Below are 60,962 nucleotides of genomic sequence, written 5' to 3' on the forward strand. Positions count from 1 at the left end.
AACAAAACAAAACGCGCGCACACACACACAAGGAATATTTCTCCAATGCATACACAATTTCAGTAATTGTCCTGTTTGTTATATACAGGGGATGTGCAGAGCCCTCCCATATATTTCATGTGCAGTCTGTTTACTGAGAGTAGAAGCATTTAATAAATGTCACTGACTTGAATACAAATAATAATGAACACTATGTGCCAGGCACTATTCTAAGTGTATTACCTGCATTAATTTATTTAACCCACACAATAAGCTAACAAAAAAAATAACAATTTATTTGTGTGTGCATAAAAGCACAGGAAACAAAGAGAAAAGAATCCCTTGTGTCTTAGGAATGCTTCTAAATAATGATGAGCCTGATTTTCTGCAGCTGTTCTTCTCTGCATCCCCTAAGCTCATTTGTTTTGAAAATGCAGGGAATCAGTCCAAACCCAGGATGCAGGATTCCATAGAAATGGTCCAGGTGGCTGGCTGTTTAAGAGAGAGGTACATAGCAGCTACAACTATAAGCTTTTGGAGCTAAGAAAGAAGAAAGGTCAACCTAATTCTATCACAATACCATTAATCAAAACAACTTTTTGATAAATCACTGAGGATTATAAAGGATAAAGGGAAATTTTCTTCCCTTTACTTTTTAGTCTTTCTTGATTTTGTGTATACTCCAAATCAAGAATTGTCTTTTTTAACTTTGATGGCTGGTATAGTCTTTTCTCAGATTCTATCAGATGGTTGGGAGTATTAAAACTATCTCAGTTTAAGATGTCAAAGAAAGAGAATAAAAATAGGCTCATGTTGAGAGCATCCAGTGGCCTTTGGTGACACTTTCACCTTTGAAATAGCTGTGCTTCTTATTGTTCTTCTTTTCTACTAAACTTGCAGGTGCTATATAAATGTTTTCCAGGATTCAAAAATCTTGCCTTAAAAAATGAAATAAAAAATTATTGAGCCATCTACCAATAGCATGCAACATTTATTATTCAAAATAGATATAAACACTCAAAGACATTACCAGAATATAAAACAACAAATTTTGACAGTCTCGTTTATATTAAATTTTCCAATATGATAGAGAGACAATGCTGCTTTCTCTGTTATAATACTTCTTGTTTCTTCATAGTAAATTCTTCTTCTTTTTTAATTTTAAGAATACACTATTGTTAACTATAGTTACCATGCTGTAAGTTATTTCTCTGGAACTTATTTACCTTACAACTGAAAGTTTTTACCTTTTGACCAACTCCATCCATTTCTCCACATGACACACCAAATTCTTCAGCATGTGATTACTCTATTTTCAAAAGTATAAAGCTCATTTTCTAGTTAATGTTTTCTTTTTCAGTATAATGCCTTAGTACAAATCCAGAAACTATGTAACTATGTTACCAACGCCTACATTTCCACGTGAATTGGATTCTCTTTCATTATGTAATTACTTTTTGAATGGGAAATTGTGTTTCTGTATCTCTGAGTTTATTATTGATAAAGATATTAAGCCATCATAAAGTTTTAGAGAAATTTTTACTGAAATATCTTTTTAAGATTTTATTTATTTATTCATGAGAATACACAGAGAGGAGAGAGAGAGAGAGAGAGAGAGAGAGAGAGAGAGAGAGAGGCAGAGACACAGGCAGAGGGAGAAGCAGGCTGCATGCAGGGAGCCAGACGTGGGACTCGATCCCAAGTCTCCAGGATCACGCCCTGGGCTGTAGGCGGCGCTAAACCGCTGAGCCACGGGGCTGCCCTTACTGAAATATTATTTCAATATTAAGAATAAAGTGAGCTTCAATGTTTAAATTACTCTGTATCAATATGATGTATAAGGCTATAATTACAATTTATTTGAAAAATGCAAGTTAAGATTTGAGGATGGTGCTAAGTAAAACGGTCATATTCCATGTTACCCTATTTGGAAATGCAATTGCCTTTAAAATCCTGGGTACAAAAATGGTTAAGCAGGAGCGCCTGGGTGGCTCAGTTGGTTAAGCAACTGACTCTTGATTTCAGCTCAGGTCATGATCTCAGGGTCATGGGATCCAGCCCACCATCAGGGGCTGCGCGCTTAGCAGGGCGTCTGCTTGAGATTCTCTCTCTCTCCCTTTGCCCCTCCCCCAACTCTCATTCCCCTTTCAGTTGCAATTGCAGCTATATGTTATCATCAGACAAGCAAATTACAGGCAAGGATCTATTTGAGACACCAGATCACAGTCTAGGTGAGACCATGTGTGACCAAGAAATTAGAGAAATGGGTTTCAGTAGATATGGGAAGTGAGGTGTGGAAGGGCTAGTCTTGAAAGAAGAGGCAGAGTCTCAGCGGGTCCAGGGTTAGTCAATGATCAGATAACATGCCCTTAGCAGTGACCTACCTGTGAGTTGAGACTAGGATTCTTGATCTCCTTAGAACAGAAGCTAGAATAAAGCATTAACTTAGTGTTGAGGAATAGAGATAGGAGCTCACCTAAACAAAGATTATGGTGTAAGGCAAGAATCCAACTAATAGAAGAGGGACATTTGATGAGGGTAGATTTCAAGGAAAGTGAAAAACCCAGTTATCCAGACTGGTGTCCCAAGTCAGAGGCATACATACCACCAGTATGTGGTGAAAATGCTGAACTATACAAAGCTGGGATAAATCCACACCTTTTAGAGGCTGAGAATCAAGGAGGGAGCAATAGCTATTCAGCTTACTTATACTAGCCCCTTTTAATTATCCTACAGGTCACCTCTTTCCTCCTTTCATGTCCATGGCTGTGTGATTATTTACTTCCAGCATAGAGAAGAAAAGTGCTTTCTTAAAATGCAGTTTTTATGTATGTTTTTGTATATATTGCTTATGCTTAATAGTTAGCAGATTCCAAGTAAAATTAGAATATAATAAAACATAGGCTTCATCAAGTCCTAAACACAAGGCAAGACACTGAATGTCCTAATGTTAAATATGCCATTGGCATAGTCAAAAACGATCATTGTACCTTGTAGGTCTCATAATAAATAAATTCAACAAGAGCAATTGCAAATTATCTGAATTAATAGCATCTTGAGGAGGAAGCAGAAACAGGAGAATTTTGTTCTCAAAGTTTAGCGCTGTTTTGGACTATTTCTGCATTGAATTCCTTCCTACTCAACTAAAAAGCATAAAAAGTCTGGTCTGAAATCTTGCACTGAAACTAATCATTTCAGGTTCCTACTTGTATATTTTATTGCACTTACAACAACATAAATTAAGTCGTTTTAAAGCAATACACAATTTTGAAGTCAACTTGCATATATTTCTGTTAAAAGAAAGAAAGAAAGGCAAGAAAGAAAGAAAGAAAGAAAGAAAGAAAGAAAGAAAGAAAGAAAGAAAAGAAACTATCCAAAGGAACGTTTAAGGGCCCAGCATTTTCACAATGGTGCCATAACGGAAAAAAATTGAATATTTTGTTTTCCTTAGATTTTTTTTTCCCTTAGTACTCTGTTTTTACCTGGTTTTTAGACTGCTTCTTTAAAAAAAAAAAAGTTAAGTCATTCTATTTGGTTTCTATAGTAACAAAAACTAATTTCTGGCTTTCTTCATGAACTATGATCATGTTAAAACCAAAGAGGACTCATGGGTCTTACAAAATTCATAAAATTCTGAATAAATAGGACTGCCATCTTCTGGCATTCATCTGAAATGGCAGATAATTGTATCAGTTCTGCCTCCTAACCTTAAGATTTCCCCCCTCGTATTTCCTTCTGTTATTTCTAGCACAGCATAATGACGTGGCACAGTTCAAACAGTTCTTGGGTGACCTCATTAAGTTGCAAATAAGCCTTTTGTCCCAAAGGGAACATGAAAAAGTGAGGATGTCTTAATGCAAATATTTGTTCCAGAAATTTGGAAGATAAATGCGCTGGGAACCAAAAGAATAAAAATTTTTCCATTTCTTTCAAGAAGTTATTTAATTGTTCTAGATTAAAAACCATTCACAGCAAAAGCCATGAGGTTCAGAAGGAAATTCTACTAGTGATTACTCTGAACCAAGCTTTTCTCTCCAGGGAGGAATGGAGGGAAGACTAATGAAAGAGGGCATATAGGACCAGGGGACTTCCTCCCACCCTCTTCAGCTGACAACAGTGAGTTATGAGGTGTTACTGAGTGAAACAGAGTTACCGTAAGATCTGTCCACATAACTTATGGCACTGAATCACAACACCATCTTCAGGAGATAATTCATGTCACCAGTGAATGTTCAGTAATATGGATTTTCTCCAAAACACCATATTTAACAGGAAGCACCATTAATGGCAGAGTGAATTATTTAATAGAATTGAACTATACTCCAACATGGAACAAGAGCTGATTAAAATGTATGCATAGTTGATAAAGCCATTTAAACTAAATACTGGTTGTGGGTAGCAAATAATAATAGGACCAAAATGCTAAAAGATGCCAGCCAAATCAAAGATTAAAGAAGGTAAAGAGTAATCTAATTAGAAACAGTCTATATTTCAATACCTCCTTTTTATTATTACAGACATAATAGTAAATTAAGCTTTAAATGTGTAAGACAGATATTATTCTATCAGAATGTTTATTGTTGCAATATCTGTTCTTTATAGTATTAGACACAACAAATAATTATTTTAATAAATGATTCACTTATTCTAATATTGATAAGATATTACCATTCCTAAAAGAGAATATTCCTCCATGATTAAGTCCAATGCAGTTGGGAGTTTCAGACTCACAAAATAAAAATGCTTCCATGAAACCTTTAACTTATGAATTAAAGACTATGTGTAGCAGTCCCAAATATGAGCCAGAAGCTGCTCATCAATAATAGAGTAATTGAGATAACTATGGAACATTATACTATGCAATAGTAGTAAAATATTATTGATTCCATTTGAACAAAATTACTACCACTTGCCTCAAGTAAAACTGGCTCAAAAATACCACAATGAGACTTTAAAGCATTTACCCCCGGATAATGCCTCTATGAGAAAAGTCAAAATATTATAATTAGCCATTGGTTTTGGCTCCATGATCAATGTGACATTCTGTCCCAGTATGAATCCCCACTTCTGATCCATTGTTAATTGCATCTGGTCAGTTTACCCTGCATGACTGGACATTTCCCTGTAATTGTTGATGCTACTCACTTTCTCTGCACTGCATAAACATCAAGTTTCTTTCTCTGAAATTTCAGTCTCAGAGTACTCTTGCTTTGCTCTCTTTCCGGATCAAGTAATTTTCCATTTCACAATTTCCCTCAATAAAAGTACTAATTGTACTAGTGAGAAGTCTTATATACAGGCAATTACGAAAGTAAAGAGTAAGTGCCTGGTACAACTCTATTTATCCGATTGAATATTCTATGGCCTTGATTTATCTTTAAGTTATTTTTTGCACTCACCATCTTTTTTGTAGTCTCCCTTCCACTAACCTAGTTCAGGCCTTCAGAAATGTTTATCTGCACTCTTCCCAGCAATATTCTTCAGCTTCACCTAACAATTCCTCCCCTCTACAAACCATCCTCCATGTTACTTTCAATCACCGGAAAGCACAACTCTGATTAAGTTATCCCTTTGCTCAAAGTCAATAATGCTTTTAATTTGCAACACAGAATCTGGGCATGGCACGCTTTACAAATGTGCACAGTCTGATGGCAGCTTACCTTCCTAACTCTCACTTCTACAATTCTGTCTGGGGAGTTTATGCCACAGTCAAAATTAGACCACTTACAATTTCCGAGACTTGCCTACATCCATTATTCCTTCCACATGGCATTACCTCATCCCAGATCTTACTTACTCATTGTAACTGTCTTTAAGACTCTACTTAAATGCTCTCAAAATAGTATAATTACTGTATGCTAATTATAATATTATAATAGTATATATTATTCATTATATATAGTATAGTGTAAATATAATATAATATGATCTATAATGTATAGACTATAATATAGTACATAATATACTATATTATTATATATGGTATATATTATGTTATAATAGTATAATAGTGTTTATTGTTAGTTCCCCCTGGAAAAAGATAAATCCTTTTTGTCAGCTACAAGGTCAATTCTCATTCACTCTTTTGTTCATAAAGTTAATAAACACTTGTGGAAGACCTACTAAGCACCAATCTCCAAGACAGGCACTAAGGATGGGGTTATGCACATACCAAAAAGATACCTACCCTCATGGAACTCACAGTCTGGTAGGCAAACAGTACAAAGTACAAAGTCTATAAAGGAAATAAATATGGTGGTATAAATGTGAGAGGTGATTTTACCTAGGGTAATAGAAAAGACGGCCCTGAAAGAAAGACAATTAAGCTGAGTCATAAAGAGTAAGAAAAAAACTGGCTTATGAAGTGCTCAAGATGGTCATTTCCGCTTCAAAAAACACAAGAGCAGAGTCCTAGATATCAATGGCACTTCTAAAAGTCCAGGTGGAGAGTTTAAAAGGGTATGAGGTCAACTTGGAGAGTTGTTCCATCATGTTAAGCTGTAAAGTTCATGGATAGAGTGTGGGCTTTGTTTTAAGAGCAATGGGAAAACAGTGAAGTTTATTTATAATAGTATCCTTTCATACATTCAATATTTATTAAGTACCCACTTTATGTCAGGAATAATGCTAGCAAGTTATAATAACTTAGATTGAATAAATGAATATTCCCTCTAAGAGACATTCAGACAAATCCTGCAGTCTATGTACAATTCAGTGAGAGTTGGTTGCTGAAAGAACACAGAAGAAGCGACAATTTCAATAAAGACCATTCTGAAACGGTTCATCCTACTTCCAAGTGGCAAAAAATACTTACCTTGCCTGAAAATTCAACCTGCTTTAATGGCCATGAAATAGACATAAACAAAGGTGATTTCTTTTTCGTGGCTAAGGCCAATTTTTGGCTTGTATACTCCTAGAGAAAAATCTGGGGAAAAACATGAATGATTAAAATTAGAGAAAACCACAGGAAGCCTGATGATATTGTGTTATCATATTAATAGCTAAAGTGGAAGCACCATGGCTTCCTCATTCATCAAAGAATTGGGACAGGCTTTATGTGACAGTGGAGTCAGTTAATATATGCAGAACATTAGGGGTGACATGGTATCTCATACAAGATCAAGTACATCACCACAATAGTAATGACATGGTGATTACTTGTCTCTAGGCTCCTCGTTATTGCTGGGTTTTGCATTATTCCCCAAAATGAAAAGATAAACAGAGAAAGAAATCCAAGCAGGGCTGGATGAAACTTACTGGTTGCTACTTGGTTATTCCTTTTAAACTTGAATAAAGTTGTTGTTGTTGTTGTTACTGGTTTTTGTTTTGTATTTATTGATGATAAAAAAAAACTGATGCCAATGCCCTCCAGCTAAAGATCACCAGGAATAAAGCTATAGTTGAATGGGTTGAGTTTTTGTTTGTTGCTGTGAGGATAAATGCCTATCATAAGGACCCATAGGGTACCTCATTAGGGAAGTATTAGGGAGGTCTTATTACAGATTTGCATCTATGTTAGATGATTTGGGAAGAAGATCTAAGAAAGCAGGACTGGGATCTGGATTAGATGTTCTCAGGAGGCAAGGGTAATTCGTAATAAACAACCCACTCTAACACTGTAATTGGTAAAGAAGCAATAGTTACTCAGTTAGCAAGGGTAGCTTGGGGGCAATGCACATATTTTATCTCTGTGGCTTGGACAATGAACATACTATATATCTGTGTTCAGACATGACTACATGGTGATATTATTTTTTGATCCATCATGGTCACAGCATAGCCTAATGGATGTTTATGTTCTTCAAAATTGTTAATATTGGACAAAAGAACATTAAGGGTCTTGCTTGAATCCAGGCCAGCTCCTGCATATCAAATGCTGTTTTTTGTCTTTCCACAGGTTGTTCCATATAGTTGCAGTGGATCACCCTGGCTTTTTTTGTTTGTTATTTGTTTTGGTACACAGTGTAAGCTTTCCCTCACCTCCACAGGGTAATAGCCACTGCTCCCTAAGAAGGAAGCATATGCACCAAACCCTAGACCTAATGCTTCCTACTGCTGCACAGGACACCCAAGAAGGGCTTTTTAGAATCCTTCTCAGAAACTCAAAATGCAGCTTGTGAATGAGGAAGTTTTTCTAATTCCTCTGATGTTTTTAACCTGGTGCCCCCTGCGATCATGTGATGTGCCCTGAAGCTTGAAGAGAGAGTAACATATTTCTTAAAAAGATGAAAATAAACAGAGATAAGAGGATGATGCGATATTCAAAAATAATCTAGGACTTGGACACAGTTTTGCCAATGGCCCTAATCCACTTATATCTCCCAGCCATACCAGCCAATAAATTCTTTTTTTTTCCTTAATCTAATTTTAAGTAGATTTTGGTCATTTGGAGTCAAAAGAATCCGAATAATGTAGGTATCATGCACATAAGTGAAAGTTCTCCACTCAAGAACTGAAAGTCACTCTACTAAAATCAGTATATAATCCATCAATAATTCCTTGCATGCATATTCTCATCTATATCTTGAATGTCTATATCCCCAATATACATTGTCACATCAGTGACAACATCGGTCACTGTCATGTGTAACATTGCTCATCTCCCAGCTTCTCTCTGATCTATCTTTTGCTCAGCAGCCAAAATCATCTTTAATAAATAGAAATAAGGGCAGCCCCGGTGGCGCAGCGGTTTAACGCCGCCTGCAGCCCAGGGCGTGATCCTGGAGACCTGGGATTGAGTCCCACGTCGGGCTCCCTGCATGGAGTCTCTGCCTGTGTCTCTGCCTCTCTCTCTAGCTGTGTCTCTATGAATAAATAAACTTAAAAAAATAAATAAATAGAAATAATAAATATACATTGGCTTGGTTAAAACTTCCAACTTCCTCTCAAATAGATTCCAAAAGTCTGGGGTCAAGACCACTGCCTACCTCCCAAGCCTCATTTCGGTTTACCCTCTCCCTCACCCACTTAGCTGCAGCCACACTGGTCTCCTTTAGCCCATCAAATAAAGCTGGGGTTTTTTCCCCCTTTTTTTAAAAAAAGACTTTGTTTATTTTATTTTAGAGAAAGAGAGTGTATGAGCAGGGGGAGGGGCAGAGGGAGAAGGAGAAAAAGTCTCAAGCAGACTCTCCACTGAGCCAGAGCCCCACATGGGGCTTGATCTCACAACCCTGGAGATCATGGCCTGAGCCAAAACCAAGAGGCAGAGACAACAAACTGAGCCACCCAGGCACCTCAATCCTGGTTTTCTTTCTGCCAAGATGACTTACAAGCGCTATTTCCTCTATCTAGAACCCTTCCCTAATCACCATTGCCCTTCAGACCCACCACTAGGTATCAGTCAGATCTCCTTCAGGTAGAATGATCCAATAAAATAATATTAATAATAAAATAATTTTTAAAACAAGCATTTGGGAAGCCTTCTTTTCATCCTTCCTCTCCAATCAAACATCAGAGTTTTTTTTTTCCTATTCTCACCCAGACATCATTATTCTCTATCTCAGCCCTCTATTTCTAAGCACAAGCATCACATTATAATTATATATTGATATTTTTTGTTTTCTTGGTTATTGTTTTTCTCCCACACTTTCTTGTAAGGCCCTGAAGACCGACACTTTAGCTATTTGACTATTCAGTAAAAATTATTTGGTCTTTCCTAGTTTTCTACTTTTCATTAATTTGGGGGAAATTTTAATATCCTTCCCCAAGATTTCCCTTCTGCTTGAGTTAACCATGGTCTGTTACTGACAGTTAAGATGTCTCTGATCATGCCTGTTTTATTTACATATTACCTGGACCTAATAGAGCACACATTATATACTTTTTGCTACACAAATATTTGCTGAAATGAAATTTTTATGCTATTTCATGTAGAAAACACAAATCTAAGGATGTTGCTATAACCTCCCACCAAAAAAGAAAAAAGAAAAGAAAAGCGATCAAATCAATATAGTTGAAGGTTTTCTCTCCACAAGTTCAGGCAAAGAGAATTACCATAAGACCTTGATCTCAGGCAGAGAGAGATCTCAAAATCCTGGAGACCAGTGATTTTCTATTTGGTTGAGGCTCCAATCATCTCAGAACTGTGAGATTAAAATCAATGCCATCAAATACAAATAGTCACAATAGACCACTGTTCAGAATAACTCGTTTGCAGGAGTTTTATAGACTTAAATTGTATAGTTTGTACACGCCTTTCTTACTATTTGGGTCTGTTGAGTAGTTATCACAATAAAGTGCAAAAATCTCTTGGAAGCTTAAGTTTACCAAAATAAAAGTTGTTTCATCTCTAAGTTGAATCATTACAAAAAAAGGTGGGGGATGGGGAGGAAAACTTGGTAATATATAGCTGTATGGTTGTTTCTCATGGAGACGTTCAAGATAAAATACCACAATTGTCTTACTAGTAGTTTAGATGTCATCTTACACCCAGATAAAGCTTTGACACAGATTGATTCTAATGATCCGTGGCTGTTTATGAAGCTAATAGAATGAATCTATAGAAAGCTACCATACTCAAGCTTTCTCATCAAATCTACAGTTTAAATGCCATTTTACTATGCAAAATTTAGGGATAGGAAGTAGGATCAGAATCTACATTAGACCAGCAAAGGACAGTCCCTGTCTATCTTGAGATTTTAGACTTCACATTTATCCCAAGGTTGATAATTTTCCCCCTTACTAGTGTTTTACCAGTGTATGATTCTGGGCAACTTTATTTTTGTTTCTATTACTAAGCATAAAAAGATAAAAAAGAAAAAACACCATCCATGTTTATTTTCACCTGTATTTTCTAGAAGTTAATGAAATAGTCTCTCTCGATCAACAAAATATCTGGCACCCAGCTGAAGAAAAAAAAAAAAGAATTTCAATTCTAGCCTTTCTCAGTGCTCTTACTCAATTATACTCAGTCTGTTTAGGAACCAGGCATCTCAATGAATAAAAGAACCAAATGTGGGTGGATGGAAGATTGGTTATTCATACAAACTATGGAATTTACAGCTTTCAGAAGTTCAGAATTTTTAATTCAAGGACTAGATAAAAAAAAGCAGACATTCACAATAGCAAATGCCCTTACCTGACCCAAAGTCTCTGGTATTTGTATTCTAATCAGTTGACAGTATCCAACCATGTGTATTTAAATTAGAAAATATTTCACAGTCATTTCATAAATGTTATACATTATCTTAAAAGACTAATTTACCTGTACTATGTATAGTGTTAATAATATAATCTAAGATTATATCACGCAATGACTCTTAAAAAAATTTCTCTTTCAGTGGAACCATCAAACAAAATAGAATGCAGTCAGTTTTTAGTTATAAGTTCCTAAAAAGGGAAGAAAGTTTTCATGCAGATATAATGGGAGTGAGTGGATTACTATCCAGATAGAGTAGAGTATGGTCCCTACATCACAAAGTGGCTGCTTTCATCTGCAAGAAGGATTCTTGGGGTACACAAAGAGTTATTTCCTGATAACTGACTGTGAGCTTTCTTTTCACTTCAAACCATTTAACATTGAGGTAAATTCTAAAGACATGAGCATCCCACATGGCTTTCAGGAAAAATATTCCAGTTTTCTTTTATGCCTTTGGCATTTTCCACTGAAATATATAATCCAAATGATATTTTGCAAGAAATTCTGAGCTTTGTGACACCAAAGACAAAACTATAAAGTTCTATCAGCACTTGATATGGGAAAATCTATGTTTTTTTGTAGCCCAGCACCATTCAAACCTTAATTTACTCAGCCGACTGTTAGTTGGTGAATACCAACTACATTAAACTACGTTCCAAGAACTGATTTACGTCTTGGGGATACATCAAGTGTATCCATAAGTGGCCGCTTTTATAGGACTTTTACTTGAGATGAAGGAGAAAGAGTATACAAACAAGTAAAGAAAAGAAGCAAGGTAAGTACTATAGGAAAATAAATAAGGACAAAGAAATGTGATAGAAAATTTGATAGTGGCTACTATAAATTTTTGACCACAGATTGCCTCTCTGACAAGAGTCAGCCACATGAATAGCTCAGAAAGAGTTCTAGACATAAGGCACAAGTACAAAGGCATTGACATGGGAAGTTGTCTGTGTGCTGTAGGAGCACAAATGAGGGCCAGTGAGGCTATAGTTCAGTGAGCTAAGTAAGAAATGAATTTAAAAAGGTAGTCAGGAGACAGATTATGGAGCCCAAGCAAGGAATTTTTAACTTATTCTAAATGTATTAGAAAGCCAAGGTGTGACATGATCTAAATGTGTCATGATTTCTGTTTGCAGTGTGGAGAATGATTTAAGTGGGGACTAGTGAAACAGGGCAGTGAGTTAAGATCTTACTGCATTCATCTAGGCAAAAAAGAATGGTTGTTTAGAGTATGTGCTGAGAGTTGAACAAAGAGAGTGAAAGACTCAAGATACACTTTGGAAGTAAAATCAGCAGGAGTTCTGATGGATTGGACATGGAGAAGTGGGAAAAAAAATTAAGAATAGCAGTCCTGGGTTTATTTTCCTTCTATAAGGGGGGAAGTCATGACATTTACCAAGATACAGAAGAAAAAAAAAGGGTCTAGTTTGAAAAGAGAAGGATCAAGTTTGGGAGTAATGAGTAAGCTTCAAACACACCAACTTCGGGATGACTTTGAAATGTTCAGGACAGATGTCTACCTAGACAGTGAAATTTGCAGACTGGACTATAGCCACTGCCCTCTTCAAGGCCTGCCCAGCACTCAAGTCCCTTGCTCTTGGAAAAACCAGCTTCACAATGACTCCATAATCCCTCCCATTTTCTCCTCTTTTATTTCTCAGCCTTAGTGGAAATCTTCCTTTCCTTAGTCCCAAAAAGTTAAGCTGTTCAGCCTAGGATACTGTAATATAATTGAACAGAGCTTTGCGAATTCTTTTAGCTTGGCAATTTTAAATGACTCTGTATTTGATCTGAAACATTCCCACTCTATCAAAAAAGAGTTTATTCTTACTTCTGTTTTATTAGTGACTGATGATGAGTCCTCTTCCATCAGACTACCCTTAATGAACAAACTTCAGATAGCAACTTCCAAATCAAACCCATACCTACCCCATCTCTAGTTTAATTGGCTGATTCTGCTTAAGTCTTAGGATCCTCTTCTTTTTTTTTCCAATACACTTTCTTTTTTTTAAATAATAAATTTATTTTTTATTGGTGTTCAATTTGCCGACATACAGAATAACACCCAGTGCTCATCCCGTCAAGTGCGCCCCTCAGTGCCCGTCACCCATTCACCCCCACCCCCTGCCCTCCTCCCCTTCCACCACCCCTAGTTCGTTTCCCAGAGTTAGGAGTCTTCATGTTCTGTCTCCCTTTCTGATATTTTTAGGATCCTCTTCAAAGTCTTCGCTGTAAGTTAATAAACAATGTCCTCTTGATTTGTTTCACAAGTGTGGGCATTTTATGAATTATTTATTGACCACAATTATAAAGGGCGGTTTTTTAAATTTTCTGGAACTTTCATAAAAATGCATTAAAGATGGCATATAGTCCATGTTTATACAAGAGAATGCTCTTTGAAATACATAAAAGCTATCAAATAAAACATTTTGACTATGTTCCCCTGATAAAGAAAAATACCTAGCAGAGTAAGCACTATTAGTTATATTTTTGATTTTCGTCTTACTCTATGAATATTTTTAGCTAAAATAAAAGTGATAACAAAAAATACTAGTTTCTGCTTTTTCAAAAGAAGTTATATATAAAATGGCAATTTATGGGGTACCAGTCTATTAAGTGTCCGACTCTTGGTTTCAGCTCAGGTCATGATCTCAAGGTCATGGAGTGGAGCTTGTGGAATCAGGCTTAAAACCAAAATAGTATTCCAGGAAAATTGTAGAACTTCACCGTAGAACGTTGTGATTTTTGTCCTCACGTTTGTAACTTCCACCCTAATTTTATGAAGTCTTATTTTATTAATTAAAAAGAAGACAATATGGCATTCTAAAATTGAGGCCAACATAAAATGAACTAAAAAGCATTAACAGTGTTCAAACATTTATCTTTATTCCCTATTTCTTGATTTTATTCACTAATAAATTCTCCTAAAGAAAATGTATCCACCTGCCCTGTGCAGTGAGATGTGGCAAATCATTCTATTTAAACGTGATAACTTTCCTTGATATGCTTCTTGGCAAACTACCTGGAGAGGGCAAATAGTTTCTGATTTTTAAATACTCTAGACAGCTTATTATAGCTTAGGCTGAAATACAAAACTAATGCAGATCAAGCACACTGCACTGTTGCTTGATCCAGCATGCACAGTTATGTGGTCCTTGCTGAGTCCAAGAGATTTATTTGATTACACACTTAAGGAGAAATAACACTGCTCTTGGTAATTTGTTATTTGGGTAAATTTATGTTTTTAAAATACATCAGAAGTGCACACTAAGTTTAATTTCCTATTGAATTCTATTAAGTATCTGCAAAATACTACATAGTTGTTTAACCGAACTTTCCTTGCTGTCCCATGGGGAACCTTTACCCATTGAAAACCATGAACTTATGTGAATGAGTAAGTCTGATAGAGACAATAGGGTTATCTTAAAATGATTTGTGGGTTTTTTTCCTCCTACTTCTGCATTCTCATTGGATCGTATTTACATGCTCTCTTTTATAAATAAATGTGCTAACTGATGAAAAGTGGGTCATATTGCTGAGGGCTTACACTTTTTGGTGTGAAGAAGGCAGTAAAATACCACATGCTCAAAATGAAAAGATACATTTCTGTTATTCAGCAGAAAATTAGAAGTTCTAGGCACAGTCATGTTTCCAATTAAATTTTTTTGCAGCTTATGAAAACAATAGTCAGAACATTCTAGTATTTGATTTTCAGATGTGATTATGTACAATTGCCAAAATACCTCAAGTGATTATAGGTTTTTCCTTTCAAATAGTTCTAAATACCATTGAGTATTTTGTAAAATACTTTTTAGGTCCATAAATGGGTTCCATTTATATTATTCTACTCTGAGGAATAAAGGGTAACTATTATCTGTTTACTGCCCAAAAGAAAAATTAGTTCCCAGAAATAAAATCTTGGTTAAATTTTGCTCTACAGTACTTCAAACACAAATTACCCACACAGATTAAGACTTGGCTCTGCATATAAGAAAATTTCCTGTTTGAAATTTTGGTAAGACACAACATATGGAAAAAATAGAGCTCTTGGGATAGCTTGGTAAAATAATTAGAAAAAAAATGGTGTAAAATGCTGTAACCACAGTGTGTAAATAATGTTTCCTCCAATAATCATTAAAGATCCACTTATAACCAAGCTTTCTTTAGCATTCTTTAGCATTCATTTTATAACTTTACCCAAAAAAATGGTTTTCTGCACTAAAGTTGACCATATTTACTTACACCTTGCCCCTTACTTTGAAAAAGTCTAAGGAAAACGTGCACAAATATTAATCTACTCAAAGTCAAAATACACATACTTATTCTATTTTAAGAGAGGCTTAATGGTTGAAACATTTCACTTCTCAGAAATTTAGTGGAAACATTTCCTGTGTGTGCAATGAAGGCAGTAAAAAATATTAGTCGATGGAAAAATTATACTTGTTCAAAATCCATTAAGTATTTATACGGGTTTTACAGTGCTATACAATCATATAAGCATTTAGAACATGTTATAACGAGCAGATAGTCAAATAAGATGTGTGTTTTGGTATCAAAAATAAGTTCCATTAATTATTATTATTTCTCCTCTTCTTATGTAGCATGAACAAAATAGAGAAAGAAACTGGGGGCAGAAATTACAGAAACATATTTTTACATATGAAATTATTTTATAAAAATAATCATATGAGGGCGCCCGGATGGCTCAATTGGTTAAGCATCCCACTCTTGATTTCTGCTTGGGTCATGATCTCAAGGTAGTGAGACGGAGTCCCATGTCAGTCTCTGCGCTAGGTGTAGAACCTGCTTAAGATTCTATCTCCCTCTCCCTCTGACCCTCCTTCCCAGGTTCTTTCTCTCTCTTTATCTCTCTTTCTCTCTCCCTATCTCTTTCTAAAAAAAATAAAAAGAAAAAAGGGATGCCTGGGTGGCTCAGTGGATGAGCATCTACCTTCAGCTCAGGTTGTGATCCGGGGTCCTGGGATAGAGTCCTGCATCTGGCTCCCCACTGGGAGCCTACTTCTTCCTCCGTCTATATGTGTGCCCCTCTCTCTGTGTCTCTCATGAATAAATAAAATCTTAAAAAAAAAGAAAAAAAAGTATTTATATGGGTGACTCTGAATTTAAGCCATTATTCTTACCCTAGAATGAAGTAAAACTCAAAGATCCATGTGTTTTTGTCCTTCATCATCAAGTAACTTCTACATTCCAGAAAATGTTGTCATACCTATTTCTATCTTCCAATAAATTAACCAAATTCCAGATTCTTGGCAGAATTGACCATCGATAGCATATATGAATTTAAAGTCCGATAGAGGAGAGTTCACCAAGCTCTTCCATTTTGTCTGCTTGCTTATTAACCTCCAGTTTCCTCACCCATAGAACAGGAATCAGAATAATGCTTGCCTTACAAGGCATTCCTGTAAAATACAGGATCTGGCACATAGTAAAGTTTTCGTAAATTGCGTTACTTTACTATATGAGGAAAGATAACCTTTAAATACAATCATAGAAGCTACTCTTATTCAATACTTACTATTATGCCAGGAATTGTGTGAGTACTCTACATGCATCACCCAATTTAACCCCTACAATACTGTTAACCCACTTTACAGACAAGATGATTAAAAGAGAGCCTTCTCTGGTCACAGAGATTGACTGCAAAGATCCTGTCATGTTGTTTTTCTTTTGAAATACACTTGGTTTAAAGAAGAGATTAACATAAAAGGACATTTATCTACATGAAAAAATCATAATTGGTTGGAATTTGCCTCCATTATGATAGATTTTACCACACTACATATAATTTTTTCCTAATATTACCTTGAATTAAGATATGGCTAGATGGAATTATATAAATCAGGAAATTTATTACCTTTTCAAAAGTCTGTTTCATTCTGCTTATTTTAACAGATTTGAAGTTTCACATTTTTGTTCCACTTCTGACTAATATGCATAATTAGATTTCCTTCTTTAGTTTGATTTCATAGCTAAATTTAGGGCTTAGTGGGATGCCTGAGTGGCTCAGTGATTGAGCATCTGTTTTGGGGTCAGGTCATAATCCAGGGATCCTGGGATCAAGTCCCACGTCGGGCTCCCTGCATGGAGCCTGCTTCTCCTTCTGCCTATGTCTCTGCCTCTCTCTCTGTGTCTCTCATGAATGGATAAATAAAATCTTTAAAAAATAAATTTAAAAAAAATTAAAGTTTGCTTCTTTTATTTTCACTCTCTGGTAATGAAAAGTCTTCAAATGCTGTGAAATAAACATAAATAACTCAAAAATTAAGTATGTGAAGCATGTATAAATAAACCAAAAATATAAAATCTAACCAATGCCAAACCTTGAGTTCTACTTTAATATGAATTAAATCTCATTTGTGTGTGAGAGTATGTATGTGTGTATTAGGCATGAAGTTTTTTTGACTTGAAAAGTATATGATAAAAGTAAATATTAAATATTTGCCTTCATCATGCTGTACACAGAATATATGCTAATATATTAATTCTCAGGTATCTAGTCCAAAGAATATATTTGAGAAAATGGTGTAATCCACAGGACTTCTTGAAAATGAGAAATCATTATGGTTAGTGAGTGAATTAGGATTATAACCCAGCAGCAGAGTGCAACAGCCTGATTCAAAACAAAGTTTGCCCAGGTAATCTTCAAGTAAGCCCACGAGGTAAGCTTAATTTATGAACAGAGTTCTAAGAATTGACAGAGTCTCCGAACTTCAGAGCTCAACATAAGAGAAAGCCTGACTTTCAGTATTAATAGCAACCAGGAAGAAAATGTTTAAATGTAGCAAATAAAATAACAACTTAATAAATAAGATAAAATGCAGACAAATTTGGATAATATTGATAATAGTATATAATCAGACCTGTGGCTATTGTTAACATTCTTTGTTTAAAAGAGTAAAAGTGGGCAGCCCCCTTGGCCCAGCGGTTTGGCGCCACTTTCGGCCCAAGGTATGATCCTGGAGACCCGGGTTCGAATCCCACGTTGGGCTCCCTGCGTGGAGCCTGCTTCTCCTTCTGCCTGTGTCTCTGCCTCCCTCTCTCTCTGTGTCTCTCATGAATAAAATACTTAAACAAAATAAGTATAAATAAAAATTTTATCTAAAATATCTCATGAAAAAATGTTTTTCATTCCCAAAAAGCAAATCAATAACAGATTATATAAAAACATTATTTCATAAATTTTAAATTCTCAGGACTTTGTAACTAAGATGTTTGTATATCCCTTTAGCTTTTTGTATATACACATATAGTTTCATACAAGTATATATATAGCATATATACTTTGTAATATATGTGAGAGAATATGTGAGAAATTAAAAGAATCTTGCAAGATATATTTGCATATACCTTGCAATACTCTTATATAACCTTCTACCATCATCTTAATACTAGCAAGGAGAAAGTTTCCACATGGACCGAGGATTACCATTGGTTCTTTAGATTTTAATAGATGAGACTTAAAAGATTTAAAGACACACAGAGTCCATGTAAAATTTGTGTATAATATTTTGCACCTTTCCGATGAGTAGATCAACAACTTTTGCATTTAGGACAACTAATCAAGATAGAAGAGAGTTACAACTGAGTTGTGATGGAATAGTGGGTACATGTACATGTACCATGGTGAAGCATCTGGTTTTACGTCTCACATTTCCCACGAGGCTATGTAAATTCTCTTTAACTTTCTTAATATTTCTGAGTTTCAATTTTCTAGTCTATAAAATAAGGATAATAATAGGACACATTTCAGAAATGAATTTACCATGAAGTGAATAAAGCTTAAGTTCGGTGCCCTGGCAATGTGTTTATATGGTTGGGTATAATTGAGTAAAATTTGCAAAATTGTGTATTTTTCTAATAGAGATATTCCTCAAATTGTGTAACTTCATGCCCTACCAAAAATGGATCTTTCTGTTTTTCACCTTAGGGTTTATACTGGGTATTAAATTTGATAAATAAAAAAGATAAAGTTTTATGATTATGCCTAGAATAGGGAAAACACTTGATTAATGTTCATTATCATTATTATCAACTATCATAGACAATTTGCTTGTGTTTATTTTTCCCATTGCTACATGTGATTGAATATTTCATATCTTAAATAGTATGGCTTAGGGGTGTTTAAGAAAGAGCTTACTATATTAATAGAGTTTTCCACTTGGCAAATTTAGAAAGAGAAATAGTATGAAATATATTAATTCAAATGTTAGACTAACTGATACATATCTAAGAAGGGGTAGTGTTTAGAATTTAATCAAGACCATGTTTACATTTTGGTAAAATATTTAAAATATTTATTCAGAAAAAAACTGTGGTACTATGCAGAGAAAACTTGCCTAAATGAGATTTCATACACTTATCAGGTGGCTGTTGCAAGAGAGAATGAGTAAATGATTGAACTCACCAGAATTACACTAATCATCATATCTATACAGATTCATCTAAATGTTCAGAGACTCAGCAATGTATATGAAAATGGCTATGCCATTTTCTAAGTCACAGTTTCGAGGCATATGATACCTATTTTACATTCATAATGAAAATCGATCATATTCATACGGTATCTATTTTACTATTCATAATCGAATGTCATCATTCCTTTTAATCACACACCTAAAAGTTACAGACATAAGCTGTCTCTATAAATTATGATTAATCATGCAAAGATTCACAATAAATATTATTGACTTGTGATTAAGCTCTACCTTTTGAATTCTCTATTTTACTTAAACAAAAGAGATAAATACATGCACTGCTTATGAATAAAATTCACCAGGAAAATATGACTTGTATTTCAAATAATGAGAGTTTGAATATTACCCTCACTGAATCATCAAGTCAATATAGGAATTCATTTCATGCTTCAAGATAAAACAAATTTAAGATAAATACATTAGAGTTGTCTCTAACAACAGCTTAAATCCTGAAACAATATTAATTTATACGCATATAAAATGGCATCTTGGATGACTTTTAATGTGAGACATATATTTTTCAATGTAATTTAAAATCCTGTTCAGAGAAGAATGCTAGCTGTTTGTCTTGCCTTTTCTGAGTCAATCATGAAATCACCTGATGAATTAGCTAAGCAATAGTAAGAATGAGGAAATGGCTTCTTTCTGCTCTGCTCAATAGATAGAAAGGTGAGTAAATTCTTTCCATGTAGTAAGTTGTGAGTAGAAGGGCCAAAATCACAATGCCATTTCCTGCTTCATGCTGTGCCCATTTAGTAAAACTGAATTGGTCATCATGTTCTTAGCACTGCTTTTCAGAGATGTCATAGGCACTGCAGAAGAGCTGTGAAGGTAGCTGGTTGATCTCTCTCCATAGGACTTCCTCCCACAGCAGAGCTGGCTATTGAAATGCCTCCTGAAGCTTTTACTGAGTAGATAAAGAGCAAATGGATTGACACAAGAATTGCAAAAGCTCAGAACCCTGGCAACTAAGGTGACAATCATGTGGCCTAGAGAGGGGTCAATCTCATTATAATTGAAAGACCTATACATGTAGAGAATGTGATTTGGAAACCAACAGAAGACAAAGCAGCCCACAAAGACCAGCACAATTTTCGCCAGGCGTTTCCGTGTTTCCATCTGCAAGTACAAGGAAATAGTCCCATCAGTTAAAATGAAACTGGAACCATCCACATGTGAGACAACATGGTGCAAAAAGATTAAAACTTACCATGGCATACAAATGCAGCCAAAAATACAAAAATTATTTTCTTCAACAACGTGATGATTTCAAGAGTTTGACAAACCCTATTTTGGTCACTATACTCTTTCATCTAAAAATATTTGACAGCCTATACAAGACTAGATGATAAACTATTAATAAATGGCTATATCTTCATGTTAAAACTGTGACCTAAAAAAGTCTCTTATTTTTAACTACTTTCTTGTTGCTTACAGTCTTACTGTGTTCACTTTAAATATAAATCTTTTCTGTTTGTATCAAATCCACTGAAAATAATGAACCACATAATAAATTCAAGATTAGATTTTTTTTAAAATCAGGAAAATTGAAATAGAGCATGACTTTTTAAATCCTTATTACACACACACAAACAAAAACACAAAACTTGAGATTTGAAGTTCTGGCTCACATAAATAAAAATCAGTGATTATCAAATCTGTAAGTATTTACTATGTTAGATTACCTTTAAAAATAAAAATACATTTTTTTCTTTTCATAAACTTTATATATGGTATTTGCTGTTTTATAAGAAAGCCTTCAGAAATGTGATAGAGAAAATTCAAAATTTAGTCTAAGAATTATTTTTCTAACATCTAAAGTTCAAGGTTTAGCTCATATTTGTCTTATTTGCTTAAATGTTTAAATAAGGCAACAGGAGTGTGAAAACTAAATTTATCAAAAGATACTGATAGTAAGCAGAATGATATTTTCAGAGCTAAAACTATTGATAATTAACTAGAACATGCCAAAGAAAACTGGAAAGGTTTACAATTAAGACAGATCTGATGTTGGGTGGTAGGCGTGAACAGTGTTGGGGGAAGCAAATAAAAGTGCAGCAAAGAGGAGGAAAGCAAAATGTGGTACTCCAGATGTATTCTAGTGGCATGAGTTAAGTAAGATGGCAATATTTAGGAACTCAGTTGTGAAATTTATATTATGAAGCATTGTCTACCCTAGCAGGTGGAGCATGGGTGCAAGAATTTCATGGCAGTCTATACTTGGAGACTCAAATGCACAGACTGGCTGTTGGCATTGAGATTACTTCTTAGCAGATATCAAGCCCAGTTACCAAGTCAGAGTTTGTAAGTCCCAATGGAAAAATTCACAAAAACAAGCAGAACTAATGCCATTTAAAAAAACAAAAGTGGAGGTGGGAGGGTAAGAGGAACTCAGTTTTAGAAACCAAAGCAAAAAGTCAAATACCCAAACTGAGATACAGATTGGATTACAGGGCAAAGGAAAAAGTACAGTGAGCCTATGACTTGGATTTTTTTTTTTTTTGCTTCAATGATGCTACATATTTAGACAATTCTGGCATCCTACACAAACTGCACCCCCAGTTCCCAGACCATGTCCTACGGTCTTTCCTGATGGTCCTTGTCCCAGACTTTGTCATCCTTATTGGGCTAATGGGAGAAGAGACAATAATTAAATAAACTTATTCTTAAAATGTGATGATTTTCTGGTTTATTATGTTGTTTTTGCACTAACATTGGCAGGTAAGGAAATGCTTTCAAAGATATTAAATTTTAACAGCCCAGGCCCAGAAGGCAGGTAAGGGGAACCTCAGTAGACCTCTACAGAGATGCTCTCCCCTCCTCCTCCCAACACAATGTCCCTTCCAGTTGGGGCTAAATGCAAATCCCAGTGCCCTGTGGCTCTTTTCTAATCTTTCATGGCACTGAGAATCCACGAAATGGAACAGAAAGTAGCAGTGACTGCATCTGACCCCCACACCCCGAACACACACACACACACACACACACACACACCTGCCAAGCCTACCTGTTTTTTAGTATGTTCATTGTATTCTCCGGGAAGATTATGTGCACTTTTAATTAAGGTCTTTGCAATATGATAATAATAAACGCTAATAACAGCCAGTGGTATGAGGAAATAAACCAAGAAGATGAGCACTGAGTGAATCTTTGGGTGGAATTCATCCGTCTGAGGGTAGGGTATACACGCCGTGAAGTTGCCATTTTCCAAACCATCGATGCGCTTCACTTCGGAAAACACGGCTTCGGGAGCGGCCAGCAGCGCGGAGAGCACCCAGATGCCCACCGCCTTCGCGCAGGTGCGCAGCACCGCCCCGGACGTCTGCATGTCCATGGGGTTGACGATGGCTCTGTACCTGGCAGACAACACGCCCCACATTACTCTCATAGACAAATGGAAAGGGAAAGAGAAAGAGCCAGGGAGGGAGGGAGGGAGGAAGATCCTACTTGCTGATACCCTATTATTCCCTAGCTGGTTTGCAGTGTATGGAATACTTGGTACCTCCGATGTCTGTCTGTCTACAAGGCACGCCACTGCTTGTTGGCACAGAAGATGGGAAGAGGGATCCCTGGGTGGCGCAACGGTTTGGCGCCTGCCTTTGGCCCAGGGCGCGATCCTGGAGACCCGGGATCGAATCCCATATCGGGCTCCCGGTGCATGGAGCCTGCTTCTCCCTCTGCCTGTGTCTCTGCCTCTCTCTCTCTCTCTCTCTCTCTCTCTGTGTGACTATCATAAATAAATAAATTAAAAAAGATTAAAAAAAAAAGAAGATGGGAAGAGACAGGGAAAGATTTTAAGCTGTCATTCTTCAAATTGCATTGATTTGCTTACCTCTTTCACAAGTTCTTTCTTTCCGAAATCCATACCTGCCACAAAGTAGCATCAGTTACTGAATTTCTTGTTGAAATCATTATATTTTCAAAAAAAAACATAAAAAAGATCACTGCTGAAATTGCAGGGAATAGACAATAACTCTAAAATATAAAATGTTCACAAAATAATTTTACTAAGTTCTATCTTAATACTTGCCTTTAGCTTTTGAGCTTGAGTCTCCTACTTTTTTTTTTTTCCTAAGGACGTTAGTAAAACTTACAGACTATCTAGACGGTGATTTCTGCCATGTTTCGATCATAAGAGCTGAAAGAACTGAAGATGAAATAACATTCTGTCTTCGCAGATCAAATTTATTTCATGTTGAGACCTCATGAAATCCTCTCTTCCTATATAATACCATCATACTGGTGAAAGGAAACACACTCCAGAACTTAAGGGCTTAACCAATCCAAACAGCTAAATCACTCACACACTTTTAGGCAATAATAATGCAAAAAAAATTGTTAGTGAACATTAAATTATTTATATTTTTTTGAATTAATTAATTAATTTATTTATGATAGTCACACACACAGAGAGAGAGAGAGAGGCAGAGACACAGGCAGAGGGAGAAGCAAGCTCCATGCACTGGAAGCCCGACGTGGGACTCGATCCCGGGTCTCCAGGATCGTGCCCTGGGCCAAAGGCAGGCGCTAAACCGCTGCGCCACCCAGGGATCCCCTAAATTATTTATATTTTTCTGAAAGTATTTCTGTTATAGTATATCTAGGTTGTTAACAAGATAGAATAAAAAGTGATTTTAGTCAAACAAATCTGAACCTTTGTCTCATCTCTAATACCTTTTGGAAATTCACTTAAGATCTTCATCTGAAAAAAAAAAAGATCTTCATCTGTAGGGTGAGGATTTATAACATTTCTCTCAAAATTTTTTGATTATACAAAAATAAAATGCCTAATTAGCAGATGTGCCTGCCAATTAGCAGATACTAATTGTTATGATTCTGTACCTTTTCCTTATTTACATTTGATTTAGTCTTGTGTTCTAAAAAACTCAGACTATTTCAAGCACCATAACAACTGGGTAAGGTCTTCTGAGGTTCTGTAAAAATGTTTCCCATCACCTATGGGAGAGGAACAGCTCCCAGCCTGAGGGAGCCTCTCCTTCTCCTTCCTGACTTGCATAAAGTATCATTCCCAGGCCCTCAAGAAGAGAAGGTCCGTATTTTTATCTAGAGAGTCTTCCCAGGTATAACAAGAAACATAAATTTTAAAGTGGAGTAGCAACAAAGGGCCTCGACACCAAATTAAATAAAGTAGCATGCATAATGCCTTTATTTTACCCAGACTTTGCACATCGCAGAACACAGTAGACATGTGCTCCATCCTCATTCTGCTTAATTGCATGTTCTTAAGAAGCTAAAAGAAGAAATACAATAAGTAACTAGAATGAGCTATTTTTTTTGTTTCTTTAAACTTTTTATTAGATTAATACATTCAAAGAGGTGTTATTTTTGTTTTGTTTTGTTTTCTTCTTTTTCATCAGAGTGCACTAAGAGCCCATAAAGAAAAATAGAAACCCTCAATTTCATTTCAGGTCCTGCTCCTGGCTGGGACGAACCAATCAATGTCATGTCATTATCTCCGTCTATCTAAGAAATGTATCTTTGCCACTATTTCTTGAAGTAAATATTATAGACATTTGCTTTTGACATCCTGTTATGGAGGTTGAAGATTTTCTCTTATACCACCTCTATTCTTCCCATTACTAACTTCCTGGTTTAGTATGCTATATTAAATGTTTATAAAATAGTCACTATATTGTTATTATAACTAAACAAGTATCTCACACTACAGAATTAAACAAAATATATTTTCTTTCTTACACATGTCTCTAATATACCTACATTTGCTACTTGATTATTTTCTTGTTTGTATAATTTTTCATGTTCCTGTATTTCCTTTTTTTTTTCAATGTTCTTTTGCCACCTTGCTGAATAATTGGGGTCCCAGTGTTTGAATCTCAATTCCTCTTTCTTAGCCTTTTACTTTATTAAGATCATCTCCACCTTTTTTTTTTTTTGGTTTTACTCCTAAGATACTTTATAAGCTTTAGCTTCCACCCTTTCTTCTGATTTTTTCAACCTCTGCTATCATATTTTTGATTTCTAGAAGTTCTTTCTAGTTTTCAAGTCACTCTTTTGCATAATATCCTATTCTTATGTTATAAATATATAACGTCTTATTGTATATCTAGAACTAATTCAGGAAATTTTACTTCTCTTTCTGGTATAGTTTCAGTAATAGTTAACAATAGTAGCAAAGCTTCTCTCAAGTTTCAAGGAAAAAAAATCCTTTTTCTCACAATAAAATCCAAGTGAATAACTACTTAGAAGAAGCCTATTCCCTTCACAGAGTCCAGTAACTGAAGTTTAGTACCAATATACATTATTTTCACTGTGGATCCATTTTTTCTTTTTACATGTTCAGGTGTCCCTCTCTGCCTTTTTTTTTTTACACATTAGTTGTGATGCTGTTCTTGGAATTCATGGAAATACAATTAAAGCAGATTTTAAACAAACAAAAAGAACAACTAATACCTTCAAAGAGGTTTATTTATTTGGTTTCTTTATGTTGGAATTTCTCCCCAAAAGTTAGATATCTACCACCTGCCAATTCATATTTAAGATTAAAGTTTACAAACCTGATGGTAAATTCTTTTGTAAAGGGAGGAGATGGGAAAAGAGTAGAGAAGTTTTAGGGGGTGATGAGTACTAAAAATTAATCAATTAAGTAGCCTTTCTTTGTTAGATTGTCAGAAATCTCAAAGAATATTCTGGTCTTTCCTTTGTGGATTTAAAAGGGAAGGAAACATCACTCCCCATGCCTTTATTCTACCCCATATCTAACCACATAAACATAAATTATGTTAAGGAAACTGCGAAGAGAAATGAAAGCTGTAACTTTTTCCTTCTGAGAAGATTGCCACAGTAAAGCTAGCAACCAATCTAGAATTCTTAATTTAGGAGAAAAAACCTAGTAGGAGTGTAAGACATGGGTAGAGAAGCCTTTTCAACTGGAATGATTCTTAGACATACCCTGCAAGAAATGGAAATAGATTTTGGATCTTCCCCTAAAGGATACAAAGTTGACAGAAAGGGGAATATTGACAATTCAATAAAGCCAGAAATTGCAGTTTAAAACAAGAGATGGTGCAGCCCGGGGGGCTCAGCGGTTAGGGCCACCTTCAGCTCAGGGCGTGATCCTGGAGACCTGGGATCAAGTCCCATGTTGGGATCCCGGCATGGAGCCTGCTTCTCCCTCTGCCTGTGTCTCTGCCTCTCTCTCTGTGTCTCTCATAAATAAATAAAATCTTTTAAAAAATGAAAAAGAAAAAAGAAAACAAGAGATCACTGAAGTGTCATATTAGTACTTACATATCACTTATAATTGCCAAATAATAAACTTTACATTAATGTTTCCTGTACATCTTTGAAAGGATAAAAAGTCAAACAATATAGTGCAAATTAATATGGACATGCTTAATCATCCTTCCTTTAAATATTTATAAAAATGTAAGAATGATAGTCTCTCAATGTACAAACCATCTCATTAAATTTAGTAGCATAATACATATGTGTGAAAGTTATCTTTTTTTTCTTTCAGATTGTCTCAGAAAGGTATTCCTCATTGAAAACTAGAAAATAATCAAAAGGAACTAAAAACATAATCATCATTCATGTACTAAATAACAAAAAATAGATATGCTTCTTCATTAATTTCTGTTTTGAACCTTGCACTTACCATATCTGTGTATAGTCTAAATTTAGCATAAAGAGTTAATGAAATATAATATTACAAAATATATCATGAAAATTGGATCATTTTAGCTCATATAAAGTCATCTCAGTATCTCAGAATCTCCATCTACACATTTCTGTAAACCTACTAGTTACATTATCCAGTTTCTTCTATCACCTATCTCTCTCTCTCTCTCTCTCTCTCTCTCTCTCTCTCTTTTGGCTTATCATACTTTCATTTATCAGAGGCCAACAAAGAGTTTAAATGTGATCAATCTGACAAAGGAGAGAAAGGTATCATGGAAGCAAGAGAGAAAGAGAAAATTTCAAAAAGACGTATAGACCTCTGTGTCAAATACTCCCTGAAGACAAAAATGAAAACGAAAACCTCCTTTTGCTTACTATTCTATCTAAAGTACATAACATAATGCTTGACCCATAACCATTTCTCAATGAATGTTTGTTGAACTGATAAGGAAATGTGATCTGAGCGGCCAGGAGATTACTTAGTAAAAGCAGTTTTGGTAGACTAGGATGGTCGTTGATATTAGGTTAAGGTTAGAATGAATGTCAGAAATGGATACTCAGTCTAGTCTAGTGATGCCCAAGCTGGATCCAATTTGGAATCATATAGAGCTGAAAACAGATAGAAGAGTAGGTTTTTCCTCAGATTCACTGGCACAGAGTCTCTAGGATGTAAAAAATGAGGTTCTGCATTTTACTAAGATTTTCAAATGATTCTGAATACAAACCAGGTTTAGAAACCACCTTTTAAGAAGATTGATTGTGGTGATAAGCATCTTTCTACAAGACCCCTGTGAGCTTGTCTGGTGCAAAGGACACACATTCAGCAGTGGAGAGTATCTGGAATCCAGCAAAAGTTCAGCATTAAAAATTACATGCCTGACCCATACAATATGTCACATGAGTTTTCTTTAAGATCTGTTTATTTATTTTAGAGAAAGAGTGTGTGTGAGCCAGGGAAGGAGCAGAGGGTGGGAGAGAGAGAGAATCCTCAAGCCGACTCCCCACTGAGCATGGAGCCTGACACGGGGCTCTGTCCCAGGATCATGAGCTAAGCTGAATACAAGAGTCAGTCACTTAACTGTCTAAGACACCCAGGTGCTGAACACGCTATAAATATTTTAAAAGTATTTATAGCTTATAGCGATAAAACTTATTGTGACTAAAATTACTAAATTTATTATTTAAAAATATCTGTTCATGATTATAGAACAGAATGTCTATAACGATAATCTTTTAAAAATAATGTAATAAGTGGGATGTCACTTTGGAAAGGATGAGAAATACCAAATTTGATTACAGAGGGCTCAGCAATTCCATTTGTTCTTTACTCCCCTCCACTAAATCACTTTGTTCTTAACCCATTAAAGTATATGACTTAAATGACACATGAAGGTGTCACAGGAGAATGACAATGACAAATCATGGTGGTGAAGGCAACAGGTTAGAACTAGCCAGTCTATGATTAAAGGAATTAGAGAAGGGCTATAGAAGGTAGAGAGCTCGTTTTCATTAATTTTACAATAGGCTTATTTTGTTTTCCACTTCAATGCCTATTACCTAAAAAGTAACTGCATATGTGAATAAAAATTGGCTTGAATGAAAGGGTCATTTGTTATCCTGATACATAGTTGACACAGTATAAGTAGTTACACAGCAACATACTGTTTAGAAATGTTTTCACATTGTCATTTGAGAAAATAATCCTGTGCAGTAAAATTGATTAAAGTACCCATTTTGCAGAAAAGTTCATTGAAATTAAGAAATTAAATGATGTTGAAATGATCACAGAGCCAGCAGGCAGATGACTCAGGATTCACACAAGACTATCTTGTGACTTCAGAGTCTATATATTTTCAATTTATGGAACATTGCAGAGAATGCAGCTGAAAGTGTATTATCTATTCTACTCATTTATAGAAATTTGACTTCCTTGTCCTTTTAAAGCCAGTGCTATTTTTAAGTGAAAAGATGGGATTCCCGGGTAGCTCAGAGTTTTAGCGCCTGCATTCACGCCCAGGGCATGATCCTGGGGACCTGGGATTGAGTCCCACGTCGGGCTCCCTACATGGAGCCTGCTTCTCCCTCTGCTGTGTCTCTTCTCTCTCTGTGTATCTCTCATGAATAAATAAATGAATTTCTTTTTAAAAAAAAAGACTTAACTTATGTCTGTAATCACATTTTCTCAATTATAACAATCATTCTTATGGGAGTAACTAAGCCTCAATAGTACTAGCAAGTAATATTTCATATTTTTAAAGTCATCTCTAAAAACTACATTTTCATCAAATCAATGTAAATACCTATAGTCACCTCCAGGTCATGCTCTCATAATCTAAAACTACTTCTTATGAGATGTTTAATGTTTGGCTGTCTCTTAAAATGTGATTCTCTTCCAAAAATTAATTTAAATTAAATAACAATTATTAAAATTTTCATTCTCAAAATATTCCACCCAAATTTCCACAAATAATAAAAATAAAGGGGATTTATATTGAAAGTTTAAAAAATACTCTTAATGAAAATCTGCAGAAGAAAAAAATCAAAACCTAGTGGCAAACAGATGAATCAAGGGAAGGGCTAGGGATAATTAAATGGTTAACATTTATTCTTGTTCCCGTTGAAGATCTATGACTAACTGGAAATAGAAAATACTGCCAGAACCTCAGTAAATCAGTGACATTCGCAAAGGTAGGCTATGAACCTAATAACAATGAATATTTTGTATCAATAATTAAAACAATAAGTTAAGAGACAGCTCATTAAGTTTGAACCTAGCAATATCAAGCTGGCTCATCACTTTGGATCCTGAATTAAAATTGAAAATAATTTTGATCATACAGAAACAAATGAGAATTCAGGAACAAAACAACAAACAATAAAAAAAGGAAATGTAATGAAAATATGTATCTTATTGTGTAGAAAATAAACATATGAACTTTCCGAATACCAGTTGTCAGTATATTTGGGATGTGGTTGGAGTTTTCCATAGAGCTGAAAAAGTTTACTGATTACATAAATATTATCTAAAACCTACATACTAAATCAAAAGTAGAAATAATAATGGAAAGTAAATGCACAAACATAGTATATAGCTATTTTGTACTGAATATTGGATCAATTCCTTCCAGAAGAGAATCATCTACACCTCATATCAACATCAGTTTTTCCAGAAATACAATAAATAAACAAGTAAGGATTAACTAAAAGATTTTAAGTGGAACTTATTGAATGGACTATTATACAACCACAATAAAGGACGAGATCATGCCATTTGTGACAACGCAGATGGACGTAAAGGGTATCACCAAGTGAAATAAGTCAGATCGAGAAAAACAAATGCCATGTGATTTTTTTCATGTATGAATCCTGAAAAACAAAACAAACGAATAATAATAATAAAAAAGAATCAGATGTACAAATACAGAGAATGAGTTGGTGGTTACCAAAGGGAAGGGAGGTGAGGGGATAGCAAAATGGATGAAGGAGGGTGGGAGATTCGGGCTTCCAGTTATGCAATGAATATCACGAGAATAAGAGAAACAGCATAGAGAATTGAATCAATGTTATTATAATAGTGTTGCACAGTGACAGATGGTAGCTACACTTGTGGCGAGCATAGCATAATACATAGAGAAGTTGACTTACTATGTTATACACCTGAAACTAACATAACATTGTATGTCAACTATACTCAAATTTATTTTTTTAAAAAGAACTTGTTAAGAATGAGAAAATAAAAACACAATTAAAAGTTTTCAAGACCTTGGAGACTGGTCAACCCTTCTGAGGAATCAGCAACTAGAAGAACCAAAGAAATTGCTATTTTTGTTCTTGAGACACACAACAGGAACTGTACGGCTGGGACAACTAACAAGGAAAGTGTTGAATGTCAACTGTCTGACCTCCTGGCTCAGGCAGACCAGATGGACCCCTAGTTAATTGTAGTATCACAGGCAAAAGAATGACAGGTACATCCTAGAGAGTCTTTGTTTCCACTGAGAAGTGGGCCAAATAGAATCAGCATATATTATTAACTGAAAGCCTTGTCTGAGACATTGCAACATTGAGTAGAGCAATAGATAGAGCCTCAGAGACAGAACTCACCATCCAGCTGCCTTAACGATTCTAGTGTCCCTTCTCCTCTTTTGGTCTTTGCTCAATAGCCAGGTAGGAAAATAATAGGATCCTATCTATAATGCCTCAGCTCTGCAGTAGAAGACATTATTCTTTTGCAAATGAAGAAAATATTGCCTTCTGAGCATGTGTTTTGCACTATTTTATCATCTTCTCCAACTAGAACATTTGAACCAATAGATACAGGACTCACACTGACATGCCTAGTATATCCCCTCCTTATTTATAGTGTGTCCTAAAGGTTTCAAATCAAGGTGGATGAATAATCTTCAAAAACTGTAAGATAATATATAAATGATGGCAATAGTGTGAATATTGTAAAAATTATACAGCACCCCCAATGTGCAAGAATCCTTCTAAAGAGAAGGAAAAAGGACATAAGCTGGAAGCATTTGAGACTAGTGAGCAAAAGATAGCAGACTTATTGGAGTCAACTTGTGTTTAACAAAAAAACATACGAATTCAAATTAAAAACAAATTAAGTGCAGGTTATAATTTATCTTGTTTTATGACTACATAAAAATAACACTGAGCCCTTCTTATGGAAAAATTGTTCACAAGCATGTGACTCACATTTGGTGATAGTATAAGCCACCTTATTGTCTTCAACTTTTATTTTTCCTCTACCTGAGTTTCCTTCCTTTCTTATTTTTGTTGTATGTTGTTTGGATCTTTATTTATAAGCTCTTTAAATTCTTTTGGGGCAAGTTGAAAATAAAGAAGCCCTCACTCTGGTAAAATGGGTTATCCGTAGGGGGAGTGGGGAGTATTCTCTTAGTGAGGTATAGCCAGCCTGAACTCTCCAGAAGAGTTTAGAAACACTCTCTTAAGTGCTAATGTCAGCACAGGGAAGCAAAGATTTCTAAACATACTATCCAGGGGTCCAGACCAAAGAAAGAATCTCCAGTTGGGGCCAGTTGGTTAATCAGTACCTGAGCTTTTGATCAGGAGTTTTGGTGAAAACTCAGCAAACAGATTATGGCATTCCCTCCCATCACTGGACTGAGACTGACCAAAAAATGTTTCTGACAGCTAAGGAGTGTTAGATCCAGGTCCTACATTTGATCTGTTTCAGTATTTTAGCAAATAATTGTACTGAAGAGAATATGTTTTCATTGGTATAATATCCAGATAAGGCTAATGATTCAAGGTTCATAACTAACAAAATTAGCTCAGTTATGGAATTAAATCTGATTATCCTAATTGGCAAACAAAAGCTTGAAATCATTACTATATTAGCACTTTATTCAGATTTGGTGCAGTTATTTTTGCATCCAATCCAGCATTGTCTATTTAATATCAGAAAAAAACATAATCCAATACATTAAATTAATATTAATTTCACTCTTATTATCTTATAGATTTTTAATATTGAATTTATAAATGCATTTTAATTAACAGTTACATTAAAAAGAATAAAAATTAACACCTAGTTTTACATTTGTAAATACATAAAATTATAAATTTTACAGTTCAGCACCAGGAATCTGAGAATTTTATTCCTGTAAAGGAAAAAAGAAGAACCCATTCTTAAAAGTTATTTGCATTTTAATTAGGGGCTTTTAGAGGGTGAAAGGTCTTCTTGAATCAAAGAAATGATATTCTAAGCCTGAAAATGAAACTACTGTAATAAATAGTGAAGGAGAGCTCTATCATGCCAACCACAAAGTATGTTTATGGGACTCCACCTATTCAGTATCATAGCACACATGTGAGAGAGAGAGAGAGTGTGTGTGTGTGTGTGTGTGTGCGTAAAACTGTTAGAAACATAATACCTCAGAGAATACACAAGTGCCTGTAATTAGCTATTTAATGTGAGCAAGCAAACAAGTACATTTTCAAAATCAAAAAAAAAAAAAAACCAAGATAAAAATAGACAACAAATTGAGGTCAACACTCTCACCATCTCATGCCCTGTATCTCCTCCTCCTACTCTGGCTGTGATACGCCTCTGAGGCACATCTACAGTAAACACAAATGACCTTTTCTAAGAACGTATCAGTTGAAACTTCTCGAAAAAGTTTGGAAAGCCAAGGATTAATAATTTCAAGTGCCAAAAGTGTCATCCACACTACCCTTTGGTCATATTTGAACCTAACAGATACAGTACTGAACACATTGAACAAGGTGATTTAGGTCTCAAGGCAGATTCATGAAAATCATATTTCTTATTTCAGTCTCTGCTTTCCAGTGATTCTGTCATCAATGCAACACTGAAGTCCACATCACATTGGGATATGCTTTCTGAAATAGAATTACCTTCTGTTTCTTTTCTACATTACTGTGATCTCTACTTCTAAATCTCTATTTTCTTAAGCAAAGAAATTTAAGCTATCTCATGAAAATAGGATATTTGGTTTAACAAGTGAATTTGTTGTTTAAAAACTCTACTAACAGGGTTTTGGGGTTTTTTTGTGTGTGTATGTGTGTGTTGTTTTAGTTTTCCTATTGCTACAACTACTACTTAATTTTGATTTTGAGATGTTTCTTTTATCTTGCACTCACATTTTGTGGTTTTCTTTCCTTTTGTTGAATCTAATGAATCAACTTTTGCAACCATTTTTCCTTTTTTACTCTTGGGTTCTTTATTTCAAACTGAACTTTTTAGTCTACCATTAAGTAGGAAAAATCATTAATACTTTCTTACACTTAGAAAAACAATAATGCTGCTTAATGGTGAAGAGTATGGTCTTTGAACTGAGCTCAAATGCTGACTCCATCATTGTGAGGTCATGAAAATGTTGCTGTATTTCAAGACTTAGTTTTCTTAACTTTAAAATGGTAACAATATTAATGCCTACTTACTAGTGTTGTGAGGGTAATAAATTTACACAGAAAAGGCACAATGCTAAGGGTGATTAGTCTTCTACTTGTTACCAAATTCACAGGATATCAAAACATTGGTTAGACAGAATGTGAGGCGATCAAGTACTTATCAACACTTGATTACTGTGTTCTGGAAGAAAAATAGAAGTGTAGATAATATACAGCAAAACATTTCCAAACCATTTCAACTGAATATTGGAATGTATTGGGTCATTTCACCACCAGTGATTCCAATTCTTCAATTTATATTTCTAAAACACACACTAATAGGCAGGAGTAGAATCTGGACCAAGTAGAAGAGGCCACCCACCTTTTTTTATCCTTATTATTACATTGTCTGTGGTGCATTTACAAAGTACATGACACACATAACAAACTGAAAAAGTCAGTAAATACATAAGGTATAGCATGTTCTGTCAGCTTGGTCAGAGCGAACTTACCTGTGGGTCTCCCTAATAACAGAGTGAGAAAAATGGCATGAAATAAACTCAAGCCCCGGATCTTACTACTGATAAAAGCACAATGATAGTAATTTTAACTATTGTAGTGATAATTATTCATTAAGTTTCATTCTAATCATTAAGTAGAATTTTTTAACTTTCTAATTAAAATAGATTCTATAAAGGAGGTCAGCTAAACTAAAAAGTCACATTTTAATCTAGGATTCAAAGAAAACTTCATAAAAGGTAATAGAAATGGTGTCATAGTAGCAAGATGAGGTGCATAATTTACCCAAAGGCACCCATTTTTATAGGAAAGTGGTTTTAGAGAGACTATGACACAAACCAAAAAGTCAATATTAGCTTTAAAAAGGCAGAAGCTCTCAACTCGCTGGTGATTGTTGTCTTTCCTTCAATGAAGAATAACACTTCAATGCCAGAGTAATGGAAGGGTATTATTGCGAATACCAGGAAATTTAGATGGACTCATTTTCCATTAATAACAACATGTAAATTGAAAAAGAGGAGAGTGAACACCTCCTTAATCACCCAAGTTCAATTGTTTATCTAAATAGCTTAAGTCCATACCCCATCCTCAAGGGAATTAGACCAGGTCTCTATGCACAGTTGCCTAATTGGACATTTTGTCCCCACTCCCACCCAGACACTCCTCCTGCTTAAATGCCTGAAAGCATGATTATAGAGAGACTGAGACCTCTGGACCAGGAGTCAGCAGGACCTGGATTCTCTTCTCTGCTCTGCCAGAGGGACTTACATCCCCTGTTTCTCAATATCTTCGCCTGGAAAATGACATAGTTGAACTTAGCTGATCTGCTAAGGTAGAATAATGGACACTTCCCCACCTTTGAAATATGTGAAAAGCAGATTTGATATCAAAAATGTATTTTTACAGCATCTTAAGACATTAAAATTTGGTACCTACCTGTTGAGGGAGGGTGTCACTTAACTTGAAGTATTAAAACAAGAATGTGCAGTCATCTATCTGAAGAGCACTTACTATTGTAGTTGTTTGACTTCAAATAAAACAGAGTTTAGTTAATATGTGTAAATGGTATTTCCCTATATTTGAAAAAAAAACTTCAAAATTAAACATTTCCCTAATATCAATTCAGACATTCTTACCTATCATGTTATTAAAATACTGAATAAGGAACTGCACTCCTAAACTTTTGGCACGCAAGAAAAACCTCTACATGATAGTTGCACTGTTGTCCGATTATTCTGTAGCTTTTCTATGAAGTAAATAATACAGATTCCCAAAGTGTGTGCAGGGGAGGAGGAAGACTAGGATATGCCATTTTAAAACTCCTTTTTTTTTTTTTAAGATTGTACTTATTTGTTCATGAGAGACACAGAGACACAGGCAGAAGGAGAAGCAGGCTCCTCGCAGGGGGCCCCATGCAGGACTCAATCCCCAGACCTGGGATCGCCCTGAGCTGAAGGCAGACAGCTCAACTGCTGAGCCACCCTTAAAACTACTAGCAAACTAACTCATTTTAAAAGTAATGATCTTCTTCTTCTTCTTCTTCTTCTTCTTCTTCTTCTTCTTCTTTTTTTCAGGCTTCACAGCTCGGTCCGTTTTAACTCCTTTCATTCCAAATCCCAGATACACTCTCTCTCCTTCACTCCTTGCCCATCCCCAGACTTTCCAAACTCCCTCCCCCCCCCCCCCCCAGGAGCGCTCCTTACCCTCTTCCACCTCTTTCCCAGGCCACATCGCCACTACCTGCGCCCTTACCTGTCGGCGCTGAGGGCAGTGAGAGTGAACACGGAAACCCCCACGGAGGTGAGCTGGATGACGGGGATCAGTTTGCAGCCCACCTTCCCGAACATCCACTCGTCAAAGAAGTAGCGCGACGCGTCCACCGGGACGCAGGTGAGCAGCAGCAGCAAGTCCCCGGCGGCCAGGTTAGAGATGAAGATGTTGGGGACGCTCCTCATGGCGCTGGTGGTGATGAAGATCTTCACCAGCATGATGTTGCCCAGCAAGCCCACGGCGATGATGAGCAGGTAGAGGGACGGGATCACGCAGCGGATCGCGAACTTGGCGCCGGTCCCGTCGGAGGCGGGCGGCAAGTCCCGGCCGGACACCCCCGGGACCCAGCCGCTCTGATTCTCGCCCGCGGCCTCCGAGAGGTTGCAAAGCGCCTTGGGGGGCATGGTCTCCTTCTCAGGAGAGTCCGCTGGAGTTTCATGCGCCCAGGTGCCCTGCAGTGTAACACACTCTTGGGCTTAATCAATGTCCCTCTCACAGGGACAGGTTCCCCGCCTGGGGGGAGGGGGGGCAGTGGTCACACTGCCCCGCATCCCAAAGAGGCCCGGGACTTGGTGAGAAGTCTGTCCACGCTCTGGTGCTTCATCTCTGGAAGGGGCACATTGGCGCCTGCTGGTTCCAAATTAAAAAAAAAAGATAAAGAAAAAAAAGAAAAGAAAAAAAGGCAAAGCAGTTGCGTCTTTGTGCTAATCCTCAGTGGTTTATTTTCTTTACAGCTAGCGGAAAACAGTCCTTCAGTGAACAAAGATTTATCCCTCCGGAATTAATAAAAGTACCTGCTGGACAGTTCCCGGGGAGGCGAGGAAGTGATCCCGTAGCTGCCCAACGAAGCGCAACTGAAACCCTGGGGAACCAGCGGAGGGGCGGCTGGCACTTTCTGCAGTTCCTGCTGTCGCGTGTGGAATTGGAGGGGATCTGATTCCTCTCACTCTGCGCCCCTACATAGTTACAGTCCTACCCGCCTCCGAGCGGGAGGAGCCCCAGACAGTTTGCCAACCTCAGAATTCAGGGGCTGGGCTAGTAAGGCCCTGGAACTCTGAATTTAGGAAAGAGAATGAGAGACAAAAGGATGGAGTAAATGAATGGAATTCCCTCTTCATTCTTCCTTGGCCCATTTTTTTCACCCCAAATATGGAAACTCTTTCCAACAGCTGGCATATTAGTTTTAAACTTATTTTTATTGGAATACAGTACGCATAAGGTATGCAATTCTTGAATGTACAGCTTAATCTAACCACCATTCAGAACCTACAATCTAACCACTGTCCCTTGAAATGACACTATTTATTCTGCCTTTTGTCATCTAAGATTAGTTTGCTGGTTTTGAGCATCCTATAAATGGAAACTTAAGGTATTTAATCTTGTGTCCGGTTTCTTAGCATTATATATGTGAGACCCCTTTGTGATTCCTGTGTGTGGTATTTTTCATTGTCATATAGTATTCCAGTATAAACATACCACTGTATTTTGAGTCTTGATAGTTTTAGCTAATCTGGCCAATGTCTCCATAAGTATTCTTTGCCTGTCTTCTGGTGTGCATTTGGATAAATTATATATCCAAATATATTATATATCCAGTATATTTTTTAGGTAAGAATGATTGAATATGTTCAATGTTAGCAGAAATGGACAATTTTCCAAAATAAATTCCAACTTTTTTTCTTTTGGAAACTTGCTGGACAATATCTACTAAGGCTGAACATACGAGTGCCTATGACTGAGCAATGCTAACCTTAAATATAGTCTCAATACATAAATAATGCACTATTTTTTAGTTTCAGGTTTACAATTGCTGATTCAGCAATTCTATACATTACTCAGTGCTCATCATGGTAAGTGTATTCTTTAATCCCCATCACCTGATACACTATTTTAAATAGGGTAGTCCCAAAACCAAAATGACTTTCCAAATTAACACCATCTAAGTTTAATGTAAACTTCTCAGAAGGGCACAATTCTGAAGTTAGTCAAATAACATCTTCATTAGGAAAAATAAAAAAAAAGGAAAAATATAAGGCTGGTTCTTGGTTCTTAAGGATAAAATTGCGTGAAAAAAATAAAATTAGTCAAGAACTACCTATAATGGGGCAGCCCTGGTGGCACAGCGGTTTAGCGCCGCCTGCAGCCCGGGGTGTGATCCTGGAGACCGGGGATCAAGTCCCACGTCAGGCTCCCTGCATGGAGCCTGCTTCTCCCTCTGCCTGTGTCTCTGCCTCTCTCTCTCTCTGTCTCTCATGAACAAATAAATAAAATAAAATAATTTAAAAAAAAAGAACTACCTATAATGATCAACATAAGCTGATGAAATGTGCCAACCTATTTCTAGAATGTAAGCAATTTTTCAAGTATTTCTGACCAATAACAGCGTTTAATTACCATAGGCTCACTAGACAAGATAAACATTTGCTCTATAGTCAATTTTATGTTTATTAACTTGATTATAAGTCTGTCCTTAACATATTCTTCTTGATTTCATTATTTAATTTGTTATTAGGTCACGGTTGGCTAAATAAAATAAGTTTGGATATATGTATATAATCACTTTTATATATCAGATATATAGGCAATTAATAGCACATATAAGTTGAGAATGTCTCTAGGAATTTTATCTTCAAAGTTTTTTAAATTTTATCTCTTAACATCCAATCTTATTATGCAAAGTAAATTAACTATGAAAGCAATCTTCTACATTATGAAATCTCCCATTTTCAAATTGCAACTATCCCATTCTAACCTATTTTATATAAAAACATATTTTAGTCTAAGTGGTTGTACAAAGAGACACCTGCATGGCTTAGTTTGCCTTTGGTTTAGGTCATCTCAGGGTCCTGGTAAGGAGCCCGTATTGGACTCCCTGCCCAGCTGGGAGTCTGCTTCTCCCTCTCTCTGCTCATGCTCTTTCTCTCTCTTTATATCTCTCAAATAAATAAATGAAGTCTTTAAAAAATAAAAATAATAAACAAATTGCTGTATGAAAATCTGTATTCTCCTCTGTGTCTGATAATGCTAAGCATTTAGATGAGAAAAATGTTTAGTCTGAACACTGAATTACTAAATGTCCAATTGCCTGGTATTGTAGAAATAAGACATCTAGATTACAGAATTTTTGCATTTTAAGTGGATCCATATATATTTACTCAAAGTCTTAGGTTCATGAGATTGGAGAGCGTAATGAATCCTTTAATAATAATAGCCTTACTGATTTTTTATTAAAATATTATAAAGTTATTATAATTATGTATGTATTACTTAGATATACACCAAATTACGTATAAGTGTATAGCTATTGTCTCATTTGCATAAGATCAACCCATCAGAATAAACATCTGCTGAAAGGATAAATTTTTTTATTATACTCAATGCTCTATGCATCGCATTAGGTTCCTTAGAGTTATATGTTATTTAATATTTATATGTGTTCTATGAGGTACATTTTTGAGTCTTAATTTTACATATGAGATGATCAAAACTCATAGAGGTAAGATAACTTGCTTAATTTCCTAAAGACTTTAGTAAAACTGTATTTTGAAATTTATTCGACTTCAGTCTACTGTATCTCATTGTTCTAGGAGAATGAAATTGCATGAAAAAATGTGATTTCTATATACTTGAAAGATACATTTTTAATATTGAAGTATTCAATGTTTATAAAATACATATTATACATTTTATTGCCCTAACCTGAGCAAAATCTATTCAGAAGTATATTAAACAGTCCTTGTTGTTTAAAATTCATGCAAATAAGATGCATTCACAACCAAAAAAAAAAGAAAAAAATTGTCAATGGAAACTAAACCAATAATGATACAGATGATACAATAAATAGATAAGGATATTAAAATTGTAACTTAAAATGTAACGAAAACCTTATACCATGTGTTCAAGAAGGAAGAAGAAAATATTAGCATTAACATAGAGAAATGGTGAATATAAAAAGACATTGAATTTCTACAGAGGAAAAAGCAATGTGATGGGAAACAAATACTATAGGGTTAACTGCAGAAGAAATCAGTGAGCTTGAAATATAGTAATAGAAAATTTTTAAAATATTTATTTATTTATTTATTTATTTATTTATTTATTTATTTATTTATTCATGAGAGAGGTAGAGACATAGGCAGAGAGAAAAGCAGCCTTCTTGCAGGGAGCCTGATGTGGGACTCGATCCCCAGATCCAGGATCATGCCCTGAGCCAAAGGCAGATGCTTAACTGCTGAGCCACCCAGGCATCCCTAGTAATAGAAATTATCCAAAATAGAATACTCAGAGAAAAAGCTGAAGAAAACAACAACAAAAAAGGAACAGGGTATCAATGCACTGTAGAAAACAGTCAATGGCCTAATCTTTCTGTAATTAGGTCCTTAAAGGACAGGAGAGAAAGAAAAAATTAAAGTAATGGCCCAGCATTTCTTTCAAGTTTGATGAAAGCAAATCCCAGGTAGAAGAAACATGAAGAAAATTCTACCAAGAAGGAACACTGGAAGCTTTCCCAGTAAGATCGGAAACAAGAAAGGATGTTTTTTCACTGCTTTTATTACACATTTTACTGGAAGTCCTAGCAATGCAATAGGACAAGAAAAGGACATGAAAGGTATACTGATTAAGAAGAAGGAAATAAAACTGTCATTGTTCCAAAACATGGCATGATTATTTATGTAAACAATCCATAAAATTCAACAGAAAATCTCCTGCAACTAAAAAGTTATTATAGCAAGGTTGCAGGACACAAGGTTAATTTACAAAAGTTAACTGGTTTTTTTATATACCAGCAATGAATAAGTAGAATTTGAAATTAAAAACAATACCATTTACACTAACACTCCTATAATAAAATACTTGTACAAATCTGAAAAAATATATACAAGATCTATATGAGGAAAACCATAAAACTCTGATAAAAGAAATCACATAAATAAAGGAATAAAATAAATAGAAAGATAATCCATAGTCGTGGATAGAAAGACTTAATATTTTTAAGATATCATTTTTTCCCAATTTGACCTACAATGCAATATTAATCAAAATCTTAAGTCTATTTGTGAATATTGACAAAGTTAATCTAAAGTTTATATGGTAAAGCAAAAGACCCAGACTACCCAACAGAATATTGAAAAAGAATGAAGTCAGGGACACCTAGGTGGCTCAGCAGTTAAGCATCTGCCTTCAGCCCAGGGCGTGATCCTGGAGACCCAGGATCGAGTCCCATGTGGGGCTCCCTGCATGGAGCCTGCTTCTCTCTCTGCCTCTCTCTGTGTGTGTCTCTCATTCATAAATAGATAAAATCTTTTAAAAAATGAAGTCAGAGAACTTACACTATCTGACTTCAAGATTTACTATAGAACTACAGTGATCAGGACAGTATGGTATTGGCAAAAGAATAAACAAATAAATCAATGGGACAGAACAAAGAGTGCAGAAATAGACTCACATAAATACATTCAACTAATCTCTGAAAAGGAAGCAAAGAATACTATGGAGCAAAGATTGTCTTTCAGCAAATGGTGCTAGAAAAAGCATCCACATGCAAAATCATAGTAATAATAATAATAATAATAATAGAGACACAGACCTTACACTCTACACAAAATTAGACATCAATATAAGTGTAAAACATAACACAATAAATCTCTTATAAGAAACATAGGAGAAAACCTAGATGACCTTGGATGGCAATGGTTTTTTAGATCCATTACTGAAAGCCCAACGCATAAAGGATTGATAAACTTGACTAAATTAGGAGATTGAAATTATAATTATATACTTCTGCCCTGCAAAAATACAGTCAAGAAAATGAGAAGACAAGCCACAAACTGGTAAAAAATATTTCTAAAACATATAGCTGATAAATGACTGTTACTCAAAAATGTAAACATTTAATACTCAACAACAACAACAAAAAAACATTTAAAAAATAGGTCAAAAAATCTGGGCAGCTTACCAAAGAACATGCACAGCTGGCAAATAAGAATATGAAAAGATGCTCAACATCATTTTTCTTTAGGGAATTACAAATTAAAACAATAGTGAGCTTTTCCACCTACTATCCCATCCCCCAGCATCCCCTTCTGATTGTATCCCACTTACTGCCAGCTCCGGGTTCCTGCTAGGTTAGAGTACCATTGACTCTTTCCAGCCATTGTCATGATCATCTACTGGGACCTCATCAGCCATGATGAGCTGGGTTGTGCCCGGAGATGGAGGGGAATATAGCCAGTAAGACACTGATGAGCCACTCATTGCTGAAAATGCCTTTGCTGAAGGCCCTGAGGGCAAAGGTACCCAACACACAGTCATCACTGGTGTTGATATTGTCATGAACTATCACTTGTAAGAGACCAAATTCACAAAAGAAGCCTACAAGTAGTATATCAAAGATTATATGAAATCAATCAAAGGGAAACTTAAAGAACAGTATCAAAAAGAGTAAAATTTTTTATGACAGGGGCTACAGAAAAAAATCAAGCACATGCTTGCTAATTTCAAAAACTACCAATTCTTTCTTGGTAAAAACATGAATCCAGATGACATGGTTTTTATCCTGGACTACCATGAAGATGGTATGAGCTCATATGTGATTTATTTGAAGGCTGGTTTAGTGTGAAAGAGTATTAACGCATTTGGATGTTATTAATGTCCCACTTTGGATGTTATCACCTATTGCCATGACTGGCTGCTGCTTTTCATACACACAGCACCAGAACTTAACAAAGGGACTGTTGTCATCTTGAACTCTTCGTTTATTTTGACCTTGATTTATTGGAGCAGAGTCATTGTTTTTAAGAAGAAAAAAAAACATGTCATGTTGTTGTCAAAAAATAAAAAGCACTTAAATTCAAAACAGCAATGAGATACCAATTCACAAGTATTAGAATGGCCAAAATCCAAAATTCTGATAACATGAAATGCTAATGAGGAACAACAGTTTTAGAATGTATTAGAACAGCCTTACAACATGCTAATAAGGAACATCAGTAATTCTCATTTATTGCTGCTAGAAGTGCAAAATGATATAGCCACTTTGGAATATAGCTTGGACTTTCTTACAAAACTAGACATGTTCTTTTCTTAAAATATTTTATTGGGATGCCTGGGTGCCTCAGCGGTTAAGCAACTGTGCTTTTCTAAAAAAAAAAAAAAAAAAAAAAAAAAAGAAAAAAGAAAAGAAAAGAATATTTATTTATTCATGAGAGACACAAAGATTCCAGAATCATGCCCTGAGCCAAAGGCAGATGCTCAACCACTGAGCCACCCAGGCATCCCAATATGTTCTTATCATGAAATATATCAGTTATGCTTCTTAGTATTTATTCAAATGAATTGAAGTCTTAATGTCCACACAAAATCCTGTATATGGAAGTTTATAGCAAATTAATTCATAACTGCCAAAACTTGGAAGTAACCAAGATGTCTTTCAGTAAGTAGAAATATACTTTGGTAAATACAGACAGTGGAATATTATTCAGCATTATAAAACAAGCTACTAAGCCAGGAAAAGATGTAGAGGAAACTTAAATGCATGTTACAAAATGAAAGAAACCAGTCTGAAAAGGCTACATATTATAGGATTTCAATGATATGATATTCTGGAAAACACAGAATTATGGAGACACTAAAAGGATTAGTAGTTGCCAGAGGTCACCTTAGGGAGGTTGCAGAGGAAAAGAGACAGCGCACAGAGACTTTTTAGGACAGTGAAACTACTCTGTGTGATATTATAATGGCAGATGCATGCCTTTATCCATTTGTCAAAAGCCATAGAAAATACAGAGCCAGGGGGGAACTCTAATGTAAATTAAGGACTCTGGGTGATAATGATCTGCCAATATAAGTTTGTTAATTATAACAAAAGTACCAGCCCATGCAGGATGTTGATAGTGAGACTGTTAAATATGATGGGAGAGGATGTAAAGAAAACTATCTATAGCTTTCAGTCAAATGTTTTTGTGAACCTAATGCCACTTTAAAAATTGCTCCAAAAGGGGCTCCTGGGTGGCTCAGTTGGTTGTGCATCCGGCCGTGGATTTCAGCTTAGGTTGTGATCTCACAGGCCATGATCTCGTGGATCATGAGATGGAGCCCACGTGGGGCTCCACACTCAGCAGGGAGCCTGTTTGAGACTCTTGTCTCTCTTCCTCTTCCTCTATGCCTCCTCCCCTACACTCTCACTCTCTCTCCAAAATAAAGAAAATAAATATTTTAAAAAATTATTCTAAATGATAAAGTCTTTTTTTAAAATGACAAATAGGATAAAATCATAGTTATAAGGTGCTACATTTTACCTAGATATTTATGTCTATTAGAACTCTTTGATAGAATTATCTGTTCTATATTTTAATATCAAAAGGAGTCTTATTTGGGATTGTTTTTGTTTTTTAAATAAAATCTACCTATGGCTTAAAAAAAGAATTGTTCCAAGGTATATCATAATCAAATCAGCATTCAATAAGAGATTTTGCACAAGGGAAAGGTAAGCTATGAAAACAGAGAGTTCTAAAGTTCTCTGCAAGGGAACTAACTGAATCAGGAAGAGAGTATAAGGAAGCTCAGGCTGAAAGGCACTCTTGAAAACAATGAAACAAATGAAAGTAACTCTGACAGTAGTTCAAATCAACTTTGAAAAACCAAAGAATGTCAGTACATTTAATTAGAAAAGACAATATATGCATATTTCTTCCTTTTTCTTCTTTTAGCTTATTTTAAAAAGCAATTGTATAAACCAATACATATAAAATTTACTGTTGGCCCTATAATATATACAAATATAATAATATTTGACAATTAATGCATAAAGTAGGCAGGTGGGAACAGAACTACATAGGAGTAAGAAAGAGACACTAGACAAATCCTTAAGAACAAATAAAGAGAATCCAGAAGAACAAATGGAAAGAACCAAGAATAGTAAATAGGAAAGTTATTTTTAACAAACAATAAATATATCCTTCCTCTTTCTTTCTTTTTCTCCCAGCATCTTTTAAAAGGATTAATTATACATAAAGTAAAAATTATAACAATGTATTGTTGGGCTTGTATCACACATAAACTGGTATTAATTTAGTATAAATCTGAAGTAGATTCTGATAAGATATATATGATAAGCCTTAGAACAACCACTAAGAAAATAACACAAAACATATAGTAAAAATAAATCTAAAGAATTAAAATGTTAAACTAGGAAATATTTACTTTATACAAAAGAAGGCAATAAAAGAGGAACAGAAGAACAAAAAAGATTTGAGACATGCAAAAAACAGAGAAAATTATCACACAAAATCCAACTTTATCAATAATAACATAAAAGGTAAGTGGATTAAACAATTCAAGCAAAAAGCAGAGATCAGCAGATTGTATTAAAAAACAAGATCAAGGCCATCTGGCTAGCTCAGTTGTTAAGCATCTGTTTTGGGCTCAGGTCATTATCTCGGGGTCCTAGGATGGAGCCCCACTTTGGACTCCCTGTCCAGTGGGGAGTCTGCTTCTCCCTCACCCTTGGCCCCTCTTCCTTCACCCCTCTCTCTTGCTTTTGCTCTCTCTCTCTCTCGAATAAATAAATAAAATCTTTAATAAAGAAAAAAAGATCTAACTCTGTAAGAGATACACACTTTAGATTCAAAGGTAAATGTAGGTTGAAAGGAAAAGAATGGAAAAACAAATACAAACAGCAGCCATGAGAGAGCTGTAGTGCTATGATAGTATCAGACAAAATAGCCTTTAAAACAAAGAGGTTACTAGAGCTAAAAGACATTTTGTAATGATAAAAGGGTCAATTCATCAAGAATATTTAACAATTCTAAACACATCTGTACATAATAACCAAATCTCAAGTTACATGAAGCCAATATTGACAGAATTTAAGGGAAAAACTGACAATTCAAGAGTAATAGTCGGAGACATTAATATTTCAGTTTCAATAATGACTAGAACAACTAGACAAAGGGGCAACAAGTAACGAGACTTAACACTATAAACCAACTAGACCTAACAGACATCATTAGAACAATCTAGTCAGCAACTGAAAAAGACATATTTTTCTCAAGTACATGTGAAACATTCTCCATGGAAAACTCGGGTGGCTCAATGGTTGAGTGTCTGCCTTTGGCTCAGGTCATGATCCCAGGGTCCTGGGATCCAGCCCTGCATCGGGCTTCCCGCAGAGAACCTCCTTCTCCCTCTGCCTATGTCTCTTCCTCTCTGTGTCTCTCATGAATAAATAAATAAAATATTTTTAAAAAGAAAAAGAAACATCCTCCAGGATAGATCATAAGCTAGGCCATAAAACAATCTTCGATGAATCTAAAATTATTAAAATCATTAAAAACATTAAAAACATTAAAATGTTTTTTGACCACAATGGAATAAAGTTATAAATCAATAATGAGAAATTTAGGATATTCACAAATATATGGAAATTAAACAACATATTCCTTAGTATCTAATGTGTCAAATAAGAAACCACAATGGAAATTAGAAAATATTTTAGGATTAAAATATTGATATAACAAACCAAAATTATAAGAATGCAATCAAATCAGTTTTTAGAAAGAAATTTATAGCTCTAAACACCTATATTAAAAAGGAAGAAAAATCTCAATTTAATATCCTAATCTTTCATCTTAAAGCAATGAAAAGAACAACTGAATCAAGCAGATGGAAAGAAATCATAAAAATTAAGGCAGACATCAATGCAATAGAAAATAGAAAAATGAGAACAAAAATCAAAAACAGTAAAACTTCATTCTTTGAAGAGATCAAAAAAACTTGATAACACTTTAGCTAGACTGACCAAGAATAAGAGAGAAGACTCAAATTGCTAAAAATCAAGTACGAAAGAAGGGCTTCATTTTTGTGCTTTTCAGACACCATCAAGGAAGTGTCAAGATGATACACAGGGGATCCCTGAGTGGCGCAGCGGTTTGGCGACTGCCTTTGGCCCAGGGCGCGATCCTGGAGACCCGGGATCGAATCCCACGTTGGGCTCTCGGTGCATGGAGCCTGCTTCTCCCTCTGCCTGTGTCTCTGCCTCTCTCTCTCTCTGTGACTATCATAAAAATAAATAAATTAAAAAAAAAAAAAGATGATACACAGAACATAATTTATAAATCATATATCTAATAAGGTACATTTATCTAGAAGTAAAGACAACTCAATATAGAAATGTACAAAAGATCTAAATAAATCCAAGGCAAATATATAAATCCAAAAAGATCTCCAAAGAAGATATAAATGGCCAATCAGCACATGAAAAGAAGCTCAATATTAATAGCCACTAGGGAAACGCAAATCAAAACACAGTAAGATACCACTTTGTATCTACTACATAGCTATAATCAAAAAGACAGACATAAACAAATGTTGGCAAGGCTGTGGAGAAATCCAAATGCTTATACGTTGCTAGTAGAAATGAAAAACGAGACAGCCTTAGTGGAAAACAATCAGGCTGTTCCTCAAAAGGGTACAAAAAGAAGTACCATATTACCAAGCAATCTACCCCTAAGTGTTCAACAAAATCATATATTACACAAAACCTTTATGATCACAGTATTATTCATAATAGCCAAAATGTGGAAACAAATGTCCCTCAACTGATAAATGGGTAAATAAAATATAATATATCCATATAATGGAGTATTGTTTGGTATTAAAAAGGAATCAAGCACTGATAAATGCCACAGGATGGATGAGCCTTGATAATATTACCCTAAGTGCAGAAGCCAATCACAAAAGACCATATACTATATAAGTCCACTTACATGAAATGAAGTGTACAAAATTTATGTGAAATGTCCAGAATGGGCAAATCTATAAGAACAGAAAATACTTTAGTGGTTGCCTAGGACTGAGGAGTAGAGGGAGGGGGCTGGAAGAAGATGTGGGGAAATGTTAGCAGGTATCAGTTTGTTTTGAGGGCAACAAGATATTTTCAAATTGTGGTGATGGTTACACAACTGTGAATGTATTAATACTTTAATTGTACACTGTAAATGAATGAATTATATGGTGCGAATATATATCAATAAAGGTACTAAGAGGAAGAAGACTAAAGAAGAGGAAAAAGTAGAAGAGTTGACTCTATCTTATCATGTTTAATGCTTAACCATGAATAGAAAATCTATGGACCCTGTAAATTATGGAAGTTTCTAAATTGAGTACGTAGTTCACATCAATCTTCATGACAACTTTGCTCCTATGGATGGATCAAAATAAGTCACATTCAATTAGGGAACTTGTGGGGACAGGAAATATATTAATTTTTCCTCAGATAATTCTGCTAAGAAGTTGATTGGCTGTCCCAGTGGCCTCCTCCCATTGGAAAACCATTTAAAATGATCAAAGATCTGTACCTATGCACAAAATGCTTGAATTCACTGATGCATGGCCTTTGGTTTACATCACTGGGTACAACAAAAACTGGTATCTGGGAAGAGGTCATCTCTGTGGAGAAAAGGCAATGAATACAAGAGTCATAATCTCTGATTTGTTGATAAAAATCAAAGTTAAATACTTTTCTTAAGGAGAAGAAAACAATGCTCTGGCTATATAATAATGTGATTTCTATGAGTTTCCAATCATTAACGTTACTTATAAAAAAATTAACTCAATTTCCCTTATGTAGTAGTCTCTTAGTTATGTAGGGGAAGTTTTTTGAAGTAGTTTTATGCATTGCTAGTTTCAAGTAGGATTCACAAAAATGTGAAATTGATCACGCTATTCAAATTAAAACATAAAATTGGGATGATATTGGTTTTTATTGGAAGAAAATTGAACTTTGAAAAACTGAGGATACCAGAAACGTCAATGCCCATATAAGTCCACTAGAAATGTGACTTCAGAGAACACACATTAAGTACATTCTTAGTAAACTCTGCTGAATTCCCCATTTAAAATGCAACTCTTTCTTTCTTGGTGAGATACCTCTCAAATAACTTGCTCAGAAGCCACCAAGGCTCTTCTTAATACATGAGCAGATGTTATTTGTGTAGCTTAATTGTTAAATTGACAAAATAAGCAAATACTTCCATTCTTTCTAATTAAGTAACATTCCCTTATCCCAAAAAATTCATTTTTCATTTAATGCCACAGTCTATCTGGTTTTCATTCTGAATGTTTAGTAGAGCCACAAAACAAAAGAAAATTTTCACTTTGGAACACTTGGCCTAAATGTTGATCTGGTAAATAATCTGCTAGGTATCCCTCAAAGATAAATAGGATTATAATTTCCATGGGAGTTAGTTCCTAAGAATCTCTTTTGAATTCCATATTTTGTCCTTAAAGGAATAACCACTATGTGATTCACTCCCCTCCCTCTTCCAGCATATGAATGGAAGTTCATACAGGTAAATGGCCAGGCTTAGTTTTCAAGTGAAAGGAGGTACTCTGGTTTTTTTTTAAATATTATGAAGTAGGCAAAAAAGAATAAACATTAACTTCAGACTCAATATAAAGTAGGAACTGAATAAATCATCATTCTATGTGGCATTAGCGCTCGGAGAAACAATGCGAGCAGATTGTCCTTACCCACAACAAACTTATTAATACACTACTAAATCTCTGGCTGTAGGAGTTGGCGATTCAATATTTTGTGTCTCATTAGCGCCACCTGCTGAGTACTGCTCACATTTCGTAAAATGTAGTCAGAAATCAACTGCTTGTAAACGCGAAAAGAACAAGATCAAAATAACAAAAGAATGACAATAGAATTATTATATCTCCAGCATTTTCTTTTCATCTGTGCTATTTGAGAATAGGTGCAATAACCAGAGCAGTGAGTCTCAGATCAGAAAAAAGAATTGGCTTTACATTTTATTTATATAAATATGATACTTAATTTTATTAATACGGCCTTTACCTTGGCAAAAGCAAATATTAAGCCATAGCTGCCTTACCCATGTCATGAATTTATAATACAAATTATATAAAATAATTCGTGTAAAAAATCTTTGCAAACCACAGAACATTAAAAATGTGAAACATTCTATACAATTTAACCCATAATGGAATGGTATTTTCAGTTTTATTTTAATTTTTTTCAAAAATTTTTGAAATGTCATAGCTGAATTTATGATCCAAGCTAGGCTACTACTTTAGGTTCCATTTATTTAAGCATTTGAAAAGCTAAAATATTTCAATTCCCGGGAAAGAGATTTCCTACCTTTGATGGTTTGGAACCCCTTTCTTATATCTTGTCATTTATTAAAAAAAAAAAAGTAAAGGGATTAGTCTTATGGCTCAGTCGTATTTATTTTTCAGTTCTGAAAATGCATTGAATCTCACACAGTAAACATGCATAAGAAGATTTTATTAGCCAAAATGGAGTTGGTACTTCAAACTTGTGATTTTGCTCAGTTGCGAAGTGCATGAGGTTATCTGATACCTAAGACTGTAGTTATCAACTACATTGACTTTTGACTGCTGTTGTTTAAGAAAAGTTCCTCTCACAAACTTTAGTTCTTTCACCATCTACCTATGGATCATGTCTGAAGTAATAAAATACTAATAGTAAACAAAACAATATAAAGTCGCAAGTAATAAAATAAAAATGAAATAATTCCATATATCTGATTAAATCTATTCATTACACTCATTTTTTTCAACTGTATACATAGTACAGGTAGGACACCAGGATTGAGGAATCAACCAATACTTATTTCGCTTATTTTCTTATCCACTGTATCCATTTATATAACAAGCAGCTTACTGAATTTGGAAGCATCTAATATCTGTAAACATTCAGGTATTTGTCATTTTTACCTGAATGTTTCCTTTTCAAATGGAGGCTTCCATATTTTATAAATATAAACATAGCTGAAATACTGAAGTCACTTACACTCTCCAAATGCAAATATATGAATGTTTAACAGATACCTTCCTTTGGCCCAATTCCCTCTTCCATTCACATCTTCCTGGCTATCCCTCCAGATCCCCCAGAGGTTTCTCAGCATGAAGAGCCCAATTATGAAGTAGGAAAAGTTCCACTCAAAGCCGATACATGCAGTTACAAAGTGCTCTGGAGAGGTTAAAAGACTGATATGAATTTGGTCCATGGAATATAACCTGCAGCAATATTGCCAGAGAAGACAAGAATTTGAATGAGCCTCCATTGGAAAAATAAATTACTTTGTCGCCTTGAAGGCAATCTCCATGGGTCAAGGCTAAAGCCTTTTTCTTCAGTGTTATATGGAGAATCATCTCTATTGCTGTTTTTTTCCAGATAACTAGGTGGTTTTGACATTTTTGTGGTCAGTAATCTGATATTTTTTCACAAATTGTCTTTTTGAAAATGGAAAGTGTTCTCATTAGTTGAGTGGGAATGTTTGATCATACTAACAAATGTCTTTCTCAAAATGTATCATAACTTTAAACAAGGTCAGTGTATTAATAAGACTACTACCTTCCTCATATTTATTTTGTGTCTCTGGTCTTATATTTCCATATGTATCCAGATAATGTCAACAGCAGGAGAAAATAACATCTTAGTTCAAGAAATATAATCTTGTTAATATTTATTTAAGAGATACTGATCTGATAATGATCATCAGTAAACATTTCAGTCAAAAAACCAAAAATGCATTTGTGTCTACAAATGTATTTAATTTCCATACCTGAAACTTTAATTCAAGGAGAAAAACAGACCAGCTCTGAAACTAAGGATGATGGTAGCATAAAACATAATAATTATAAAGGTCATTACAATTTACTGATTAAGGTTTATATGCCAAATATCCAGCTAGACAATCTACATTCATTATCTTATATATTATTATTAGCAATAATATGAATTTCATACTATTATCACCACTTTTCAGGCAAGAAAACTAAATCTAGAGAGGTAAAATAATATATCCAAGGTCAAACAGCTAGATAATGACAAAAAAAAATTGAACTGAAATCTGGCAAATAGCTACGTCTGCAAGGATTAAAAGGTAGTTTTTCCTAATTCACTTAGAGCCATAGTCTGCTCACCATTTTGTGTGCCTATGGCACCCTCTGTCCAAATGGAATGGGTTGGGATCCTTGGGTGGCTCAGCGGTTTGACACCTTCCTTTGGCCCAGAGCATGATCCTGGTGTCCGGGGATCGAATCCCCCTTGGAGCTCCTTGCGTGGAGCCTGTTTCTCCCTCTGCCTGTGTCTCTGCCTCTTTCTCTCTCCCTCTCTTTCTGTCTCTAATAAATAAATAAAATCTTTAAAAAAATGGAATGGGTTTTCTAATTTGTTCAAAGATGTCAAGTGGCCTAGTTTTAGCCCTGTACATTGCCAAATGTTTTGAAAATTCAGAGAGAAGAATTGTTGATAGTTCAGTTGATCAGGGATGGATTCATAGATATAAGAAATTTAAATTTAGCCTCCAAATGGGTAGGATTTTAGTGAGGAAAGTAAACAGTATGGTGGGAAAATAAAAGCATTTTTGGAAAATGCAATAGGTCTACACACGGAAAAGGAATAAGACACATTTGAGGTATAGGAGATGGTCTAGAATGGCTAAAGTAGATTTTTCTAGAATGGGAGAACAGATTGAAAAAGGCCAACTTGAGAATACTCAAAATACTAAATTAAGATGTGTAATCTATGATCATTAAAATTTGGGGAGTAAAGATGATTTTGGGAGGAAGCAACAAAACTGTATATTGAGCAATTATCCTGGCAGTGGGTGTAGAAGCGTTTGAGCCAGTAATATGGCAATTAGAAGACAGTCTCAAACTATTAATACCAGACCTGAACTACACTAGTAGAAGTAAAGGAACAGGAGAGAAGAGATAATCAATCACTAGAAATGCATCATTGTTCTTTGTTCCTATGAACACTTTATTTTTTAAGTTCTTAGTTCTAATATTTTTCATGTAGGCATTAAGTTAAAACACTGAGCTCTTTCGGAATTTGACATGGGGTAATGATTGTGAAAAATTATCCAAAGACCTTGAATTGTGATTTCACAGAAATGTTAAATCAGAGAAATAACTTTAATACCCATTGCTCTCTGTAATCTCTTAATCTTACAAAAAACACACTTACCCAAACACATATCTATATCTACACAAAAATATAACTTCAGCCTACATTTACTGTAAGAAGCTGTGCATAGAATATTTGGCTCCAGGAGGGTGTGAAAAGTTATTAAAATCTTGTTTAGGGCAACCCGGGTGGCTCAGCAGTTAGGCGTTGCCTTCAGCCTAGGGCGTGATCCTGGAGACCCCCACGTCAGGCTCCCTGCATGGAGCCTGCTTCTGCCTCTGCCTGTGTCTCTGCCTATCTCTCTCTCTCTCTCTCTCTCTCTCTCTCTCTCTCTCTCTCTTTGTGTGTCTCTCATGAATAAATAAAAAAATAAAATCTTTAAAAAATAAAATGTTGTTTGAATACAGAGAACAAGGATTTCTTTATTTAGAAGATTTTATAAAGGACTCAAGGATAAATTACTGGAACCTTATATCCACTAACAGTCTTGAAACCCTAATAGGTTGTTGATGCTCTTGAGTTCTGACAAATCAGCAATCAGTGGAAGGTCTCTATAGCACATCTGTGATATCATTCAATTCCAAATTGCTCTGTCTACGAATTCCAGGGAATTTACCCCAGCAGGGTCTTGATTTTTCACAAGATCTTTCTGTGTTATTTGATAACTGATGAGCAATTTTTCAATGGGTATTACGGAGACATTCTTTTATTTTCTTATCCATTTAAGTTTCTATTCATGATTCAGTATTACATATTTTTAACAGACCTGTTGGCACAAAATCATCTTTCAGCTTATTGTTACTGGAAATTGTAACTGCTGCTACCCAAATAACTCCATAATTATCTTTGTTCTTTTTTTAATCTTTGTTCTTAACATAATTGCTTTTAATAAATTAATTTCTAAGATTATCATGATTAATATTACTAGAAACCTGCCACCTCACCCAAAATAGGTTAAATAGTCCCATAATAGTTTTACAGATAAAAAGTGCTATTAGAAAGTTGCAGCACAAAACTCATCTTAAACTATTTGTGTCTCAGGGATCCCTGGGTGGCACAGCGGTTTAGCGCCTGCCTTTGGCCCAGGGCGCGATCCTGGAGACCCGGGATCGAGTCCCACGTCGGGCTCCCGGTGCATGGAGCCTGCTTCTCCCTCTGCCTGTGTCTCTGCCTCTCTCTCTCTCGCTCTCTCTGTGTGACTATCATAAATAAATAAATTAAACTATTTGTGTCTCAATAACAAACAATAAAAAATGGGATTGGTTTCCATTCACTGGAGTGTCAAAAAATGCTTATGATGACAAGTTCACTAGATATTCATAGGATCTTTTGACACAAGTTGAAAAGTTTATACCCCTTACATATAAAGCTGGAAAAAATCCCTCCATCTGAAACTATCAGAAAATCTGTAATGGTTTTAGTTCATATGACACATAAAACTCAAATAATTATAGTCAGTAGCATATTAATAAAGTCATCTCACATATGTTCTCATATTTTACTAACTCCAGTACTTTTCCATCCCAAGATCTATATTTACAATTTTAAAGATAAATTACCACATTCCAATACTTGATAAGTAGGAATTCATAGAAAAGTGGCCATTAATTTTTTTATAAAAAGGAGCAAAGGTGGTTTATATATGAGATGTTCAAAACAGAGAAAGGTTTTAATCAGCTTTCAAAAGCTAAATTTGTCTCAAGCTCATTATTATTCAAAGCAATGAATTTTCCCTGGTAACATGTCACAGAGGGAATAAGGAATGGAAAGTCTAATGAAAGCCCAGCAATTTAGCACAGGGTTTAAATTCAGTAATCTGGAGTTTGTGCACATAAGACTAAATATATGCACTAAAGTTTGATTCTAAAAAATAAAATAAAATAAAGTTTGATTCTATAAGCATTTCAGAAATTAAAGGAATCTATGTATTTCAAAAATACAAAATATGATTCAACATATATTAAAATTAAGCAGCAGTTAGAGTACACTACCTTATCAAACATATAATTATTTATTTTTCCCAAACTAAAGCTTATGACAGAAGTATTTGCAATTTCTCAATATGTCCAACACTGAAAAATTATAACAAATTGATGACTTATGGATCTTATGTTGATGAAAATTAGAGTGAAATCAGGGATAAACACCAACACAGAGTACTACTAAGCCTGAGCTTTCTGAGTTTGATTCTAGAGCAAACAATTTTAAAAAAACCATTTGCTGTCAGATATGTACCTCCCTACAGACACCTGGTTCACAAAAAAAAATTTTTTAAACTTGGAATGTGCAAATTTAAAAATTCAGTATTTTTCAGAAAGATGAAAATAACCCTTCAACCAATAAATCTAAAACATCTAGTTACAGTGCTATAATGCTCACTAACTCTTTTAGCATTTAAATAATTTGAAATAGGGCAGCCAGGTGGCTCAGTGGTTTAGCGCTACTTTCAGCCCAGGGCATGATCCTGGAGACCCGGGATCAAGTCCCACGTCGGGCTCCCTGCATTGAGCCTGCCTCTGCCTGTGTCTCTGCCTCTCTCTTTCTCTGTGTCTCTCATGAATAAATAAATGAAATCTTAAAAAAAAAATTTGAAATAACATGAAAACTTGAACATGTTGAAAGGTTATGCTAAAACACTCATATTTGTAGACCTCACCAAGTTATTACTAAGAATATTAATCATCTGTACATAACCAATCTTGATGCCAAAGTTTTTCATCTGATAATGGCAATTTGTGGTAAGTTCAGATAAGAGCCCTCCAAAATCATGTTTGTAAGATGCAGGTTGCTTCATAATGAAGAATCTATTCATTGATAAATTACCATAATATCTCTTCAGGTTTATCTAGGAATCGCTCTTGGGAGAAATTCCTATATCTAAAGATCTTTGGGGATATAATGACTATTTAAAAAGTGTCAGGGGGCGTAGAAGCTTTTGGGAAGTTGATGTGAATTTGATGACCAAGAAATAGTCCATTTTCTGGCATATCTGAAGGACAAACACCAAGGCTGCCTAAAGGTAATTTTTTTTTTTTAACATCAGACCAGTTGGTCTAACTACTGTCTTCCTTTCTACATTTTCTTAGTATACTTCCTTCCTCTTTAAGATCAGGTGCATCAGGTGTAATCAGGAGTGCACATTCAGTTTAAAAGGATAAAACATTTCCACATTCATGTGGGTGGCAGATTATTATAGTGAAGAACCCCAGGGAAGAAAGGCATAGGAAACCATCAGAGCAGTCATACAATAATCCTTGCCCTCAGTGCTCCCAATTCAGAAGCCTATGTCAGGTCTCAGAGAGCACCAGAGCAATGAGTTTTCTGCATTGAGAACACAACATCCACTCATTTGTGTGTGTTTCACACTTGTGTTCCCCAAGTGTCTTAGACTGGGTTCCATAGAGACAAATTCTGAGATGACAACGTGTATGCAGGAGGTATATTGAAGAGTGCTTTCAGGAACTGACCCCATAAGGAAATGAGGAAAGTAGGATTGAGCAGATGAAGAAGCTCCTGCAAAGTGGTTGCTCCTGAAGGTTCCATCATTCCAGTAGCTGGAATGCCCTTCAGAGCTGTTCTGAAATGGAATGGGAACAGGCCTTTTAGTTCTGCATTGGCCAGTTTCTGGCCATGTTTCACTCTCTGGGAAGGAACACATGCTCAGGTGAGAAATTTCCCTGCAGCAGAGGACTCTGCTCAGTGAAGCATGTAGTTGTGCACTGCCAGCAGCCAATATTCCTAGCAGTGGGGTGATGGTATATACAAAAGGCATCATAGCCTCTATGACACCAGAAAGGGAGATGTGATTCAGTCAGGCTAACCACATCTAAATAAGAAGACCTCATCAAGCTTTCTGAATCAAGCCAATTCATGAATGGCTCTGGCTGGTGCCCTAAGAACTGGTCCAGGCAGTTGCAGCCAAGTAAACCAGTCCGCTTTCACCCAAATGATAAAGAGCAAAGAATCTCCAGGGACTGTAGCATGGTGGGTACTTGAAGGCTTACAGACTCATCTTCAGTGTAACAAATGAAAAACTTCTCAAAAATACCATATCAACACCACCACAATAATATTTTATGTTAATTTTGTACTTACAGTGCTAGATATTATGTCAAGTACGTAATCTATCTCATTTGATCCTAACAGCACCCCTGTGAGGTGAGTATTATTATTATTTTTTTGTTATATTTGGGAAATTGAAACAGGAATAAAAGCAGAAATGTATCCAATATGACACAAGTGATCATAGAACTTAAAGCATTTCACACTCTTTCATTCTAAGCGACTGTACTAAACTATCAACACAGCCTGACTTATTGCTGACCTTATACTACTTGGTACTTGGATCAAATTCTGTTGACTTTTTAGCTTTAAGTGTAAAGTAAGATCTGCGCATTACAAATACTGCAAAATTGAATTATATTTATTCAGCAATCCCATGATCTTTACTCTTCAGAATATTGTTGAGAACCGTGAAACTAGTTTTAAAGACTTTTATGTTACAGTAGAAAGAGTTTGATACAAATTGGATGGGTTTTTTCCTGTTTTCTGCTGTAAACAACTAGAAAACAATCATTGTAAAATATGAGGCAGCCATTGAAAAACAAGCAGCACAGAACTGAAGGCACTGCAAAGAGAGAAATAAACCAGGCAAGCCCAGGCTGCATAAACTTATTCCCTAGAGGCAGCTCAGGTCCCTAGCTCAGAAAGTGGAAACCCTAACATCATTCAGTGGCCTCATTGAATTGAGGAATCAGAAATCAGTGCTTGAAGAAACAAAGAGGCTTAGAATTTGGGCGTCAGAGTACTACACATCCAGCTAAATAAAGAGAAACCTAGAGAAGAACAGGAGGGGGTCCATTTGAGGCTCTGACTGAGTACTGATCTCCTCAAGCATAGAAGAAGCTTCCCAAAATCAGAGAAAAAACCACTCACAAGTAGTTACAAGGCAAACTGAGTTAAGAATATTTTGTGTCTCCACAGCCAAAGTAGAAAGACTTTGTAATGCAATGTGTATCCTGTAGAATACAGAAGATACATACATACTACTTTAGTTGTGAACCTAGATTTGCCCCATTACAAGTTAATCTAAACCCATCTTAACATGCTGAAATCAAGCCTGAAAGGTATCCAACTGATTCAAGTAAGCTACTTGTATGCCAGGACAAATTCTGACCCCATTGAAAGGGAATCAATAAAATAGAGCAACCAACAAAATGTCAGTAATCCAGTTTAAAATTACAAGGCATACAGAAAACAGAAACATAAAACCCATAATGAAAAAATTGATCATTAGAATAGACAAACAAGGACACTAAACAGCTATTAAAATATATCCCATCTACTTTTAAAATTGCAGAGAAAAATACTAACATGATGATTTAAAAAATGGAAGATTAAAAAAAAAAGACCCACATTCAAATTCTAGAGCCGGATTAGCTCTAGAAAGATTGACAAACTTTTTTCTTAAATAGTCAGATGGTTAATATTTTAGGTTTATGGGCCATGTATCTCTGTTGCAACTATGCTGACCTTGCAGAGCAAAAGCAACCACAGACCACAGACAATACATAAATGAATGAGCATTGCTAAGTTGCAATAAAACCTTGTTTTATAAAAGGAGTGGTTGATCCATGGGCTATGGTTATTTCTTGACGGCACTGACCCTTGTCCTATAGATAAATATACAATATCACAGATGAAAAATTTCCTGTGTAGGATTAACTTCAAATGACACACTGTAGAAGAAAGTATCAGTGATATTAACATAATAACTACTCACAATGAGAAGAGAGAGGGATCAGGGACCATATCAAGCACTCTAGCATGTATGTATTTGGAGTCCCAGAATAAGAGGGAAAAGGACAGAAAAATATTTGAAGAAATAATGGCTGATTCCCTCCCCTCCAAATTTGTTGAAAACAAATCCACAGATCCAGAGAGCTCAACAAATCCCAGCAGTTGAGGAAAATGAGGCTTAGTGTTATTAGCTAAATTTCCTGAGGCATTTTCATTACAAGCTGTGATTTAAATCTATTGTTCACTGATTTAAGAAGCCAAGTGTTTACCTATTTGGTGTACTTCCTCTCAAGTTTGATACAATGAGTCTAGTCTCCATAATAAGAGCAAAAATAGTATTTATTGAGAAATCACCTATGTGTTAGGCAGTGTGCTAGATATTACCTCACATATTCTCTCATTTAATTACAGCATCTATTGGGTAAGAATTATATTCCTCACTTTACCACTAGAAAAACTAAAACTTGTAGAGTTAACAGAGAATCTTTAAATAATAACCAGTAATGGTTAAAAGAGAGAGAGAGAGAGAGAGACACACACACACACACACACACACACACAAATTCAGGTTTTCTGGATTTATAGACTGTAATCTCCTATGGGGCTTGACTATATGGATGAGGCATCTGGAAAAGAAATAAGACCTATGTGTTTTACAACTAGAAACCATGCAATATAGGCATATTGGAAATATCTGAAATGTACAAATCCATTGATAAAAAAGAAAAATGAGGACTTAATTTAACTATTAGATCAAGCAATTGCTGGCAGCACACAAATTACTGACAACAAATCTCATAGCAAGTACAATAGCTCCAAGTATGGTTATAAAACTTAGAATCATAAAACCAGAGAATTGTGAAATTATTTACAGTTGTGGAATCCAGCCTATTCCTTTTGGAGAAATGGAAATGCAACTCAGCAAGTTAAATCATTTGCCTAAAATAACATGATTGGTTATTGACCCTTTCTGCTAAGGCATCCACAGTTCCTTTCCAGAAAATATAAATTATTCATGCAGAAAGACAAACCCAATTTTGGCAGGTCACAGATTTCAGTGAGATGCGAATTGGTTAAGGATTGTGATTTATGAATTGAGGCAGCTGTCCAGATTGCCTTATCTTAGCTGTCCTTCTGTGAAATCTACTACTGGGAGTACCTAAATTGATCTCTATTTCATCCCATTCAACAATCATTGGATATCGCATGAGGAGGAGGGTAAATTACTGTAATGAAATGCAAAATTCTGAGAATCAAAGAATGCCAGAGAGGAAACTTTATAAAGAGATTATATCTCTGTTTGCCAGATGTAAAATAAGCCAAGATAGTTTGTGACCATACTCTGAAAGATTAAATATAAATCATGCTTTATTTTAAGCAAATTGTCAGCACTATAAATGTCAATTACATACATTTATACATATATATGTAACATATATATACATATATATATACATAACTGTATATGTATATACAAACACACATGTTCTACCTTAAGCCCAATGAAGGCAGGAGCTATATTATTCTCACATATTCCCAACAATGTACATAGCAGTTGATATAGTTGGTATTTAATTGGTGAAACGAAAAAAATGAAAGTGAATGAGCACAAATAGAAAATCATAGCTCTAAAACAAGACATGTGATTAGATTTGAAGCATTAATTTAGAGCAGATTGTAAATAATAATAAGGAAGAGTATATGTGGATGTTAACCATCCTGACTAGTGCTTTTCTACACTGTTATTTCA

The 60,962-nt window shown here is 35.3% G+C and overlaps 1 protein-coding gene across 1 annotated transcript; it reads right to left on the reverse strand.

Moving 5' to 3' along the window:
* Positions 1–20,331: 20,331 nt before the first annotated feature.
* Positions 20,332–36,854, reverse strand: NMBR (neuromedin B receptor). The gene is made up of 3 exons (XM_055324734.1): positions 36,433–36,854; positions 22,622–22,970; positions 20,332–20,733 (listed from the first exon to the last, which is right to left on the reverse strand). Exons 1-3 carry the CDS (start codon positions 36,852–36,854, stop codon positions 20,332–20,334), a joined length of 1,173 nt encoding a protein of 390 aa, XP_055180709.1.
* Between the last annotated feature and the right edge of the window lie 24,108 nt (positions 36,855–60,962).

This window comes from Nyctereutes procyonoides, unplaced genomic scaffold (genome assembly GCF_905146905.1).
Source record: "Nyctereutes procyonoides isolate TBG_1078 unplaced genomic scaffold, NYPRO_anot_genome, whole genome shotgun sequence".
NCBI lineage: Eukaryota > Metazoa > Chordata > Mammalia > Carnivora > Canidae > Nyctereutes > Nyctereutes procyonoides.

What these genes read in the sequence shown, in the direction of transcription:
- NMBR (XM_055324734.1), bottom strand. Translation starts at nt 36,854, where the DNA reads ATGCCCCCCAAGGCGCTTTGCAACCTCTCGGAGGCCGCGGGCGAGAAT. An exon ending in ACTGCCCTCAGCGCCGACAG is followed by an intron (nt 22,971 to 36,432) that starts GTAAGGGCGCAG and finishes GTTGTCTGCCAG; the next exon opens with GTACAGAGCCATCGTCAACC. An exon ending in ATGAACATACTAAAAAACAG is followed by an intron (nt 20,734 to 22,621) that starts GTAGGCTTGGCA and finishes TTGTACTTGCAG; the next exon opens with ATGGAAACACGGAAACGCCT.